At 35.2% G+C, this 72,089-nt stretch overlaps 1 pseudogene; it reads right to left on the reverse strand.

The window, feature by feature from the left end:
• Positions 1–14,072: 14,072 nt before the first annotated feature.
• On the reverse strand, positions 14,073–44,762 carry LOC149143875 (peptide methionine sulfoxide reductase A1 pseudogene; annotated as a pseudogene).
• Positions 44,763–72,089: the final 27,327 nt, after the last annotated feature.

Consider the following 72,089-nt stretch of genomic DNA (forward strand, 5'->3'; position numbering starts at 1 on the left):
ATTTAGGAGACTAATTTGTATGTCATGAATGTTGATCTAAGTTATCTCTATATGAATATCTGTCATATCTATTTTCCCTGATGAGAGTTAACAGGAAATGTTGGAAAAGTTTCAAAATTCTACAATCATACTAAAAAAGATATACGATATCTGTTAGTAGTGTTTCAAGAAACGTTTTGCCTTGAAAGCAATAGTGGTAATATGATTCCCACAAGATGTCAGTCATGCAACTACCTTGATGTTCTATTGAATGTGGAAGAAGCAGCATTTTCAAAAGGGAAATGATCATCATCGTTTCTGGTTTTCGAGCTTGTTTATGTGACGGGCATGTGTGCACACACCCATCAGTGCCTTATTACATGAGATATACGTACAAACCCAAACACATCTAATATGCAAATACCCATTCTTTAAACTGAAAACAGTGTGTTTCAATACAAGAAATGAGGAAATAGGAGGACCTTGTTATGACAATTTATCACATCTTTTCTGATGCAGTTATAGAATCCAAAGATGGGACCATTTCTGCAGCATCGGCATATACAGGTCATCATGAAGGTCAGATTTTGCTAGGTTCAGCTTGATAACAATATTTTATGCTACTTTTCAATGGATTTGTTCTATTTGGGATCATGAAGATCGGTACAGAAATCTGCATATAATTTGCAGAGTGATGTTCTTTTACGGTGAGAGTGCATTGATGCTCCCGTGAACCATGCTAGAAACTAGCCAATTGCTCTTTGTTCCATGGAAAACAAGGTTCAGGTGCCAAAGAAACAGAGCAGGGGAAGCAATGGTTAAATGACAATCCATATCTGACAAAGTTTAAAATAAAAATTCTGGAACATGCAAAGGAAGCAATTTTTAGGCATGGAGGAGGAGAGGTAATTCTGTTATTTGTATCTTGCTTCAACTATTTAATGAAGTTACTAGGGTTCTTGCAATGTGTGGTTCTGTGGTCAAGAAGGATGAGATGCTTTTTTCCCGGATTGGCTTTTTGTCCATTATTTCGCATCTTATGAAAAGCATCTTACAATTACTTAATGTTTTAGTTATAATGTGAACCACTAATGTAAGTGTTTTGTTTTAATATTTGCAAATATATTTCGCCGCTTTTTAATTACCTGTTCAATAGTTTCGTGCCTATCTATAGAGGTTTCCTCCTTTTATAATCCTATCGGCCTCTCATTGTAACTTTTGGGACAATTGCTAGTAATAACATATTTGACATCGAAACATCAAAACCAACAAATTATGGGTAGGATCTGGAAAATACAAAGAAGTCGAGAACATTGAACGATCACGTCTTCTCAATGCTAAAAGCACATTCTTCCGCTAAAGATAGAATTGATGTGCAATCAAGCAAATTGATGTCACACATATATTCTTGGATGTCTGTTATGGAATATAATAATAAGGCATTGGGAACCAACAATAAAGCCGGAGATTCCTAAAGCCAAACTTAATGCAGATGAGCATCTGTTCTGTGACAACTGCAAGACATCAATTGTTGATTACCATCGGAAATGCCCATATGTTCATATGATCTTTGTCTCAGTTGTTGTCGGGGCTTCGAGAAGGTTGTCAACCAGGTGGTGGTAAAGCAGAATTAGCCCAACAGCAGTCTACAGATAGAGGTTATTCTAGAGAGGGATTACCAAAGAAATAAGCAAACAAAGGTGTCGGGCGGAAGATCAGGTTGGAGCTTCACTCCCAGGTTACTAGCAATAGCACTGTGACCCTACAGACAGATTACCAGATTGGAAGGCTAATAGTGATGGTAGCATTCCATGCCGAATATGGTGGCTGTGGTTGTCATTTATTAGAATTAAAACGCATTTATAGAATGAATATGATTGCAAAACTTGACAAAGAGGTAGAGGAAATGGCCAGCAGCTGCAAAGTCGCAGAGGGCTTGAAAATTTCTCACTCCTGTACCTCATGCTTCAAGTCTGGTTCTTATGGGAAAAATGGATATTCTGAAAGGAATTTACGCCAAGCAGCTCATAGGAAGGACAACAGTGACAATTATTTGTACTGTCCAACTGTACAGGATACTAAGAAGAAGGCCTTGAGCATTTCCAGAAACACTGGATTAGAGGTCAACCGGTCATTGTGCAGAATGTTCTTGAAGGCACTTCCAGTCTGAGCTGGGACCCATTGGTCATGTTGCGGCCTGTTCGAGAGACTATGAATGGCAAGTTTAATGAGGAGACGAGATAAAGGCCATTGATTGCTTAAATTGGTGTGAAATTGAAATCAGCGTCAACCTTTTTTCAAAGGTTACGCAGATGGTCAAATGCATAAAAATGGTTGGCCTTTGATGTTGAAGCTGAAGGATTGGCCACCACGAATTTCTTTGAAGAACGTTTACCACGCCATTGAGCTGAATTCATTAATGCATTGCCCTTTCATGAGTACACACATCCTGAATTGGGCCCTTCTTAATCTGGCAGCAAAGCTTCTGATAATTGCTTAAAGCCTGATAATAGGACCAGAACTTACATTGCTTATGGGACAAGTGAAGAACTTGGCCAAGGTGATTCTGTTACTAAGCTGCACTGTGATATGTATGATGTGGTAAATGTATTGACTCATACAGCTGAAGTCAAGTCCCAGGGTGGCAGCAACTTAAGATAGATTAAAATTCAAAGATCATTAAGAGCATTGAATAGGAAGAACTTTATGAAGACTCAGATAGGATTGGAAATTCCTTTGGTGAAGAGAGAGAGAAAAAAAACAACTAAAATTGAGGCATCATCATTTGATGTTTTCTGTGTCTCAAAGCAACAGAAAAGTTTCTTCAAGTCAAAAACTATTGATGAATGCCTTAAGATAATGACATTGAATCTAGTTTGAGGGCAAAGTATCTTGATCTCTGGTTAGATCCATATTACAGTTCCACATTTGATTGCTGCATGGAGAGATCAGTTTTTTCTGGGATTCCAAGGTTGGTAGTTTATACCACATATTACAGAGACAAAAAATATCTGGCAGATTCACTGTCTAAACAGGTCTACAGGATGACTACTGTTTTTGGTTTTTGCAGGTTCTATCTGAGGGAGTTAGCTATCCTATCCAAGAGTTTATTTTTGCTGGACTTCTAGTTTCATTTCTGTTTTCTTCACAGGTTTCCATGGAGGGTCTCTGATCTTTATGTGGCTGTTTTCTATTATCATCTTGTTTATGGATGGTGTAATAAATGATGTTTCTGTACATCCATATGTTTCCTGTTTATCTATGTGATCATGTTTTATTTTGGAGATCTCCCAGAACACTATGTTTCAGTCAAATTTTTCCTTAGCTATTCACTGGAATTCTCCCATGGTGATTTCAATGGTTTTCTCTGCAAATGGAGTGTATATGATGTTAAATTTGAATTTATATCCCTCATATATATAATATCAGCTTTTTCATTCTGAAAAAGGTTAAGCATAGCACATCAAGCCCAATCATGTCACTTTTGGTGATTTTTCTGCCTGTAGCCATTCAGGTTTACTTGATGAGAACTGACATTATTTCAAGCATAAGTCAATATTATGGAATTTTCCCCAGAGCAATGCAATTTGCCCTTGGTTAAACTTTACAGTCTAAGTGGGTGCATGAATGATGCATATGGTGTTATTGAAAATCTATCTTTCACAAGTATTTACAGTTCCTTCTTTTTACGCCTGTAGAATGCATGGAAATATGAGAAATCAGACATGGAGATGATGTAGGTAGAGTCAAAATTTTGGTTTGGCCAGCTATCATTATATTGTTTTATTATTATTAATTCTAAGCCTGATGAAAATTGTAATGTTGCATAATATAATTAACCCTAGTATATCTTTCAGGTATGGAAGATGACATAAAGATAATGTGACAATAGCTGGAATATTTAAGAACAATTGGCTGGCATTAGAAAGGAGAAATATCGAATTCTAATGTTGGCATGAAAGATGATGCAAACAGAAAGCTAATCCATAAAGTTACATTGAAATATATTGAGGAAATCACTCAAATTTTAGGACTGGTAAATGGTGGCACTCTATTTAGAAAATTTTTTTGGGAACAAAGGCCAAATTCTATTACACTAAATGAAAAAAATGTAGTGGAGGTTTTAAATAACATATTGAAGAATAAAATTGAAATCTAGTGGTCGGATATTATGAGATTGAAAGCAAATTTCCAAAAAAGGCCCTACTTCCCTCCATATTAGATATAAAAATTCCTTTGTTTTTTGAGACAGACAAATCCATAACTAAGTCTTTCTCTTTACAACAAATCCATACCGTGTTGAGGGAGAAGTTCTTACAACTGTCTTATGAGGAGGACCTATACGCTGTTAAAAGAGGTTCTAACTTTGAGTTTTCTTCAAGTCTGGGTACTTGTCTATGATTTATGGCACATATGCATGCCTTGAAGTTTGAGAATGCGCAAGAATAAACTCCTGGGATAAATACATTTGATTATAAGGACTTCTCCTACATTGATGTGAAAGTGTCAGCAAGGAAATTTGCAGATATCTTAACACAGAAACAAGCAATCACATTCCATTAAAATGCACTTAACTTTACATATGCCCAAAAGCAGAGAAATAACTAAGCTGGAATCTGATCCAAGAAAATGCCCCATATTATCATCCTATGCTTAGTAATGCTTACAAGGAAATGGGTTGGGTATGTGTTTAAAGTTGTACAATCAAAAAGAAAGAATCTAAAGGTAGCCCAACAATCTGAACAGACAACAAGATATCAGTTTACCAAGTCAATCTAATAATGTAGCACATATGGACTCATCTTGATATTGCTGCCTTGAGTTTACTGGCTATTTCACTTGTCAAAGCGAAGGATAATCCCTTCGATTATGTGCATACAATGGGCCAGTATCTTGAGCACTGAGGAATCAGATGAACGCAGCTGATTTTATCTCTCTAGAGGTAGCACTGGTGTATTCTAGCTGTGTAAGTGTCATTTAATGAGGTTGCAACTTTTACATATTACAAAAATACGTGGATAAATGGCAAGATCATAAACAACCACACAAACGGCAATTGTTTTCCATTGAGAAGAATCTATATAACCCTTTCAATGTCTGCAAGGCAAGGACATGGATTGAAAAATATTATATTACTCTTCTCAAAATATCCTAGTTCTCCAAGTTGCAACCGAGCTCAAGAACTTAACAGTTGTGAAGCATTGAAACCCATATTCTTGTATTCTGGTTTTCGTCATATGATTAAGAAAATAAAAAAACTATACAAACATATGTATCATATTGATAAAATCGGTATACCCCCATCAAGGTTTTGCAATGCAAGATCGGCAAGATTCACCCAGTTTTGGGTTGCGGTGTAGATATCCGTATACTGCCAGCCACAACCAGTATATTTTTTCCTTCATCGTTGTCTTAGCAAGTGCAGAAGTGCCAAGAAACAAAAATTTTTATGATTTTTTGGAAGGTCAATAGTCACGGGTGTTTTAATATAATTTTTACCTTGAGATGACAGATTATGATGAAATCTGCAACGACTGGGAATTTGGTAGGGTATACGACGGGATGTAATGATCTCGCTAGAGTGGGAGGAAGTTGATATGGTCCCTTCGCTTATACTTTCCTCGTTCTGCTATGATATCGCTTGTTGTGCGTCTTTTTACTTTCCTGTTCTGCTATGGTCCCTGTCTCTTCTACTTTCCGTCTCTGCAATTCAAATGTCTGTGTGTGCGATCGCAAATCTTCCCCATCCGCAGACGAAATGGCTAACCTTCACTCTACTCTCACAAAGAGATCTAATTTGTCAAGGTTTTTTAACCAAAGGATCCATCACCCCTAATGATTCATAAAATTGCCCTAGCATAATCATAACTTTACAAAAAACTGGGAGCGGAGGGTTCCCTTCTTAATCTCCACCAAAATCGGCACTAGGCGTAAATGTGCCCCCTCTTGATCAATCATCTCCTCAAACTTCGATTTGATGTGCAAACAAAATAAGCAATTTAGGGGAAGTGGAGATGCCTTTGAATTCATCCGCCATTTTTCAGTTATAATGGCATGTGAGCAATGTCAAAGATGATTGCAGGGCAGGAAACTGATCAGGGAAAACTCTTTGATACCAAAGAAAGTGGGATGGTACGCCTCGACAGAGAAATGCCCTCCAAATACTAAACTAATGAAAACTGTTGTGCCCTCCATACATGGAAAAATGATTCAAAAGAAATTATTTTCGAGTTGAAGAGGTGACCCCAGGGACAAATTTTGTGCCCTCCATACAATCGAAAACCCCAGGAACAATTGTTGCGCCCTCCATACAATCGAAAAATGATTCAAAGAAATTATATTCGAGTTGAGGAGGTGACCCCAGGAACAACTAAGGAGGTGCCTGAGGTGGATTATAGAGGGCTACAGAGGAGGCAGGAATGGCACTGGAGAGGATCCAGAAGCTAAAACATACATGAAAATTTTACATGCAGTTTCTACACCTTATCTTCAAGGAGCTATTTTTTAAGAAAACAAAGAAAGCTAAAACACATACCTGGCAAAAACTATGAAGATCGGCCTCTCACAGAAAAAATAACAGTAAATGCAGAGCTGGTAAACTTGTCTTGGCTATTGCTCCTCAAAGCACACTGATTTGTCTGCTCAAAAGTTTCCAAATCGTTGAATACCGGATAACTTGCCAAATATCATATAATAATATAAGATCGTTGGTTCAGAAAATAAGCTTTCCCACTGGGTGTGAACCATGACAGCGACACCTTAATCAATCGTTGGAAGAGAATGTTCACGCCGTGGGACTTCGAACCAAGGAGATAAGAACAGACAATTCGAGCCGAACCAAGCCCAGCCAAGGAGATAAGAGAAATTTTAAATTTTCCCACAAAATTTTAATTTTCTCAAGAAATGTTTGAAAAGTCTACTTCATAATATTTTTTTAAATGTTCATTTGCCAGCAGTTCTATTAATTGAATTTTCCACAAAATTTTGAATTTTCTCACAAAATTGTTTGAAAAGTCTTCATCATAATAATTTTTTAAATGTTCATTTGCCAGCAGTGCTATTAATTTGCGCATTTATTTTATTAATACAAACCATATAATATTAACTAACCTTTGCATCATATAAATTATATAAACACACATTTGCATTCTATAAACCATTCACCTTAGAGGCATCAGGAATTGGTTTTGTACAATGTGCATAATTTATATTATTGCTAAACCTTAAAAACCATTCATAGGCCCTAGGATGATAACAGTGTTTCTTCTTAGATGATGTCCAAGGCCCAACAAAAGTCATCCTTGTTAGGCAAATCCTCACATTAACACCCATACAACATTTATATAGCTATGGTTTATAATGCTGGCAAATAGTGCTCCTCATCACCTAATTGTGCAAAAAGCCTCAGCTAACCTAGTCTAGGTTAGATGTCCTCGATATTAACATATTATCCTATATTATCCATTAGCTCATGGAGATAGAGGGTTCAAGGACTCTCACTTGATGGTTGGGGACTATAGTCCATTAAGAGGTCAAATGTCGGGCTAACTGTATTAAGGACACCTCAAGGTCAACCAACACTAATGAAATGTATTAGTTGTTTGTACATCGACCTATCAAAATGTCACAATATTGGGTAGTAGACATTAGTAAGTAGGACACTAGTCGCCAACAAGAAACCTTGATAACGATAGAGTAATGATGTGATGAGTGGATGTGGACCCAGGGATACCGCATGTCAATTGTGTGGCAATTGATTTGACATGCTAACGTCTCAGTATGATGTGGCACCAATGTGGGTCTAGATGACATGGCATACCAATGTGGCATGTTCGACATGCAATGGAAGGTTGACTTGGCACTGAGGTGTTGTATAGGTGGTAACCATATAGTGACGATGTGGATGTTGGGATTTTGGATGTTAAGATATCAACTAATTAGTATCAATGACACTCTCTAGCCTCTTCTGAGGGCCCGGTGGCTTGATAGCTCGACCATTGCCTTTCAAGATATTGGGTATTGAGAAATTAGGGCTTCAATCTACAAGCTCGTCTGTATGTTAGGTGTCGAGTATTGAGACAGTAAGTATGTATAGAGCATTAAGGAAAATCATGTGTTTCATGTGAATTTGGGCAAGCTTAGAAGTCAGGTTGCAAACTGCTACAAGTGTCCTTATTTGTTCTACAAGAAACAGTGTAATGTGAAGGTGAATATGCTAAACATGATATTGGATGGCAATGATGCTAAGGAGAAATTGGAAAATTGAAAGTGCACCTATCCAAGATGTAAACTTCATTATTAAAGATTTGTAAAGGAGTAGTTGGTTGATATTTCATCTTACCTGAATCTATCATTAGCTTTCCACATCCATTAATAACTCGTTATGCTTTTTCCTGCCTCTTTTCTTTCCTGGAATTCTGGGAGCAAATCCGATGTGTTTTCATGGTTTTCAGAACCTTTGTTGGCTGCCTTTCACTTTTTCCTTGTTTGTCAGCCAATTAGAATGAGTTTTCCATAGGAACAGTTTTTGTTACCCTATTGGGCAAGCTTAGAAGTCGAGTTGCAAACTACTACAAGTGTCCTTATTTTTCTACAAGAAACAGTGTAATGTGAAGGTGAATATGCTAAACGTGATATTGGATGTTAATGATGCTAAGGAGAAGTTGGAAAATTGAAAAGTGCACCTATCCAATGCATCAAAACAACTTGTGGTAGGTTAATCTAACAAAATGCAAGGTTGTAGTGCTTCTTGTACTTGCAAAATAGAGTAGAGTGTAAGAAACAATGAATAATACATAATGAACAAAAAAATTAAAAATAGTAATGGAAATGAACTAAATTCAAAGTAAAAATTCTATATAACTAATATAACAGTGCTACAACTATCATCAACAAATGTTAAGATAATCTGCAAGATAAAACTGCTCATAAACTATCTAAATAAACGTGCATGAAAGTAATGTTCATAAATATTTTGTAGACATAAACAAATGTGTGAACAGAAATGATACAAGAGGGATATCGACCACGTAGGTTGGGCCTTAACACAAGGAAACTTAAAAACCTTAGAAGAAAGCTAAACTAAGAGCTGAAATCAAATATCACTTCAATTAGCAAAAATGTTGTTTGTACATGACAAAGTTACAAAAAATGCTTAGAATCTAAACCTCTCGTATTATTCACATGCTTTCCTACAATTTCTTATAATCCTATTATGCTACTCAAGCCTATTATTTGTACAAGTGGATAGGAGGAAAACTCCTTGAGTGGAGGACTGCTTTCCCTCCAAAAATCAATAAAAACCTAGATCTTGTTTCCTAGATCACCACGTAGCAATAGTAAGGAGGATTTACTATCCTTAGGAAGTCGTGTTGGTTTTATTTTGTAGAAGGTAGTAGGCCCCACAAATATCTCTAGATGATTCTCCTTGAAATTTGTGTAAAATCCATTCAAATATTACACAATAGTCATGTTAGGCACATAAAGTATGAAAAATATCTTGGACTCTCCTAAGAACTCATTAAGCTAGGAAAGTATTATTAAGTGAACAAAATTAGGTTCAATATGGCCTTTATGTGCCTAGGAGTGGTTAGAAAAACCTTATGGGAGACTCATCACATATATTAATTGAGAAGACAAATTTTGAATTTATCAATTATTATGCAATTTAATAAATTTTATACTTAATATTAATTTAAAATTTAAATATAATCTTAGTGTATTGTGTATGGCATAAGAAAATAATATGAAGTGTTATCAACCAATTTCCTTCCTTATATTTATTTGTAGTCATCATTATGTTTTTTACCCTTTTGCATATATTGGGCCCTTCATTTTGAGCTTGTTGGAGCACGAACATTAGTTCAACACTAGGAATATGCCTCCTCCATTCGTTCTTAGTGTATTGTTTGGCTTTGAGAGCGTCAAATTAGTCTTTTCTAACCAACATCCATACTTAGTGTATTGTTTGGTGTTCAAAGCATCAGATTAGTCATTTCTAACCAACATCCATATATTTTTTCTAGAATATTTCATTCCCTATAATTTTTTGTCAAAAATTATATAGTAGAAAAGTTCTCGCATCACACATCAAACCAAAAGGACACAAAACACCACACACACTTCTATGTACAAGGTACAATCACAACTCAATCAAAACAATCATGTCAATGTGTGCCTATTTTGGACACAAGAAAAGGATTCTCGTACATGAACTCATAGAGGAGTTGAGGTACCATATGGTGTGCCATGATGGGGCCATGCCATACAAATTTTAACTATGAGACTCCTAAAGATTGATGATAACAAGGAAAACCTAGAACCATAGTGTTATTAGGAATAACCAGAGGACATAAAAAGTGAGTGGTCTTGTGAGCTACTGTGGCTCCATGACAAGGACTATGAAGACATAAAGGGGTGACAAGAAACTCATTGACTAGTAGCAATGTCCTGTTTTTGCCCTATCTAGGCCATGCACTCACTCCCCATATTTGAGGATGTCTGCCCGATGGACCGATTGCCTGGTCCATGAAATCCCCAAGACTAATGCACCTTCGCATTGTGATTGCTATTACTGCGATGAGTATTATTGCTACTAGCCCCCTGTTGTGGCTGCCCTCTTCCTCCCATAGGAAAAAACATCACTGGATACCTCGAACAAGATGGGGTCCGGGAACAACGACTTATGACTAAATCTAATAATTTGTTGGTCTTTGCATACCCACTCCAGCTTAACAAGCCTGGTAAAGCTCAGGATTGAAAGAAAATATATTTAGTAAAAACCCTAACGCTAAGGGTTTGACAGTGAAATTGTGGACAAATCCAGCGAAATAAAGACCCTCCGAGAGACATTGGCCCAGCTGAACAAAACGTTCACCTCCACTGTTCGATCCCCTTACTAGTTGACCAAGAAAACCCGCGAGACCATAAGTTGCCAAACCGCCGCAGATAAATATAAACCAGGTGTATTGACCCTTGTTTGCTAGCGTTGTGACCATTCTCTCACGCTGTTATCACTCCTGAGTGTAGGTGAAAACCCATCTTCGCACCAGAAAAAACCCTAGGGTTAGACCGCCATGGAAATTCCTCTTGGATTCTTCCATCTGATCTTCTCTAGACAAATTCCTTATTTCCATTTGATTTCTGTTCTATCTGCAAATTCTTATCTAATATTGGAGCATCTCCATAGATTAGTTAACCTTACTAAACCAAACATTTTATTAGAAATAATCATTAATCTTATAATATTACGACTTCATTGCACTTTTTGACCATACACAACTTGTTTTTATGTCACCATAATTCACCTTTAATGTAACATGATTACATTGAAAAATCAACCAAAATCCCCTCAAATAATTTTTCCTACATAGAAATTTTTACCATAAACAATACCTCCCCATTAAACCAAAAAAAACACTTACACATTTCATTTAATTTCAATTCAACTAAAATCCCCTCAAATAATTTTTCTTGCATAGAATTCTTTACCATAAACAATACCTCCCCATTAAGCCAAAAAAAACACTTACACATTTCATTTAATTGAAACACTTACACATTTCATTTAATTCCAATTGAAAAACACAAAAGCATTTCATTTAAGTTCCATTCAACGTTTCACGGCATTTCTGCTTTTCAAATATCAAAACTTGTTCATTTCCCTCGCGTTCCAGGGTTTTTCAAATATCAAAATTTTTTCATTTCCCTCGCGTTCCAGGGAGGAAGGTCGCCATATCATCCCATTATGTTTCTCAAAGATCAAAATTTATTCATTTCCCTCACGTTGCAGGGTTTTTCCAGGGAAGAAAGAGGAAGGTCGCGGCCATGTTGTCGCAGGTTTGATTTGATACATTTGGTTGAATACAAGAAATTGGATTCTAGGTGCCTCCAATCGTGGTGGTTTCATTCTACGAAGGGATCTGCACAAGGTTCCCCCACACTCTTTGTGCGATGGCCCATCCCCAAGCCTCCATCACTCTTTGCAACTTTAAAATACTTCTAGACAAGTGCAAGAGGCACTCAAGAGGCTGTATGTACAAGATTCCGCAGAGGAAGATGGAGCCGAAGGTATGTGTTATGTGCCAAAGAAGCGATAGGTGTCTTTCCGACCCTGAAATCAGTGAAGAAATTAAGCAGAAAAGAGAGCAAAAATGCGTTGATTAAGACGAGGAAATAAAATGTCCCAAGACTGTAGGAGGTCACCATCTAGATGCTCTGCCACAGGTGGATTGTGATGATCCAGTCGTCCCTATAAATGTCAGAGACAAAAAAGGCCTCAGATTTGCTTGTACCACAGGGTTCCGAGAGTTCCGGAGCAATGAAATCAGATGCCGAGGAAATGGATGTGAGCTAAGACAAGCAGGATCGAGGCTCTGTGCCAGAGGAGAGGTTTCCAGAGGATACTAAACCCACTCAAGAGGTAGGTAACTACATTTTATTTTTATTGTTTAATTATAAGAATTAATGCAAGAAACTTGCCCATGAGTGACTTCCGTTGGTTTAGGTGATAAGTCTGGATGGTAATTTTTCTACCAAAATCGCCCGGTGCTTTTCTGTTATGCCATTTAGGTGGCATGGACAACAGTGATAGTGAAGCCTGGTGGTTGGGTTAAACTCTGCTGACCTCACTAGTGAACCAATGCCTTATTGGTGACTTATGTAGAGTTTTTCACTTTTGAAATAACTAATAGCTTGCATGTCATTCAATAGAACGGTTTAGGTTGGATGTCGATATTCCCAAGTAAATTTTTGTTAAAACTACGATGGGAAATGAATGGAAGATTAGGTCTACCCCTGACCGATGGACTTCTCTACCCTGTGCTACATACCCATTTAATGACATGCAACATTGTTCAGATCAATGTCAGTAGAGGCGTGACTAGTATACCTCTTTTCCATTCAGTTCTTGTTCCTATTATCATTTCCATTCCTCTGTTGGGATTACACTTCGACAACACCACCAGTCTTTAAGTGCATGATATATTCAGGGAGATGGGTGGGTTCAAGTTGCTTATCTGTTAAAATTCTATAGTCACGATTCTAGTTTTGTTTTGTTTCTAGTTATGTTTATGTTTCCTATTTCTAGTAAAGTAGGTTTTGTATCCCCAAAACTCAATTTTATAGTGGTAATGTACGCCGTCACTGAGGTGATTTACGCTTATAATTCGCCAGAAACCTTGAGTCCTATTTCTTGTTCTATTCACCATGCAGTCATGTCTCTTGTTTTGTTTATGTTTTACCCTTTTTGGTAAAATACGCTTGGACTGTGGATTGATATTTTAACAAGATGGGTTGCGAGTAACAAGTCCCTGCCCAAGGGCATGATGCCAAGAGAAAATACTGTCAATTCTTGCATCCAAAAAATGAAAACAGTCCAACTCCATATCCCACAAACAGTCTTCTAATGGCATATTTAATCAAGTTAAAAAACATACAGTAAAACAAGTAAGTCTAACTCCATATCCCACAAACAGTCTTCCAATGTCTAATAGGAATTCCTTCTGTACAAGAGTAGAATATAAGTACATTGTACTCTTTCTTAGAAACCATATTTCCTGAGAGAAGATAATAGTCCTAAAGTTATGAACTATTAACTATCATTGTTCATAAAGTTTCTTTTGAAGAGAATCAAATTATATCAATAAATATGCAGAGAACAGAAACAATTCATCTGTTTCTTTCAACTAAAATTCAAATGACATTTAGAAATCAAATTATATCAATAAATATGCAGAGAACAGAAACAATTCATCCTTTCTGTTTCTTTCAACTAAATTCAAATGACATTTAACAACATAGCTAACTAGATAAGCTAAACTTATTTTGACAGCAGGATTACAAATAAAGATAAGTATAGAGTTATACTTGAGCCCTGAGCTTTACTAGCTTGAAATCAAAATCATCTTTAAGAGCTTGAAATCGGATGACACTATCCAAGATGGATGGCTGAGGCATGACGCAAAATTTTCACCACCATAATACTCCCCTATTCCCCTATACAGCACTCTGTTGTAATATCTAGCTGAACTAAACAAGAAGATACAAATACTTTAATTTTGAAAGAAGTCTAGTTAATTTGATCGAGTCACTATTCAACCATAACATCGAATTGGATCATTGCATCCTTTGGCCCCAGATTGTTTGGCACCAGTTGATCTCTTTTCCAGGTATTGTTGATGATACTCTTCTGCTCTGTAAAACTTCTTCGCTGGCAGGATCTCTATCACGATCTCTTTATGCAGTGGCTTTTGGTGCCTTTCCATTGATTCCCGTGCAGCTCTTTCCTGATCAGCTGAATAGTAATATATGCCAGATCTGTACTGAGTGCCTTTATCATTGCCCTGCAAATATATGCACACAGTGCTGACAATTCATGTATCTGATGCAATTTCTATACATCAACCAGATACAAGTGTCTTTATAGTTTTTGCCTTCTATGGTTATGAAATAGGAAAACCACATCAAGATCCAATCATATTTTCTATAACCCACCCTGCACCCGTATAGCAGGATCCAATTATATTTTATATACCCCGCTCTGCACCCCTATAGCAAGTATGTTAACAAGCCATTGAAATGAAAAGTATATGGTAGATACATTGCCAAATACCTGGATTTGGTTTTCTGGTTAAGGAATCATATGAATGTGTGAAAGGCTTTGAATTTCAGCTTTCAAAGAAGCCAATGCTTCAAGCTGGCAAGTCTATTAGCATAGATATAAGTTAATTCCAAATTTATGATATTAATTTTTAAAATACTAATAATAACATGTTTGATCATGTAGTTTTTAAAAAAATTAGAATTCTTAAGGATTTTATATAGCTTTTAAAAAGATTTGGAGATTTTTAATGTAAAATATTTTTATCCTAGTCAAATCATTTTAGAAAATACAAAATTAATTTCAGACTGAAATTTACACCTTAAAATTTCCTAAATTATGTGTTTACATTCGTTGTTATTAAGTTGAATGGGGATCCTAACAAACATTTGAAAATAATATAATGAACCACGCAGTGATATATGAGACTGAAGACACCCTCAATGCCTGCACTCAGAATTCATTAGGAGTTTAGATTTGAAGTGCAATTATAGAATATTAATGGGACTCCACTCCCAATTGCATCGCTTCAAACCAGAGAAATGAGGCCAGGTATACTGAAAACCGGTCTTTGCTTAAAGCACTAGATACTGATATATATCACAACCTGAAGCCTACAAATCTTTTGAAGCACAGGAAATAGAATTCAAATACATTAAGACGCCCAAATCTGATTTAGTCCGATATTTGAAATACAGAGAATTCTAATGGCTTCCATTTGTTTTTTAACTAACTGATGCTTCTGAGGAAAGTTGATTTGTCATAAAAGTATGTACATGATTTTAACCAGTAATGAAAATTAAATTTCAGATCAATCTACTAATCTACAATATGCAATACGATATAAAATAGATTTGGGAATTCTATTAGCTAAGTTGCTTTTTTAGAACATGAGAAATGAGAAAACGGTTAGCGTGCATCTTCTGTCCATTCCAACTAGAGTAAGAAACCATAACGGTGGAGACTCCTTTGGCAATGGCATCGAAATAGGGGGTCATGTGGATGTTGACTAATTGTTTATAATTGCTGACAGTGTTATTCTCATCGACACCCGGGTTGTTCCACCATCGCCCACAAAGTGCTTAGCACACGCATATTGTGGGTATCTGATGACCTGAGGAACGACAGACAGTAGCTTTAAGAAATATGTTTAATAATAAAGCTAAATTCTTAAAATACCCTAAGGAAAATAAGAATCATTGTTTTATTGTGCAAGACATGGTTATTAATGAGATTAATGAAATTTTAAATCAAAACCCACAAAGTCAAAAGTTGTCTGTGGATATAGTGTATAATACATAGTGCTGCCTCCATTGGTTTATTACCATCCATGGACCTCATACAAACTGTAGAAACAAGATGCCTTAAGAAATTTTATCTCCTTATTAGACCTAATGTTGGAATTTCAAAAGCTCTGTTGATGTTTCAAATATTTCTAGCCAACATTTATTCTACCTTTTAATTAAACATATACATTTACAATGGCACAAGAATTATGATACTGCCACTATTTCCATAATGACGATTAAGGAGCAGTGCATGCAGATGAATATCTGATATGATGCTTGGGCAGAGCAGGGTTCTATCTGAAAACCTCTACCAATCTGAGTAGTAGAAAAGTTTCCATCTTACTGACCTTCTTCTGCCCTTTAGGATATACTTCCTTTGCATAGTCACACTGGTTCTTGTCCTTGGTTTGTGTATTTTTTTATGAACTAACCCAATGTTTTATTGTCATGGATTTGAAAGATGCCTCTGGAATTTACTCTAAACCAATATTAACCCGACGTTTTTCAATTCTAGACTAACACACTTCATAACTTTGTGTTCAGTGTGCTTTCAGCATTCATTCACTGTATAGCTTACAGAGTAGTTATCCCATCATTCCTTGGGTACATTCCATCCAGTCTTACAGTAAGCAACTTGGTGGATGCAAACCAAGCAGTAAATTACTTTTGTTGATTAGGTAACTATGATTAGGTAACTAGTCTCTAAGGTATTTTTTGGTCAATTGTTTTTCGGTGGTATTGAACTTATTCTTACAATGTTCAAAATTGATTGTTTTTCTCATCTCTTCATATTCATGTCATGTTTGTTCCAGTAACAAGTTTCACATGCTGTAATATTTCTGTGCTCTACTGCAGTTGGTTTTCTTCTATCAAATTCCATTTGTTAGTTTATTTTAAGATGATCTCGTATGGCCATTCCACATCTTTATTTTCCTGTGTATGCTTGAACTGCCTTTTATTGTTTACATGGGTTAATGGTATCCCTCTAAATTTGTTGGTCATTTGGCCAACCAGCATGAGCCCACATGTGCTTCCAGTTCTTTAGGGAACCATCCCATTCCACGATGATGATCTCAACAGGTTTACTGTTTTCACTTATGTGTACCCCAAAACTTGCTTCTGTATGCAGTCAGTTCCAATACCCTTTTATACAATTCAACCTGCCACTTCACACCATGTGTACTATCAAAATGATGACTGCAAATATAATTATTATCTCGTTGCAAATTACTATCCCATAGAATGATGCCTGCTGCTTCATGTCATTTTCTTTCCATCTTATGTTACTCTCTCTCTCTCTATATATATATGCCATAGAAACCTCATCTGATTGATCCTCTCTATATGTGAACATCTAATTTGCCTTATTCCTTATCCTTGAGAGAACTACCGTTTTTGGATTATATATAAATTTACCCCACTTTTGATTAAGGTTCTTCCAGATCAACACATAATTCATATTGCTGTTATCAGAATGGCATTCTTCCCTAAATCTGAGAAGTGTGATTTCTTTCTATAAACCACTCTGTCGATTCATTGACACGTAACCCCAACACACATCTTATGGTAGAGGGAAATAAGGCTCCATCTTACATTCTGCTTTCTTCAACCTCAAATACATCTCATGTAACAAAAATACAACAGCTTGCATCTGTTTCCATGCAGGAAAGTTTCTGATCCTGACACAATAAGGATACAGCTAGGAAACTTTTGGGAAACATTTCCCAGACATTCTGCCAAAAAATAATGCAGAAATGTCATTTTCTTCATTTCCATTTCTTCTATTTTTCAACACTTTAGGTGCGTTCCATGACTTCCATGCCAGAGTCTTACAGCAACACATGGAGAAAATGTGTATTGAATGCCAGTAGATCGAACTTCCAGAGCTATGGCAGCTCTAATTCTTTTAACCAGATCGGGATCCCTGTGTCCATAAAACGTTGATACAAATTGTTAGCCAAACTTTCTAGAAGATTTTGATTTTGAGGGCGGTAATCAGAAGCCAGAGTTCCCATGATGTATTAAACATCAACATTTTCACCCTGATTCTGTTATTATCCCAATTCAGTTACTCAAGATTTTGCCCATAATCATTCAGATAACCCTAGTTACTTTTCAAATCATTGTCTCCTAACATTTTGCTCATTGCAATCAGAGTGGCCCTTGGCACTTTCCAAATCATAATACTACTTACGATGAAAAAATAATGCCTACGGATATAGGCCCAGGCTCTCTGCATTGTGTGGTGATCTGACAAATAAAAGAATTTGTCATTTTGTTTCTTAGCTATAGCAATGATCTGATGCAATAAAACTTTGATTTAGAAGTCATTTTTCCAGATTCAAATAGAAGTGTTCATCTTTTATTTATTTAGGAGTGTATATATTAATGGGAAGGACTATCCTGTGTACATGGTTATGGTCATATGTACCATATTTATTTTCCAATTACTCACTTTCCATGAGATGCATCTGATAATAAGTTGGTACCAACTTTAGTGCCATGTCAGCTGAGCTGTAGTCTCACTGTAAAAATGTGGGAGTTTACTATTGCTGGCCCAAGTTGGGCTCCCAGGAAAAATAAGAGAATTCTCAGCCATATACCCAGAAGTGCAGTTCTGATATGAATAGATTTTAGCAGCAGATTGGGGAAATCAGTCCCTGACTTGGCCAAAAAATAAGGGGTGTTATGGTAATGAGAAAAGAAAAATTTAACCCTGCAATCATATCATCTAAATTTAATTTAAAGCACTGGCCTGACAATGGTATCATAACAGAATAGAAATCATGATCAGGTCACATCTTGTTTCTAGCATTATTTTCCTTCAAAATTTAACTCACTTCTTTTGTGGACCCCAAGGTTCATCATTCAAATTCACAAAGCTACTTTGAATCTACTGAGGGTTAAAATGTAACTATTTTGTATTTTTGTGTGTGCCTGTGTAATTTAAGCTGAACATAATTGCAAGGGTCATCTTTATTCTTCCCTGGAATTTACTACAGGTGCTGCGCTTTCTGTTATATGTAATAGGATGTTTCCCTGAAAGGTTTCCCATGCTGAATAGGATTTATGTTGTGCACAAATGCAAATTTAAGGTTCCACACATCAAAATTTAATGCACTCCAAGTGCTATGCTTTTTCTGATTTTGATGCCAGCTGACTTATCTTAGGATTTATGTGTGCAATGCAATTCTAGGGTTCTGTACATTGCAGTTTATGCTCCACGTGCTTTGCAATTTCCGTGCCTCCCAGAATATTACATTCTCGATTCTCTGCACTCCGACCTTGTTGCCACGGACACCCATTAACGACAGCAACAGCAACAACCGAAGAAGAAAAGTATTATGAAGTTGAGGTTGAAAATGCAGAGGACGAATCAGATTCTGATGTTGGGGGAGATAAAGACAACCAGCAAGTGAAGGGCAAGGGATTGAGGTGGGCTGATGTAGACGACAATGGATTGGATAAGGTGCAAAAAAGGCTCATAGAAGCTCTGCCTCCAAAGTTGTCTGGAAGGAGCAATGGCTTGATGAAACATATAATTTGTTTATCAGAAGAGGATGATCCATCTGAATTAATCATGAAGTGGGTGAGAATAATGAAGCCCAAAAGAGTAGATTGGCTTGCAGTCCTCAAACAGATGGAGGAACAGAACCTCAACCATCCCCTCTTCTTCAAGGCCAGTGGCTTTTCAATTATTATAGATGTGCTTCTTAAATATAGATGGACTGAGTAAATTATTAACCAAGTTGATCTGTATGACATTTTCTTTTCAGTCCACTAATGCTTTTACTGCTCTGCAATTTATGCCATATGCCATACGAAGCTTCTTGGCAGTGTTATCAGACTCTTCGCAGTCCAAGTGGAGTCGCGAGTTTGACTATGTTTTAAGAGGAAATAGAGTCTAATCAGCTGAATCTGAATCAATCCCGACTTATTCTTTAAAGTTTAACTCATAAATATCACCCAAACTCACTGTTACCACTCAAATTATCACCTAGGAGGAAAAGTCCTAACCTCAATGGGACAGCCTAGACGCATAATAGGCAAGCCACTCACTGTCACCTTGATGGCCTTGCCCGACCAAGGAGACTGCCTATCCCAGGGGGAATCCGCATGATCAATTTAAACTTAGATTGTTGGGAGAGAAATTGGAAAATACTAGCATGAATTGACTACTCTTATGCTTAACTCAATCAAATCGATTCATTCGTCAAAGATGTGAGAATACACAAAATTCATATACTCGTTAAAATTCTAAGCTTCCAAGAGCAGGCATCCATATGTTCTAAGGCTAACTGTATCAGACAATCAGGCTACCGCAGGCACTCCATGCATTTGTTCATCTGATCGAAAATCACGGCCTCTTCCTCTTCCACGACCTACAATCCCATCTGTGCCATAGACAATGGGGCCCATATTATATAATCAGTTGCTCAGTCCAATCACATTGAACCCAAGGGTACTTTTTGGCAAATGACATTCACTAGCCAATTGGATAAGCGGTTCTCTGCTTGAGATTTCTGAGTACCAAAATTACTTCGTTGCACCCTCCTTTGGTTAGACACAGGTGGAACCCAAAAGGCTCTAAAGATTAGAAGTCTAGATGGAGGGCGTCTAAACATGAGAAGGTCTAGATGGAGGCCAACTATTTGCGAGGAAGAGAGGTGGGCAGCCCCAGGCCTTAAGAACATAGTCGTGGGCCTTTTTTTTATACGGAATCTCCCCATTTTTTGAGTTGAGTGGGGTCGCAGGCCTTAAGGAGAACATGGGCTGGGCTTCTCTTTTTAACATTAGCTCCCATTTTTTTGATTAGAACGAGGTCGTAGATCTTAATAAGAACATAGGGTTGGGCTTGAGCTCTTAATCTTCTTTATTGCTATGTTACCAACCAGCTCTGTTGAAAAAAACAGAGTTTTCAGGGTTCTCCTGGGTGAAACCCAGCTGGGCTCTGCTGCTGACCTTAGTTAACTAGGTCACGAGTCTGACTCTCTGCTGACAACTTAAACTTGCCATTATTAAGTCATCTCTGTGAGCACTTGTGGGTTGGAACCTGATTGGTGAGCGCATTTCACAAAAATTAAGCAAAACACACCTTTTTATCTGATGCCCCTCCAGTGGACTTGCGGTCGAAAATTTGATGAGGGATTATAGTCCCAGCCCAAAACTAATTGCTATTTTTTTAAACAGAGTGTGCTGAGGGTTTTGGGGGTTGCTGAATCGATCCTTTGCCTAAGAAGATTGGAAAATGAAAATTTTACTAATTGTTTGCTGGAAAAGTGAAGTTTGCTGCTTGTTTTGGATAATGCATATCAAGCTTCATCGGTGAGTACCTCATGAGTTATACCCTGCTAGACCAGTCAAAATTGCACGCAGATGGACATATGCCTTTAAATATGTGACAATGGATTAAATAATGTGTCCTCTTTAGTTGGTGGTCTGCACTCATATAAGCTATATTCTTCTCTTCTGGAAACTTTCCAGTTTTGTCACTCAACATTCTCGTAGATGTTTTCTTCCAAATTGTAGGATATAATTCAGATGTAATTTCCAGCATTATTTCTCAGTGTGCCCATAAATCAACACTGCAATGATTGCAGTGATTCCTGGTGTTGTCTTTTGAGTCACTGAGCAGTGGTGAAAGTCCTATTTCTGTTCGTTTGCTTAGGAGATTTTTGATGTTAGGTACCTTTCCTTGGTTTTCCATTTCCCCACTGCTGGTTTTCTGTTCTTGTACTCAATAAATAGAGCCTTCTTACCAGCATCATTAAGGTTCTTTACTTCAAATGGGGTAAATTCCTTTCTGTTGTAGCCATGTAGTTCTCAATTTTTTATCAACGTTTGAGGAATTTCTACTTTGAGATTTAGCAAGCTTGCTGATTTCTTATATTCAGTGGTGTAGTCTTGAACAATTTTTCTTGTGTTTGTGAAAATATCACAATTAAATGGATCTTCTTGATATCCAATATCGTAGAACTGATCCTTCAACAGCATTTTGAATGTCTCCCATGATACTATCGAGGGTCTCCTTTGCTGCTTCAAAGATTGCATATAGCTGTCTCACCTTAAAGCATGGTGGAAGATAACGAGGAAGTCCTCAAATTCAGAAGGTTTCAGGCTGTTTAACCTTAGTATCCTCTTGATGAGAATTTCCTTCTTTCTTGAAATTTACTGAGCATTTCTCTTTCTTTGTCATTCGATGGGTCATCATTTTTGTTAACATACCAATAATTGTTTTTAACCGATTTAGGATGATCTTTTGTTCTTCTCTTTCTTCTTGGTATTGTTTGTCAATATGAAAGACCAAATACACAATGCATGGGAGATGTAAAATATGATATTTATATCAAATGGGGCCATTGCATACAATGAGGCAGATCTCCTTGGTTATTTGTTGTACAACTAATTTCCCTAATCACGTTATTTACAAGTGAATTTGAATTAATCTTACCAAATTTTTTAGTTCCTTGAAGTTTATCTATTATGTTATCAATGCATGGCAATGGATATCAGTTTTTAAGGGTATGGATCAACAATCGTCAACACTTTTAACTGCTTTGAAGTTTTGCTCTGCTCTGTTGGATCAGGTGACACACTTTTAACCATTGATTTGAAGTGTGACTGCTTTTTCCAAATATCAGTTGAGTTGACTGCTTGTCCAATAAAAAAAATTTAAAATAAAATTAAAATAATTTAAAATAAAAATTTCTAGAAAACATTGGCTTAAATCAACCCATATGAAAAAAATCTAAAGAAAATAATAAGCTTTCAGCAATTTATCGATTGCTATATACCTAGCATGCCTAGCAGTGGGCAGGGATAATAACAAGAAAGAGGCTAGGTACTTTTTTCACTCATTTGATAAAAAAAATCTCACCACTCCTTATTTTTGTTCGAGTAGTTAATGTTGTATTAACTAACTGTTTATTAAAAAAATCAACAATAGAAATCAAATAGAAAGCGGTATGGTTCAATGCCTAAACAGTGGATATCAAGCTCTACAACATCTTACTTAGATTTTCGATAAACAAATTGCACAATGAAAAGGATGCCAACTTTGATGGTTATTGCACATCCACCATAGAACGTGTCTTGACTCCTTATGTTCTCGTTTCTTCCGTCAAAGTCCAATATAAGTGTTTAAACATATAACGAAACTTCTCTTGCAAAGTATTTACAGTAGTTGAATTTAATGTGATTGTACATTTTTTTGCATATAGAATATTTTTGAATTTGATTGATAAAAACGATGTCAATTATTTAACATTTTTTTCGTCAAATTTTAAAATAGTTTCGAAATCTAATTAAAATAAAAATAACCAGTATAAAATAACTTAGATTTTTTTTTTTTTTTGTTTACTACAACGAGTCTTTTAATATTTTCCTGTCCCTGAAATTGTACTATTGTGACAATATTTGCACTGGAGCTTATCATGAAAGAGACAAGGTGGTTGCAAATTACATATCAATTCCCAACATTGAGCGAGATGTATGCACTATATGGCAGAGTAATAAAAGCTATGACACACTTGTACATATGTCACTAAATCTGGAGTGGCTTTATTTAGAGTTGGCTCTTGATAGCGAAGAAATTCTTTCAAAGTTGGTGTTGGTCTTTAATGTTCATGTTGATACTCTTCTTTCTCCTTAGTTTTTTTCAAATGTTCAATGGTGTATAATGTAATTAGGTAAATGTTTAATAATATTAATGGTGTACAATGTAATTAGGTCAATGTTTAATAATATTAATGGATTAGGTAAATGTTTAATAATATTAATGGTGTAAAATGTAATTAATTTAATTACATTTTTTTTCATTATTTTTGGGTGAAATGTTTGATATATTATATTATAATTTTGGTTACTTAAAATAAAATAAAAATAACATTATTAAAATAAAAATTATAAGTTATTATTTATTTTATCAATTTTTGTTGGGTAGTTAAGGTAAATTTGAAATAAAAATAAAAATAACCCTATATTAAAATAAAAAGTTATTATTTTTTTAATTAATTTTTATTGGGTAGTTATGGTAAATTTGACTTGGTCAAGTTAGTTTTTGAGCTCTGAGTTTATGAGAACCCATGGTATTGTCCATGGGATTTAAATCTCTTTTTAGTAGATAAAGAGTTAAAATGGATCTAGATTGGTATTAATGATAGATAGTTTAACAAATTGTTTAAATTAAATGCATTTTAACTAAATAAATTATATATAAGAGAGCCTTCTAAGTTATGTAAGTTTGAGCCTTTTAATTGAATTGTGTATAAATGTTAATATCTTTAAAATTTTGAAATTTCAATAGTGATTTTAGTAAATTTTTTTAAAAATAATAAAATTTTAATATTTAATAAAAATAATGAAATTAATATAAGTGAGACAAAATTATCATTAAATCTAGAAAAAATAGATTTAAAATATAATATAAATGATATATTTAATTATCAATTATTTAACAAGTATAATTTATCAATATATTTTAAATTAAAAGAAATATAAAGTTGAATTATAAATGATTTAATAACTTTTTATATTAATACAATGTGAATTTCAGCTATTTAAATCATTTGATATATTAGCCTAAATCATTTATCAATTATTGAGAGAGGTCAAATTTTTTGAAGCGAAAACCTCTTTTTTTAGTGCAAAACCTGAAGAAATGTTTGCATGCCAAAAAATTTGATCCCTCTTAGCATTTAATAAATTCAGAATTAAGATGGATCTACACTGGTTCTAATTAGTGTACCATGTCATTGCTACTCAACAAGTATTTAATCTTATTTATAAATTAACATAACATTTATTATCAGGCTTACCAATCTAGTTCCAAAATGACAATGGTATGTTTACAACATTTCATTGAGTGATTACACTTGTGACTCAATAACAAGGTAATATTCAACTATGAAAGACATAATTCCACTAGGAGGGTATGCTACCATTTGGTTCACTTTCCATATACTTCATGATAATTGTTCTTTTTTTGCAAGGTGTTGGTTCTCATTATTACTTTGATTATAAACAACATAGATAATAAATCATAACACTGGTTCAACATATACCATTCATGAATTTTAAGGTTAGCATTGAATATAGTAGTAATACATAAGCATACTCTTGTATGCTCCTCATAGTACAATGGTATTTCCCTTAAATTAATCTTGTGATTATGTTGGAGTCCTCAACAATAACTACATCCATTTGCACAATGCCCTTGAGGAACTTGACTCCTTGATACATTGTTAGTGCTTTTGCTTGTTATTAGTTGCTTGTCCCTATCTCCAGGAAAATTTTAATTTATAGGGACCTCTTCCACTTAGCAAAGCACAAAGCAAGGTCTTGATCTCCATTGAATCCATTCCCTCTAGTTCCATAGTGTTGGCATAAAGAATTTTAGCTACTGGCTGCTCTTTGGGTATCCCTAAAATTCGTATACCTTGGCTCATTACAGTGATGAATCAGACAAGTGTATAATGTGATTTCAATGACACCTTATCTCATTTGCAGTGAACATTTCTACCAGCTCCATGCAGAGGACCCTCTTTTCAATATGTTTTCAATTCTATGTTTTGAAATTTTTTTAATTAGAAATGTAAAATCATAAATTTAATTAATTATATGTTTTAAATTTTATTTTTAAATTAAAAATATAAAATCATAAATTTAAATGGTTCAAATTACATTATAATGCACTTAATATTTATAATATGGGTAGCCCTTTCCAAATTTATACTTTCCATTATATATTAAATATTATCCATTAAAATGAAAATAAATATCTACAAATTTTAATAATAATAAAGAATTTGGCATGTTAATATTTTTTTATTAGTAATTTTAAAATTATAAATTACAATTTTTGAAATTATATTACATTTTTCATGTATTATTGTATATAATATTTATAAAATTAAATAAAATAACCATATATTTAATAAAATTTTTATTATTATCAATTTTATGGTTTGAAATTTTCCAAAATAAAAATATAAAATTATAATTTTAAATGGTTCAAATTTCATTGTAATTCACTTGATATTTATAATATTTATGGGCTTTTCCAAGTTTATGTTTTCTACTTTATATTAAATATTATTGATTAAGATAAAAATAAATATCTATAGATTTAAATAATTGCATGGAGAGACTTTAGTCCAACATGAATGATTACATGGGAGACTTTAGCCCAAAGTGAATGAGATGTTCTAAGGTTATGTAATGTTATTTAAACTTGTTAATTTAGTTAAATTATATAAATATAAAAGAAAATAAAATAAAATAAGAATTATAATTATTAATCATTAAACCATTTTAGATTCATCTTAACTCTAGATTTAGATAGCCTACAAAGGGATCAAATTTCTCAATGTACAAGCTTTTCCTTTATATCCATCTTAAGAGTTTGTTCTATTTGCATAGTTTGGGAAATATTACAAAGACCCAGGATTCCACATGAGTGAGAGAGACAATTTACTTGATGTGGTTTATAAACATGTATATGCGTCTCCTAGATGGGGAGGAGCATGTGGAGGGATATGGAGGTGAGTATGAGATTGTTTTGTGTGAGAAATCCATCATAACTTGTTAGATTTTTCACTCTACAATGTTTCTATGTGCTTGAGTTTGTGCTAAAAGGAAATCTAACACATGTTAGATTTTCTTTTACATTGCAATGTTCTTAATCTAGAACACATTAGACTTATTTAGTCCTAAAATGTTGTTATGTTCTTGTGTTTGTGCTAGAAGGAAATATAGCATGTGTTAGATTTATTTCAAATTTGAATATGCTTGTGTTTGTGTTGAATTTTTTTTTAACACAAGCTAGATTTCTTATACTCTACAATGTTGTTGTTGGCAATGTCTATGTATTTGTGGTACACATAAATCTAGTACTTGTTAGATTTCTCACTCTATAATGTTTCTATGTGCTGGAGTTTGTGCTAAAAGGAAATCTAACACATGTTATATTTTATTTTATATTGTAATGTTGTTAATCTAACACACATTAGACCTATTTGGTACTACAATGTTGTTATGTTCTTGTGTTTGTGATCGAAGAAAATAAAACATGTGTTAGATTTATTTCAAATTTAAATGTGCTTGTGTTTGGGTTGGAAGTAAATTTAACACAAGCTAGATTTCTTATACTCTACAATGTTGTTGTTGGCAGCGTGCTTGTATTTGTGGTAGACATAAATCTAGCACTTACTAGATTTCTCACTCTACAATGTTTCTATGTGCTCGAGTTTGTGCTAAAAGGAAATCTAACACATGTTAGATTTTCTTTTACATTACAATGTTGTTAATATAGCACACGTTAGACTTATTTAGTCCTAAAATGTTGTTATGTTCTTGTGTTTGTGCTAGAAGGAAATATAACATGTGTTAAATTTCTTTCAAATTTAAATTTGCTTGGGTTTGTGTTGGAAGAAAATTTAACACAAGCGAGATTTCTTATACTCTACAATGTTGTTGTTGGCAACGTGCTTGTATTTGTGGTAGACAAAAATCTAGCACTTCCTAGATTTCTCAACCTACAATGTTTCTATGTGCTTGAATTTGCGCTAAAAGGAAATCTAACACATGTTAGATTTTCTTTTACATTGCAATGTTGTTAAACTAGCACAAATTAGACTTATTTAGTCCTAAAATGTTGTTATGTTCTTGTGTTTGTGCTAGAAGGAAATATAGCATGTGTTAGATTTCTTTCAAATTTAAATGTGCTTGTTTTTGTGTTGGAAGAAAATTTAACACGATATGATTTCTTATACTCTATAATGTTGTTGTTGGCAATATGTTGTATTTGTGGTAGACATAAATCTAGCACTTGCTAGAATTCTCAATCTACAATGTTTCTATGTGCTTGACTTTTAGCTAAAAGGAAATCTAACACATGTTAGATTTTCTTTTGCATTGTAGTGTTGTTATATTTGTGGTAGACATAAATCTAGCACTTGCTAGAATTCTCAATCTACAATGTTTCTATGTGCTTGACTTTGAGCTAAAAGGAAATCTAACACATGTTAGATTTTCTTTTACATTGTAGTGTTGTTAATCTAGCACACATTAGACTTATTTAGTACTACAATGTTGTTATATTCTTGTGTTTGTGCTAGAAGGAAATATAGCATGTGTTAGATTTCTTTCAAATTTAAATGTGCTTGTGTTTGTGTTGGAAGAAAATTAACACAATCTAGAATTCTTATACTGTACAATGTTGTTTTTGGCAACGTGCTTGTATTGGTGGTAGACATAAATCTAGCAGTTGCTAGATTTCTCACTCTTGAATGTTTCTATGTGCTTGAGTTTGCGCTAAAAGGAAATTTAACACATGTTAGATTTTCTTTTACATTGCAATGTTGTTAATCTAGCACACATTAGACTTATTTAGTCCTAAAATGTTGTTATGTTCTTGTGTTTGTGCTAAAAGGAAATATACCATGTGTTATATTTCTTTCAAATTTAATTTTGCTTGTTTGTGTGGGAAGAAAATTTAACACAAGCCAGATTTCTTATACTCTACAATGTTGTTATTGGCAACGTGCTTGTATTTGTGGTAGACATAAATCTAGCACTTCCTAGATTTCTCACTCTACAATGTTTCTATGTGCTTGAGTTTGCACTAAAAGTAAATCTAACACATGTTAGATTTTCTTTTACATTCCAATGTTGTTAATCTAGTACACATTAGACTTATTTAGTCCTAAAATGTTGTTATGTTGTGATTGTGTTAGAAGGAAATATAGCATGTGTTAGATTTCTTTCAAATTTAAATGTGCTTGTGTTTCTGTTGAAAGAAAATTTAACACAAGCTAGATTTCTTATACTCTACAATGTTGTTGTTGGCAACGTGCTTGTATTTGTGGTAGACATAAATCTAACACTTCCTAGATTTCTCACTCTACAATGTTTCTATGTGCTCGAGTTTGCGCTAAAAGGAAACCTAACACATGTTAGATTTTATTTTAAATTGCAATGTTGTTAATCTAGCACACATTAAACTTATTTAGTCCTACAATGTTGTTATGTTCTTGTGTTTGTGCTCAAAGGAAATATAACACACGTGTTAAATTTCTTTCAAATTAAAATGTGCTTGCGTTTGTGTTGGAAGAAAATTTAACACAATCTAGAATTCTTATACTCTACAATGTTGTTGTTAGCAACATGCTTGTATTTGTGGTAGACATAAATCTAGCACTTGATAGACTTCTCACTCTACAATGTTTCTATGTGCTCAAGTTTGCGCTAAAAGGAAATCTAACACATGTTAGATTTTATTTTACGTTGGAATGTTGTGAATGCTTACATGTTTCTGTTTAGGCTAAAAGGAAATCTAGCTTGTGCTAGATTTTTTTTGTCGTGTAATGTTGCCATTGGAAATTTTTATATGTTTGTGTTATAAGTAAATGTAACACAGACTAAATTTTTCTCACCCTACAATGTTGTTATGTGATTATGTTTCCATTAGAAGGAAATATAGTATGCATTATATTTCTTTCACCTTGTAATGTTGTTATTTGCAACGTTCTTGTGTTTTTTATAGGAGGAAATCTTTGTACACTATCCCATTCTTAGACTACATATTCCATATGAAGGGCCTTCTAATCATTTTGGGGTTTAACATTTTTTATATTATAACAACAGTCTATGTAGGCATGGACTAAAACCTCATAGTCTCTAAAAGGCAAGGTCAAATGTCCCAAGAAATATTATTATTACAGTGTTTTTATTGACATTGTGTTTATGTTTTTGCTAGAAGGAAATTTAGCATCCACTAGATTTGCTTTACAATACAATGTTGTTGTTGGCAATCTTCTTGTATGCAATAGAATATAGTCTAGCATGGGTTACATTTCCTTTGCCTTGCAATATTTTTAATGACAATGTGTTTGTGTTTGTGGTAGAAGGAAATCTAGCTTGTGCTATATTTATTTTGTTTTGCAATGTTTTTCTTGGAAATATGAATGTGTTCGTACTAAAAATAATTCTAGCACGTGCTATATTTATTTCACCTTACAATGTTTTTTTTGACAATATCCATGCGTTTGTAATATAAATAAATCTAGGATGCGAATATTTCTTTTGCTTTTTAAGATTCTTGTTGGCAATATGCTTTTGTTCGTGTTAGAAGTAATTATATCACATTTTATATTTCTTTCACCTTGCAAAGTTGCTATGTGTTTTTCTTTGTGCTAGACGAAGATCTAGAAGAAAATCTAACGATCGCCATAGTTAATGTTCTTTCATTGTGTTTTGCTTTTATTTTTTCTAAAGCAAACTAAGAATGTACATGACTAGAAGAGATAAATTTTGTGTACATATGATGTAGTTTCTACAATTGTTTTTATTTATTCCCAATGTAATGTCTTTTGGAAATGTTCTTATGCTCGTGCTAGAAGGAAACCTAGTAGATGTTTGCTTTCCTATATTCACGATTAAAAGAACATAATAAATTATTTGGGGGTGCCCTTTTTCTAACCTTGATTAGCTATTATTGTGAGTTCTACACTTGTTATTGTTCTTTTTCAGTTTGTTACACATATAATGATGTGAGTAGTTATAGTATTTATAAATTCATATTTTCATCAATAATTTGAAACTATGATAACAATTTTTTACTTTATTTTCAGATACCATGGACTATGAAGCTAGTGAGAATTCAAAGGAAGCATCCAAGGAAAAAGGAAGTTCAAGAAACACAACACCAAATTCTTTAAATGGTATGACAATTTTAGTTTATACTTTGTTACAATCGTTAGACATTGTGTTAATAACTCGTTGTTGATTAATAAAACCTATGGAAATAGCCTTAGGAGTGGGGTTTTAATGAGGACAACCCATACTAACATGGGTATTTTTTTTCCAAGAAATTTTAACTATGTGATAACTTTTAGTGTCATATACTAAACTTGCATAACATATGTACTCATTTATTATTGTGTGTGTAAATGGAAATCGTGTATTATAAGGTTGTTTAATACTATTTGTTATTTCATGTCTTCCATAATATTTTTCTTTCTAGAAACCATGGAAACTGCTAGGCGTGAAATTTGAAGTAAAGTAGCAAAGAGAAAAAGAAAAACAAATGATATACAAATGATGCCCCCTTCAACTGATATGGTGGTTTTATATTTTATGTACTCTTTTAGAAATGGTTGGATTAGGTGGTTTCTTTTCTTAGCAATTTTACCTACGTGATAACTTTTGGTGTCATATAGTAAAACTTGCATAGCATATGTACTCATTTATTATTGTCCATGTAAATGGAAATCATGTATGATAAGGTTGTTTAATAATATTTGGTATTTCATGTATTCCATAATTTTTTTCTAGAAACTGCGGAATCTGGTGTGCTTGAAATTCAAAGTAAAGTAGTCAAGAAGAAACAAAAAAAAGTGATATACAAACATTGCTTCCTTCAACTCGTATGGTGGTTTTTTTATTTTATGTACACTCTTAGAAATGGTTAGATTAGGTGGTTTTTTAGTATTTATAAGAACATTATCTGACAATATTTGAAATTATATTTTCATTTTGATTAATGCAAATATTTTTTTTATTGTTATTTGCAGAATTGGTTGGCCCAAAAGCAAATGAAATGTTACAACCATCACTTAAGAAAAAGAAAAGTTATTCAACTGAAAAGGTAGTATTAATAACACCTTCTACTTCTACTTTTGAAATGATTAAAAAATACAATACATATAATGAGTTTGTGCAAGATTGGTACATCCATATAGAAGCTCCGATGAATATGTTTCATGATATGTATCTATTTGGATCAATAGATGGAAACGCACCAGAGATATTAGGAATAATAATTAATTGCTATGCTTACAATGAAAATGACATTGACTTTCAAGTGGAAATGATTAAATAAAATGAGGTAAAATTAATTTCATGTCAATTGGAGTATACAAATTTTAAACCAGATTTGATTGAAGCTTCAAGTATTGATTCAACAAATACGATAAAGATTTCAATGTTCAAGTTGGATAACTTTGAGAGCTTCTCTAAATCTGGACTAAATAGTTGTGCAGATCTTTTAAAATGCATCGCCACTGTTCTGAGATATCGCTATGTAAGAAGTAAAAAAACATCATCTGTACTTCTTCATTTACAACAAAAAAGTAAATTTCTTGATAAAATTGATTCTCAATTACTTGCTTTGAGAAGAGTATATTTATTTGATTTGGAGGAGAATATAACAAAAAGTGATTTCAAGCTCACTATAGAATTTCAAAAAACTAGTGAAGTTAAATTTGAAACAACTATAACCTTGCAAACCAATGTGATGAGATTTATGAAGCCTTCAAGCATTGCTATCTATTTTCAAACTCCTTTAATACAAAAGTGGTTGTCAAAAGATGTAAAAAAGCCCCCAAAGTGTTCAAATTAAGATCACGAGATAATTTAAATGTTCAAGTATTAGTGAAATCATTCCTAGAAAAAATTCAAACCTCATTACCTGATGCTCTTTTGATTCCATTTGACATCAATGAGCCTGATCCATTGGTAAACTCTATCAAAATTATAAATGAGACAGATCTAAATTCTAAGAATATCAATTTTTGGATAGTTGATGGTCAACATACCATTTAAGCAGTGAAAGAAATTTTAACAAATCCCAAGTATAATGTATCGAGAGAAGCGAAAAAAAAATATAAAAAATGTAATGCTTGATTGTTGCATCTATTAGTTGAACCCACTGGGGTGATCTGCATTTGTTGTCAATTAATTATGCAAATAAGGTATTCTTCAAAACTCCATTTATTGATTGTGTGCGCTTGGCAAGACATTTCTTAATTGCCAATGACAAATTAAAGAAAAGGAGGATTGGATGTTCTGAGACAGCTGAAGAGAAGGTATGTAATTTTAATTATTTTTACATTTAACATTTTATTATTGTATCTATTTTGTTGTAGATAAATGACTAACGCTGATAATATAAGTCATATTTTTTTATATTTATAATGATTTCTCATTAGATTATAACACATTATTTAGTTTCGAGGAGGAGAATGAGGAAGGAGAGGCAGCAATGAGGGCACAGTATCCGCCCTCGGCTGAGCCTGAAAATTTGTCAGTCCAACCAATTTCCTAGAAAAGAATTCATGAATCCTCTACCTCGGACTCAGATAAGGAAATCTTTCAGTCTGCCCAGCTCAGTTTGCAAATCATGCCAGCTCAGCAGTCCCCTCATGAATGGGTCAAAGTTGGCAAAAAGAAAGGGAAAAAATGCCGCATAGTTGACTCTTCCCATGTTGGGTAGAATCCTATGCTTAGCTTCTGCTACTCTGTTCTTCCAGTTACCTCTTGCTATGTTCTTCTCTCTTCTCTCTTCTTCTAGGAGCCGAGGTGGATAGCACATCCTTTCCGGCTGCCTAGGTTCTTGCTTCTCTTGGATGTAACTTCTGGTTGTACTATATATTTTCTTAATAGACTTAGTTTTTTACCGAGAAAAAAAAAAAAAAACACATTATTTAGTTTCATTTTTACATTGAATTTTTATTAGTTTATACTTATTATTTTATCATGTTGATGATGAAATGTTGTGCTCATTCTTTGTCTCTCCAGTTACAAATTTTTCTGATAGAAAAATTCTCTTATATTTTGATGAACCTATTTGGGATAAATGGGACATTGTTTTTAACTATTACCAACTAGTCACATTAAAGTGTTCTCCAAGCCAACTTGATTTTGAGAACTACAAGAGAAATAGTTTATACAGTTTGACACCAGCGACTCTTCGGCCCATTCAGGGATTAACCATGGAAGAAATTGCTTTAGTAGCATATAAGCTATTGGATGGAACCATTTGGTTTTCTATTCCAATTAATCATCCATCAAATGCCATAAAATTAAAATATTATTGTTCTAAATTGAAAACCAACAAAAAATATTGGATGCAATCGTTACATATTGTCAAAGTCATGATCAAAATTTGAATGAGATGACTCTTACTACATTCAACATTCTTGAGCGTTGTGAAATTAATGATATCATATTTACCAATTTTTGCAACACGGTGGAGGGGTCTACTTATGTCAAAGGAACACGTAATACAAAGATAGAGTCCCTTTCTCAGCAAGCATGTGGAGTCCTTGATAGAATGATAAATAGATCAACAAGTGTTCAACAAGCTGATAACAATTTTGAATTTGGTTGTCATTTTGGGGGCCCTCATCTTTTGTCATCACTTTTGCACTCTTTTCCATGTCAGTTGCAACCAATTTTACATATGACCTTGTTGTTTTGGATACACTTGCTTTGAAAAAAAACAATTCCACAAGCGATATTACATTGAAATTTTTCGATTTCTTATCGAAAAAAATGAGTTGAATGACTTTACTATAGTTCTCTTAGTAGAACTTTGGTTTTGTAATGATGTATGCCAGTCTTTGGAAATTTCCATAAAGAAATCCAAGTTCAACTATAAAATGACTAGTGGCATTTATGAATATAAGTCCCAAAACAATTATAGTTATGATATAGTTCTTATTATACATTTCTATACTCCAGAATTAAAATTTTTGAAGGCTATAAAACACTCTCACACATTTGAAGACACATTTGATGAAAATGAGAGAGATTATGATTTCTGGATGGATTTAGTGGAGAAACACCAACAATGTAGTGATGCAAAAGTGGTCATTTTTCTTTATGCGGGGAAAAATTTAATCAAGGCTTGTTGTACATATGGAAGAAGAATTTCATTGTTGTGCAAACAGAATCACAAAGGACAATCATGTTAAATAATTACAAATCTTTTCAACTATCAATTATGGTATCCATTAACTTCTTGGAAAATTCGGGTACTACAATTCATTTTTTTCTTCTTATAATACTTTGGATACTATTTTTTTCATATTTTTTAATTGTCAAAGAGTTCACTAAAATGACTAATGATAGAGATTCTAAAATAGAGAATGATGAAAGTGGGAAGAAAAAAATTAATCAACATAGTGCTCATGCTGTTGAAAAAAGTATGGAGATAGAAATAGGAGGAGAAGGAGGAGAGGAAGAAGTTATCATACCAGGTACATAATTTGTTTGGTTTTTTCTCTTGATAATTTTTCAAGTTATTTAATTTCCATATTAATAACATTTTTGGATGACTATTATAGGGAATTATGAGATGAATGAAATTAATCAAGACAATGACCATGGAACGATGGAGATAGAAATGGGTATTAATCGTTGTGACTCTATCTTTTTTTATTTTATTTTATTATTCTTTTAAATTATAGTGATTCATATAATTTCATATGTTGATTATAGTTGGAAATAAAGAGAATGCATATAATGACCAGGGTACTGTACCACAAAACTACAATCAAGACCAAAATATTACTATGGATGATTATAGATGATTCTTTTTTTGTATAGTTGTTTAATGAATTTTGTTCATTGTCACAATTTATAACATTTTTTTTTATGTTTATTATAGTGACAAACAAAGAGAACCAAGACATTGATCAAATGAAAGTTAAACAAAACTTTAATCCAGAACAAAATATAACATCAGGTACTTATAATTTGTCCACTTGTTTTCCTTGTTATTTAATGATTTTATTCATTTTCACAATTCAAAATATTTTATATGTTTAATTTGGAAACAAATAAAGGTAACTAAGATGATGATGAGGTGCAACTACACAAAGATGAAGATAATGTCATATCAGATACTTATAACTTGTCTTCTTGTTTATCATATTATTCTTCAAACTCAAATGCTTGTAACTACAATAACTTTGTATATTTTTATTATAGGAACAAATAAAAAGGATAAAATTAACAATCAAAGTAATGTTAAAGGTGTGTGTGTGTGTGTGTGTTTCTTTTTAAAGGTTGCATTACTAATGTTTTTCTTGGTATTGGTATTTGATTGAAGGTTTAATATGTTTACTCTAGGTCCTATCAAGATGATAAAAGAAATTATTGTTTCATTTATAAATAGTGCAAAAACCACTCAAGGTAAATGTATCGTTTCAACAATTATTTTAGTAATTTTTGTAACATGAATAAAATGGTTTGACTATATTATTTTCCATTGTGTTGCAGCCAAAATAACTAAAAAGAAACTAGTTATTTTTGAACTAAAGGACATTTTTTATCATAGCATCGATGATGAAGCAACAAACAACGAGCATATTGAGAAATGGGAGCTGATGCTGATTACACAATAGAGAAAAAATTATTTTGGATTCGTCCACATGCAAAATCATTTTTTGAAATGTGTTTCAAAAATGAATCTCTTGACATTGCAATTTGGACGACAGCTTTGAAACAAAGCACAACAAGATTTCTAAAAAAATTGGTTTCAGAGACATTACAAGAAACTTGTGTTTAAGTGGATTGCTTCAGACTGTAAGCCACAAAAGGGACATAAGGTCATTGATAATCCAATGAAAGTTATACACATTATATCATTGAAAAAAGTGTGGGAAATGCATACCCAATATGATGCAACCAATACTATTATAGTTGTTTGTTTAATTGAGAGAGTGAAAGAGAATCCAAAAGAAAATGTGATTCTTGCCCCTCCATTCATTGGAGCAAATCAAGGGGATAATTGGTTGATCAATGAGCTATGGAGAATATTGCATAAACTCAAAAGGCTATGGATGTGCGAGTTATTTTGAAGGATGTTCAATTACATTTAGAAGTACCTTAAGATTACAGATGTTTATATCATGCTATTATATGTATGACATCATGAATTATTACTTTTATTTAACAACACTAATAAAAGAATTGTTGATTTGGTTTGTCATTACTGAAAATAAAATATTTTGATTTTCTTTATTTTTGGTGAGATGAATGGTCATTTAATGTTTTCATATCAAAATTTCCCATGCTATATATATATATTTTACAATAGATTACATTATATGTAAAATTAATAGATAACTGGTCTATTTGTTTTAATTAGATCATTACAATTATTTGCTTTAAATGTGGTTTAAGTTATCGTTATACCTCTTAGAAATTAGTAATGTGAAGGATGACCCATTGCATTCTTATAACCCTTTTTATTCCATATAAGTTGAAAAATTATATTAAGTTGTATGTAGCACCAACAATAAACATACAATTTGTACTAAAAGAAGCAACAAAAAAAACTAAGGTAGAAACTCTATAAGTTAACATATAATTAATTAGGTTTGAAATTTAAAATTGTATTATATTGTATGTGAAAATTAATATATAATTAGTTTGTTTACTTGCACTAGACCATTGTAATTATATTTTTCAGTTGCAATTAAATAAATCGTTACAGGTCTTAAAATCAATGATTTAAATGGTGGGTCAATGCATCTTATAAGACTTTTATTCCATACAAAATAAATAAAGGTATTAGGCTCTATGTATAAAGTAAACATATTATTTGTTTGTTCATTTTAATGTGGCAATTGTATTTGTATTTTGTGATACTTTGAACTCATTGTAAAATTACGTTTGCATACAAATGGAAATAGTTCATAATAAATATTAACATCATTTTAAAATGATAGGTTTTTATGTCCTTAAACAATGAAGTGTTGAAGTGGAAATATATTAATATCATACATGTGGTTGCAGTTGGGAATTACTACAAGTCAAAAGATGTTGTTGATATTTGAAGTGGAAGAGTATTCTTCCAATCATACACAAAAGATGAACAAAATTTTCATATTCAAAGAGAACCAGATTGGTAGATTGGTGATAGGTCCTATTTTTTAAGGCCTTTTCAGTAAGAAGTATTAAAATATTGCTTAAGAAATTATGATGTTGCAATATGGACATTAAATGTCATTGACAAGTACATTTGAAAAGTACTTGAAAAATCAAATATTGATATAGAGGACTTTAAATTTGCATGGGACGGGTCTCATTGTCATTTGCAAACAAAATTGGAAGTAGGGAAAGCAAGATAATTTTACGAGAACATGTTGATTGATGTGTGGTCCCAATATGGAGATAATTATGAAGAATCAAATGTATTGCTAATAGATACAATAAACATACTTCTCATTTCATTAGACATCGATCAAACCACATCTTGATAAAATCATATACAGGAAAAGAGCAAGATACGTGGCTTATGCAAGTTTTATTCCCCTTTCTTAAGACACTTCATCGTATCAAACAAAAACATGAGTACATTTGAATGTTCAATAGAACATGTACTTCATTGTAGTTCATGGAGATAAGTTCTTTTATAAATTTGTTGAAAAGTACATTCTATTTTTTCAATACATTTTGGACATAGTTTTTGTTGAATCAATTTGTATGATTTTATATTTTTTGAAATATATGAGAATTGCCAATTATATTAATATGTATATTTATTATTATTTATAAATGTTTTTGCAATGATTTTGTTGTATCGATTTTTTTTCTAAGATATGTGTGCGCGCGCACGTGTTCTAAAATGAATTGTTTGCCATTCAAATTATCTTACATGAACCATCGAGGCGTGTTATTTTTAATGAATTATATTTATTTATATGTATCAATAATCATATATAAATGTGAAATATTAGTTTTGAAATAGAACTCTTGCAAACAAAGGTGCTATTCTTACTAAAGAAATTATAATAATTTACTTGATAAATGTTATGTGCATTATTCACCATTCACAATGCATTATTCACTATTAAGGCTAATGATAAATGTGTCATAGGTAAATGATTTGATCTTTTTGAAGCATAAGATATGTGATTTCTCAATTTATAGTTTTCATAAATTTATATGCTAAAATCAATTAATGGTTGTAACTGCAATCATATCATATTGAAAATCAACAAGGCACAAAGTTAGTTATTCATTGTTTACATATAAAATGCACTAATATGAATGCATAAATGAAATATGTAATTTTTTAGATAAAAATATATTGTAAATAATTTTGCATTTCTTAAAAAAACATATATATGATGATAATGATTGATAAGTGGATTATCAAGGTTTGGTTACATACTATCATGGATGAATTATGTCATTGAACTTTTTGAATCGTAAGGCATCTAATTTCATTATTTAAAGTTGTTTTTTTGTAAATTTATATTTTAAATAAACTGAAATCATATCACTTGAGCTATAATTATATTATTGACTTGTACTTAGTTATGTCCATTAATATGAGTGTATAAAAGTGATTTATAAGAGCCATATACTATGATGCATTTTTTCAAAAAATAAGTCTTTTAATTTCTTGATAATAAGTATTAAGTGGACTATTTAGGCTAACAGGTGATGGCTCATAAGTGAATACTACTCGTTAAATTGTAGGGCATTCAATTTTTAACCCATATTTTTTTTCCATATATTCTTGAATCAACTATTTGTATATGTAATCATCTCATCTCATTTAATTTAATAAGGAATCCATTTATTGACTTTTATTTATCTATTACATAATCTATTAAGAGTGTATTAATCTCATATTGTATTGTTTTGAAACAAAACTACATGAAAAACAAAATTCTTTTCTTAATAAAACATGGAATAATTAATTAACAATGTGTTAAGTGGACCATCTAGACTCATTAAAGAGATGCGTAAAAAATGGTTGTATTTAAACTTTTTGCACCACAAGACATTGATTTTCCAATCCATATTAGCATTTTGTCATTTTCAATTCCTAAATAGTTTATTTGTGGTTTAAATAATTTCATAGAATTCAATATGACTTGAAGAATTCTATTTGGTTATATGCATTGATAGAAGTTCATAAATGTGATGCAATTTTTAAATGTAACCCTTAATGTAAGTAAATATATATATTTTACAAAACACATTATAATTAATTGATAATGAGTTTTAAGTGGTCTATATAAATCCATTTATCGACTTTTATTTTCATATCATGAAGTTTAATCTAAGTGTGTAAATGTGGCACTTTAAAAAAAAAAAAAAAACTCCATGTAATATGAAATGTTTTTCCTAACAACACATGGAATAATTAATTGGTAATGAATGTTAAGTAGATTGCTAAAGTTATTTCAAGGTATGGGTCATAAATAAGTGTACTTAAACTTTATGTAACATATGACATTTGATTTTCCCACCTTTATTAACATTTGGTAAATTTCAATTCTTAAATAAATTATTTGTAATTGAAATAATCTCATAGAAACCAACAAGAAAAGTATGTCTTAAATTATGTTTAGAATGTACGTATGTATAAATGGAATTTGTTTTTGAAATAAAGATCTCAAAGTAAGTAAAAAAATATTTTTTAGAAAATTAATAATTTAAAATCAATTATTTATGAGTTCTAACTAGTTTATTCTATTTTGAATTGACAACTTTTTCTAACTATGCATTATTAAATCAATTGTTCATATATGTAATCATGTCATATAATTCAATAAGTCAAGAAAGCATTAATTGATTTTTATTTAACTATCATGTGGTTTAATATGAATGTATAAATGTGAAATTGTTATTTCTAGAATAAAAAACCATGTAAAGAAAATGAATTTTCTAATAAAACATAGATTAATAAATTCACCACGAGCATTAAGTAGACTTTTTAAGCTCATTCAAGAGATGGGCCATAAATGGATGCCTTTAAACTTTTTACACCATATGACATGCTTTTCCCATCAATATTAACATTTTGTAAATTTGAATTCTTAAATAAATTATTTGTACTTAAAATAATCTCATAGAATCCAACAAGACTCAAAAGTTATTTATTGAATTTCATTTAGTTATATGTATTCATATAAGTTTATAAATGTAATTTATTTTTGAAATAAAGCTATTAAAAGTAAAGATTTATCTTATATAAAACTATTTAAGATTAATTGATAATCAGCTTTAAGTGGTTTATTCAGGCTACATGAAAAATCAAGTGTCATAGATGAATGCCTTTTAATACATATTTAATCTTCAAAATCAATATCTTAATGATAATTTATTTGTATTTACATTAAGTATTTAATAATTAAAGAACACAGGGACTTATATAAATTTCAACTAAAATACATGAGTTATGTTTCACATTTATTTCTTCCCCATTAAAAATGCTTATCATTTTCTCTTCTTAGTGAAAGTAATGGTCAATCATGATTTTCCGTACAATTGGTTGACACTAAATTTACATCGAGACTGTTATTGGTTTTGACAATGTTTACAAGGAGAGATAAATATCCACACTACCATCAACTGTGCTAATATTTGAAAACCCTTGCCTCCACTACTTACAAGAATTCACCACTAAAGTTTCTTGTTTACTTCAATTTGTGACTCTGTCCATCATAATGGAATGACTTGAATACCCATTTAAGAAATATCATTAAATGTACTTGGATTTGAGTGGAGATAGATCAATGGTACCTAACCTTCTTGAAATACCTAGATCAACAATGTATAACTTTTATAGTGGATGCCTGCATGCTATGAAGATGAATGATGACCCCCTCATTAGTGCTTCATAAAGGCACAAAGGGACCGTAGGAAATTGAGCACAAGAACATTTTACTAAGGTTTTAGTAGACTAGTCTAAATGCAAGGGACACCTATCCTTGTCATTTACAATAACATCCTCACATCACCGTCATTCCATCAACAAATCCCTCGTAGGTTGGGGGAAAGGGGGTTAGAGTTGCCAAACATAAAATTTAAACATCGAGGAATCTAGCATGTTATCCATAACTATAATATCTTTATTTTATGTTTGACATACTAATATGATTTATCTTAAATCAATTTCTTCTAAGAGTTTGATTTCACACTCTATTGTGTATTGATACTATTGTACATAACAACCCCATGTTTGACCTATTCATGATCTCTAATTGGTTTGAAATTACTTGCAAATTATTTTAATGTTGAATCAAGTTAATATGGCGATTTACAAAAGAATGAATGTTGTTGAAGTCCTTGTAATAAAATACTTGCAAACAAAGGTGCTATTCTTACTAAAGAAATTATAATAATTTACTTGATAAATGTTATGTGCAATATTCACTATTCACAATGCATAATTCACTAGTAAGGCTAATGAGAAATGTGTCATAGGTAAATGATTTGATATTTTTGAAGCATAAGATATGTGATTTCTCAATCGATAGTTTTCGTAAATTTATATGCTTGAATCAATTAATGGTTGTAACTGCAATCATATCATATTGAAAATCAACAAGGTACAAAGTGAGTTATTCATTGTTTACATATAAAATGTACTAATATGAGCGCATAAATGTGATATGAAATTTTTGAGATAAAAATGTATTCTAAATAATTTTGCATTTCTTAAAAAAACATATATATGATGATAATAATTGATAAGTGGATTATCAAGGTTTGATTAGACACAATCATGGATGAATTATGTCATTGAACTTTTTGAATTGTAAGGCATCTAATTTCATTATTTAAAGTCATTTTTTTGTAAATTCGTATTTTAAATAAACTGAAATCATCACTTGAGCTAGAATTATATTATTGACTTGTACTTAGTTATGTCCATTAATATGAGTATATAAATGTGATTTATAATATCCATATATTATGATGCATTTTTTTTTTCGAAAAATAAGTCTTTTAATTTCTTGATAATAAGTATTAAGTTGACTATTTAGGCTAGTGGGTGATGGCTCATAAGTGAATACTACTCGTTAAGTTGTAGGGTATTCAATTTTTAACGCATAGTTTTTTTTTTCATATATTCTTAAATCAACTATTTGTATATGCAATCATCTCATCTCATTTAATTTAATAAGGAATCCATTTATTGACTTTTATTTGTCTATCACGTAATTTATTAAGACTGTATTAATCTCATATTGTATTGTTTTGAAACAAAACTCTATGCAAAACAAAATTCTCTTCTTAATAAAACATGGAATAATTAATTAACAAATTATGTGTTAAGTGGACCATCTAGACTCATTAAAGAGATGGGTAAAAAATGGTTGTATTTAAACTTTTTGCACCATAGGACATTGATTTTCCAATCCATATTAGCGTTTTGTCATTTTCAATTCTTAAATAGTTTATTTGTGGTTTAAATAATTTCATTATTAGAATCCAATATAACTTGAAGACAAAATCACTGCTGATACTGGACATGAATGGGAAGTTATTTATTGAATTTCATTTAGTTATTTGTATTCATATAAGTTTATAAATGTAATTTATTTTTGATTTCACACTCCTATTGTGTATTGATATTATTGCACATAACAACCCCATGTTTGACCCATTCACGATTTCTAATTGGTTTGAGATTACTAAAATTATTTTAATGTTGAATCAAGTTAATATGGCAATTTACAAAAGAATGAATGTTGTTGAAGGCCTTGTAATAAAAAACTTCCAAATTTAATGAAATATGTGTTCATACCTCTTGCTGATAATTTTTTGGGTGTGGTGACAGACAATGAATCGAGTTTCATACCTATCTTGTAATGATTTCAGAATCACTGATCAGCTTCAAACATTCGGCCTTCAGGGCAATGGCTTTCTTGAGCCCGAGGATCAGCGCCTCATACTCCGCAGTGTTATTAGTGCATTGGAATTCTAACCTACAAGAAATTAAAAATTTGTTTTTTTGGGGTCCACGAGGAGGCAGCCTGCGCCGACTCCATCGTGAGTCTTGGACCTGTCATAATATACAGTCCAGATTTCAATGCTAGTCATATCTGCCTTTAGAGTATTTACATCTATAGTACAAGTTTCATTAGCATCAACTGGAGGGTAAGACAAAAGTTCCAACTGCGTATCAGGTGGGATGGGTGATGGCAAGGCTTGATAACACCCAAATTATGCTTCCAGAAAACACATTCCCAATTCTTCCTAAGCAAAACTAATGGGTTCATTTGAGCCCTTAAGATCCTTGACCGTGTGCTTCATGTAGGGTTCACTGTTAACTCTAATCTGATTGTTCTTGCCTTTGTAAGGCAACCACAAGTGGGACCAATCTGTGGCAAAATACCCCTGGAGTTTACTCGACCAGTCCCTACTGAGCAGCAAACCATATGCTTCTGGGATGTCGACTACAAATATGTCGATGCATTGGTGTACCCTAGAGTCGAAGGATAGCCTGATTATCATGTTGTTTAGCTCACCTATGGCGGGGACTTGAGATCTATCCAAATGGATGATCTTGGCATTTGTCTTCTCCAGTTGAATGTTTTTCTTCTTGCACACCGATAAGGGCATGACATTGGTTGACGCACCGAAGTCGACAAGGCAATTGTGCACATTATAGTTGAAGATTTTGAAAGTTAAAAGGAATGGGGGAGTCGAACCTCTCGAATTTGCATTTGCAGCGTTAACAATAGCTTGGAGGTCCACTGAGGCTCAGGACTGACTATGAGAGCTAGTCTTTGTCAAAGAAGCGGCCTTGCTGGTTGAAGATGAGGTAGCGAAATCTTTAACAATTAGTTCGCGTTGGCTGGCTAGCTTCGCAAGCTCATAAAGTGAAATGTTGGCTCGCATCTTCTTCATATCTTTGAAAATGTTATACCCCAAGTCCGAAGGTACAGTGCCCTCCGAGGATGTCTCTGAGAGTGAAGGGGATACGACGAACTTGGTCAAGGTTCCGGGTGTGGATGAGTTCCCCTTACCACTTGCTGAAGCATCCTTCGGGCTTTGGCTAGACGAACCCTTAGGAGCGGGGGTGGATGGCTGACTTGAATTGCTAGGAGGAAGGATCCTCCTCAATAATGCCTTCTTCTTCTCTTCCAGGGTAGAGTCTGATATTGGCCCCTTGCTCCTGAGGTTGTAGGTCTTTGGAGGCCTTGGGGGGGAGTGTCCCCTACATTAGCTTCTTGAAGGGATTGAACATCTCCCCCGCAGATGACTTCGAATGTTAGAACAGCGGAAGACATGTTTTCATCTAGAGGTGTGGTTTCTTCTTCCGGATTATTAGCCTCTTCCTCATCCTTTCCCATGGCTTGATCTTCCAAGAGCTAGATCACCACACCAGTCATGTTGTGGATCCATTGCAGGCAGGTCTTCTCGGAATGAGAGGCTTGGTGGAAAGTGCAGAAATTATCCTTTCCCAGCTCTTCCACATTGAAATTTGTATTAGAGCCCTAAGATGACTTCGTGGGAGGATTACTGGTCTTTCGGAAGAAAGGTTTAGCCTGTTTACTGCATGAAGAGGTCTTGTTGGTCTTCCTTTTCAATTCAAAGACCTCATTCGTTAATTGCTTCAAGGACTTGGCTAACCCCTCCAAATCGAAGGAATCGTTGTCTTTATCACTAGAATTGCTAGTCGAGGCTTGGGATTTCTTGCTTGATGACTTAGACTCCTCTCGAGTGTCGTGCTCAAGGGCCCCTATAGACAACAAATCTTTCTCCACCGCAAGAGCTTCCGCAAAATTTTCCACTAAGGTGGCTTTGGCTTCACGCTTGACAAACACAGTGATATCTTGTGGGAGGGCTCTAATATAATAGTCAACTGTAATAGAATCATTGAGAGTCACATCCGTTGGAAACTTATTCAAGATGGTAGTAAATCGTTGGTTAAAATCTTTTACCTTTTCCTTCTTATGACACTTCAATGTGCTCAACTCGGTCAAGAGCATGGAAGGTGTCTTGTCTTCCGAAAGCTTCTCAAGGAATGTTTTCTAGAACTCCTCCCAAGTTTGGATTGATGCCACAGGCAAGGAGAGATATCAGGTTGCAACTTTATTTTCGAAGGTGTGAGGTAAAAGCCTGCAAGCTACATCATCATATTGCACCTTCAACATTCGCAAGGCTAGGTAAATATTGCTAATATGGTCCTCAGTCGTGGTTCCCTTTTCAGGTCAAACTTCGTAAGGTGTTTCTCGGGGTTACGAGGCATATCATGGAGGGGGCCTTGGATACCTAAAGGGGACTAAGCTATCCAAGCTAAAGGTTATTGTCAATTGCCTCTCGGTGGTGGAGGAAATAGGACATGATTGGCATTTTCCTCATAATCACTTTCAGTGCCCGAGCCCCCACTGGTGTGGGGTGGTTGTTTGACATTACCCCGAGGAACTCTCAAGTGTCCTAAGTCTCGGAAGTTCCTGATATTTTTGAAATTCACAGGTTCCTGAGGAACCTGAAAAGCCGCTTGTTACAGGGAGGATCAACATTGTAACAATTAATGCAATTTCTAATATTCTCCTCGTTTCCCTACCCCAGGGGCACCTCAATGTTTCCCCTCAGTGGTTGGTTGTTGACTTGAGTATCCTCTAGCGTCAGTTGATTATTTTCCCGTGTCTCTTCCTGTCACAGTTGATTGTTACCCCCTGTGACTGTGTTTCTTGGGCCTTCTCTTTCAGATGCTTGGGGGCTTTCCAACCCTTCAATCGAGAGCCTTTCTACAGCATCCACATAATCATCCCAATCAGATATAGTACCGAATTAACCAAGATGCCTTGACGAGTATGGTGAGGCTTGTATGTGCGCAGATTAGGCAAGGAGCTAGTGGCGAGGATGCACTTCAGACCTCTGGCAAACTGATGGGTAATAGGGCCCAAGGCCCTCAACTGATCATACGTGACTTCATAGAGAGAAGCTTCCTCCCCTACCGAGGTGACCTCAAGTGGGGGAGGTTGGGAGTCCCCGAGCTAGAGATTCCCAAAAGGCGGGCCAAAGGTGGGGTGAAGAGATGTTTCAGGGGAAGCAGGACGGGGTTGATTACTAGCTTCTTGTTATATTTTTGTGCGAGGGCGTGTGTTGGTGTCGTCCATCTGGCCCTCCTTCTAGCGCCAAATTTGTTAACGGGTTGGAATTCATTGCCAAAGGCAAGGGGATCTCCCCAGTGCAAAATCCCAATTAGACCCTACACCATTTGATTTAGGGATCCCGTCCGGTATGTAGGCCCGACTGTCGTACAGGTGGTTGAGGTTTGGTTTGGATGAAAAGTGGAATACCGACTAGGCAGAATGCATAAACTTCAACAAACACAAGAGAGTAACCGATGAATGTTCCATAACACGAATACCATAAATAGCAATATTAGAAATTCAAAACATGAATCTTAAGTAAAGCGTTGTTAGCAAAACTTCAAATAAGATCACGCATATCTAAAGAATACGCTTAACGACTATGAATGAGTTCAAGATGGCTAAGCAATAACAAACACAAGTGAGTGCACAACCTACAATAAAATCATGCCAATATCAATAAAGCAATTCATCAATATAAGCATAGAGTTAGCATATCATATACCATCCATGTGTTGCAAACGAGATTCATAGCACAAGAAGATACATGAGGAGACTGCACATCAAAAGCTCATAGGAACCTCTGATTCATCGAGCTAATAATATTCATGGCATCGCAATATAAAGTATTCATCCAATCCAATAGTGGAAAACAACTATTACTCCTTGCAATTATTAGAAGAGCACAAGTTCTCAAAACAATATGTACCAAAATAAGTCCCAACCTCAAAATCCTTTACAATATGCCATGAGGTCGTATTTATAGAAAAGAGGGTGACTTTTGGTCTACCCTTGACCCTTGGCCTTCCTCATGACCTGTCGACATCCTAATGACTTTTAGACTTCCTTATGACTCTTCAGGTCCCTAATTTATCCTACTCTAATCTATCTTGCTATTTTTAACAAAATGAGCAAATTCTATCCTACCAACTGTTAATCTAGGTTGTCATTGATGTCAATATGGCACTAGCCGAAATGGCAAATATTCTTTCGATGCTTGATTCCAAATGATGAATGACCACACTTGGTGAAGACAATATGATCGCCTTGATGACTATAATTGATGAAGGGCATGTCCTTACCTCACCTTGATGACCACACTTGATGATCCTAATGATGAAAGATTCCCTTGATGACATGAAGCCCATCCATGAAGAATTTCCACTGTCCTCTATTTTTTTTGCATCATCTATTGACCAGCCACATAACAACATATTTCTCACTCTTTAGAGGTAGCATCTGAACATGATACCTATGCCATCTTTTAGAGCATATTTTTAGCTTTCTAATGAGCTATCACATGCCATGAAACTCCAAATATTCTAAGAGATATGAATTTTTAAAGATAAGGAAATTAATCTAGTCATTAAGCTGAATATATATATATATATGTGTGTGTGTGTGTGTGTGTGTGTGGACAACCTCCTCTTTCGGATCAACTTCATCCACACATGAGTTCGGTGATAGAACAGTGATCATAGCTCATGAGCAAAGATAAATTGATTACACTTTAACATCTCCTAAGGTGAATCTTGGTATAGTTGTGGTGAATTTCGGTGAACCTGTGGTGAATCTCGATGCACTGTGGTAGAACTCGTGAAGGACAAACCTATTTGTGGCATATATATATATATATATATATATATATATATATATCCATGGATCAGTAAAATTGAAGCTAGGACTATGGATAATATACAACAGTGGGGGCTCAGAAGTGCGTGAAGGGTCAGATTTGTACAGACCTGTGGTTGAACTACAAGTTGCAGACCTTGTTGGTAACTTGGAGCTCAGATCTATTGAAAGCTCGGGACTACACCTTGCCTTAGTACCACGGTGCTATAATCTCAAGAACAATGATAAACTTCAAAAAGTACAGTGTGATCTTCTTTGAACAGTTGGTGCAGACTTGGTGCAGTGTGGTGCTAACTCTTCTTGGGAAGTGTGAAGACAGATCAGTGGTATAGTTTGGTGTTTGGAGCAGTGCAGAATTGAAGTTGGTGCAGTATGGTGCGTTGGACAGTGTAGTGTGGTGCAAGGATTGTCATTGCTGAAGTCTTGGTGCAGCATGGTGCGTTGGACAATGGTGTAGTGTGGTGCAAGGATTGTCATTGTTGAAGTCTTGATGCAGCATGGTGCGTTGGACAGTGGTGTAGTGTGGTGCAAGGATTATCATTGCTAAAGTCTTGGTGCAGCATGGTGCATTGGGCAGTGTGATATTTTGAACACTGGTCTGATGCAGTGAAGGATTATTGCTCATAGGAAGATTGAAGCTTGGGTCTGAAGTTCATTGACCTGTGAAAAGAACAATCACCTGGAACTTGTGATGTGTGGATGAGTAAGGCTTGAAGAAGCCTTGTAAACATCCTTAGAGACATGATGTTGAGCTGAAGTCATCATGAAGTAAACTTGGAGGATTTGATTGGGTACGATGAAGTGCGGTGGTGATACCTTCTAATTGACAAGGTTGTCATTGATGATGTAAAGTGGAAGACTACAGTGAAGCTGATGATTGACAAGGCTCGATGAAGAAGATTTTGGGAACCGTGAATTACTACCAAACATATCTTGATGAAGTATTGTAGTGAGTTGGAGCCCAAGAGGTTGGAGCCTCGAAAAGACAAGGTTGGTGCCTTGGATGATAGGGTTGGAGCCCTAGAGGATCGGTGTCCTCAAGAAACCAGGTCGGAGCCTGTACCAGAGAAGGGTTGGTGCCTTAGGGGTTGGAGCCTCTAAACGCAAGGTTGGTGCCTTGACAAGATAGGGTTGGTGCCCTAGAGGTCGGAGCCTCACAAAAGTCCAAGTTGGTGCTTGTCAACAAGTTGGAGCCTGGGTGATTGAAGGTCGGTGTCTTCATCTAGGGTTGGAGCCCTATATACATTGTACTTGATTTATTAAAGAAATTAATAAAAGAATTTATTCTTATTGTTCATTTTGTGTTCTAAATATAAGTGATCTAACTAGTAAAAGTCACAATTGAAAAGAAATATTGATTCACCCCCCTCTCAGTATTTCCAACAATTGGTATCAGAGCCAATACCTTCACTCAAAGCCTAACAGCTTGAAGGTTGATCATTAGAACAAAAATGGCGAAGCCAAGGAAGAAAGTCTCCAATTCTCCTAAAGATGTGTCTCCCTCAACCACCGAAATTGAAGTCAATCAATTTGTGAAGGCTCCATTGTTCAATGGAAACTTTGATATATGGGAGGCAAGAATGAGGAATTTCTTAAAGACTCAAGGCATTGAAGTCTAGAAATCGGTGATTGTTGATAGCATGATGGATCAAGAATCCAAGGAACATAATACAAGAGCAATGAAAGAAATCTTGAACGGGCTACCTGATTCTATGAAGACCAATTTTGAAAAATGTTCGTCAGCAAAAGGCATATGGGATAAACTTCATGATCTTCACTCAAAAGGAGCGTTGACAATGATCTCTAGTCAAGAAAATGATGGAAAACAAGAAGGAAATCCAGAGCCCATCAAGGAAGCTGAAGGTAAGAGTGATAACATCAAGGCTAAAGAAGACGTAGAAGATGAAGAGAATGAAGAAGATCTCCTCACTAAACTTATGGCTGCCATAGAAGAGATTTACAATTTGAAAAACAAAAATGAGGAACTTAAGAAGAAAGCGCAAGTTGGTGACCAGGACAAGGCAAGGAAGGAAGTTGACCTTGTCAAGCTTCAAGTACAAGAAAGAGATAAGGAGCTCACCAAGATTAAGGTAGAGTTTCATCAAAACAAGAGAAAGCATCATGAAGAAGTCATATCCATGACAAATCAATTGGATAAGGCAAAGAAATGGGAATATACCTTGTCAAGCTACCTTGAACAAAGGCACGAGAGCTTGAACAAACTTGAACCAGAGATTGGTCAATACAAGGAAGAGGTCTCCTCCCTTAGATCTCAAATAGAAGAAGCAAGGAAACAAGCACAAGGAGCTGAGAAGCAAATGGAAGCTTTGGCATTCATAGAAAGAAAAGTTGATGAAGCAGAAAAAGAAAGAAATACTATGACATGTCAACTAAAAGAAAAGGATGAAGAGATTTTCCTACTAAAATCAAATGTCATTTCTCTAAAAATCGAAAGACATGAAGTAACAAAGATGATGGAAGAAATGAAGAAGCAACTAGTTATGAAAGATGAAGATTGTGAAAAGTTGAAAGAAGAAATTGTCTTTCTTAAAAAGGAAGTTGACTTGCTGAATAAGAACTTGAAAAGTTCTCAAACCCTAGATGACATTCTAAGTCATCAAAGGTCTCCCCTTGATAAATCAGATCTTGGCTATGCAGGTGAATCCTCAAGCAAGAATGATGCAAACCCTAATGCTTCAAACAACAAGGATGTGAGGAAGCCAAAAAGAAATATTGATGCTCCCAATTCCAGCAAAGGCAAGAGTCAAATTGACATTAGAAGAAATCCTACTCCAAGAAGAAATGCAGATGGTGCCAAGGATGCAAGAAGCAATGGTTATCATCAAAGTATCTCAAGGCAGAAAGACTTCAGAAGTACATCAAGGAAATCTCCATCTCCCAAGTACCAAAGTATATTTCTTGGTTATTGTTATGCTTGTACAAACTTTGGACACATGGCAAAAGATTGTAGGGCATATAATGGTCCCCGTCAATCTCTAAGAAGCAATTTTGCAAGAAGAAGTCATGAATTCTTATTCATGAACAACATAGAGTGCTTCAAGTGTCATAACATTGGACATATGTCACGTGATTGTAACTTGACTTGGGCCCCTACACAAGGAAGAACCATGCTAGAGAAGAAAGTTATACAAGTATGGAGAAGGAAGCAAATTGAATCTGGAAGTCCCTTGAACACTCTAGCCAACAACACATGTTGTTGACTTGATGAAGTCATCCTTGATATTCCAAGTATTTGATGGGGAGACTCTGCCAAAAGGAAAACCATGCATACAGTTAGGGGGAGCTTATGATGATTAAGAATTCTTGCAGAAGCCATCCGTGAATGAGCCTTATGAAATCCTTGATGAGCTATATTGTCAATCATTCTTTAATAGATCATTTATCAAGAACACTCCATTGAAGAATATGATCTCTTATCTATCCAATGGACTATTTTTGAAGATGTCTTCCACTTGATCACTAAGCAAGTAATCTTTCCTAAGTTGGAGGAGGTTGTGTAGACAGGGGGAGTTGGTTCTTCACATAAAGGAATGTAAGCACATCTATCATGAACCACATTGCCAGAAAGAAGAGCATCATGACAGGGGGAGTAATATACCTATGAAGAACTACTATTCGTAAAGAAAAAAAGTAGCTTGACAGGGGGAGTACTTGGGCACCCCGTTTTCCATTGATGTCAAAGGGAGAGAGAATGTTGAAAGGGCAAAAATATTGCCATCAATGACAAAGGGGGGATTGTTAATCTAGGTTGTCATTGATGTCAATATGCCACTAGCCGAGATGGCAAATATTCTTGAGATGCCTGGTTCCAAATGATGAATGACCACACTTGGTGAAGACGAGATGATCACCTTGATGACTATACTTGATGAAGGACATGTCCTTACCTCACCTTGATGACCACACTTTATGATCCTAATGATGAAAGATTCCCTTGATGACATGAAGCCCATCCATGAAGAATTTCCACTATCCTCTATTTTTTCTCCACCATCTATTGACCAGACACATAAAAACATATTTCTCACTCTTTAGAGGCAACATCTGAACATGATATCTATGCCATATTTTAGAGCATATTTTTAGCTTTCTAATGAGCTATCACATGCCCTGAAACTCCAAATATTCTAAGAGATATGAATTTTTAAAGATAAGGAAATTAATTTGGTCATTAAGCCGACCTAAGCTCTTTTTCATGTCGGCCTACACTTAAGGGACATGGTTATTCGTTGAAAGGTAAATTTTATGTATGCGGACAACCTCCTCTTTCGAATCAGCTTCATCCACACAGGAGTTTTGTGATAGAACAGTGTTCATAGCTCATGAACAGAGATAATTGATTACACTTTAACATGTCCTTAGGTGAATCTTGGTATACTCTCCTTAGGAGTACTCTCAGTGCCTCTGGATACTTGGTGGTCCACTCATGAATGTTATCCAAAGTTGTGATGACCTCCTTTAGCATGGCATATCTTTGTTAGGAGTACTCTCAGTGCCTCTGGATACTTGGTGGTCCACTCATGAATGTTATCCAAAGTTGTGACGACCTCCTTTAGCATGGCATACCTTTCTTTTGTGTTAGTTTGTATGGCTAGAATTGGGGCCACAGTATGATGAAGTTTTGACATCTCCTCATAAACCATCGCCATGGCTCCCCCAAAGGTTTTAGCTTCATCTTTGATCGCGGCCTGTAACTCCTTCGTGCTGGAATGAATCAAGCGAAGTGTAGCGTTTTCTTCTTCCATTCTCCTTTTATCTTCTTCTGCTTTCACGACCCTCTGCTCGGATGCCTAAAGCTTGTTTTGGAGTTCCACGATTTGCTTGCTCATCCTGCCGACATTCAGCTTAGTTGCAGTCACAAAAGCGGTCCCGACGGAGGTGATCATCTCAGGATTAATTGTGTTATCTAGGACAATTTCCTTTTCCGTGGTCACAGATAGAGGCTCTGCAAGGTTCCTAGCATAAAACTTTCTCCTTTCCTGCATGATCTTGAAATTGACTTGATCAAAAGTGAGTTTGGTCAGGTCTAACACTTCATCTTCAACCTCGTCAGGAATGCCTAGTTCCTTGAGAGGAAGGTGTCCTCCGGTGATGGGAGTAGACGGGGTAACATCCAGTGAAGGTAGCTCAACTTTCTCACTGGATTGTTGTTGTTATTCGGATTCCTGTTGAGCTTTCTTGTAGGCCTCTTCTTGTTGCTTCTTTAATTTCTCTTCTTCTTCTCTACTCTTTTCCTCCTCTGCCCTCCTCCTTTGTTCCTCTTCTTGTTTCTTCTTTTCTTGTTCCTCCTGCTCCTACTTCTTCATGAACTCCTCGGCCTATCTACGCCTCTCCTCTTGCTCTTTTCATTCTTGCTCCAACTTCTTTCTCTCTTCTTCTTCTTTGGCTTTATGTTCTTCTTGCCTTTTAAATCGTTCCTCTTCTAGTTGCTTCTTCTTGTCTTCTTCCTCAAGTCACTTCCTTTTCTCGAGTTGGTCCTCCGGTTGTTGGTCACCTAAATCCTACGATTGTTTGAGTTCTTCTTTTCTTTTCCTTTTGATCTCTTTTTTTTCTTGCCAAGGTTGCATTCCTCTGTTCCAATGTCTCATCATCTTCCCCTTCATCTTGGTCGCTTGGGAGATCTTCCATCTCTTTATCCTTGTGTTTCTTGAGCTTCCCTGTCACCTTTTGTTGCTCTTTCTTCCTCTTTAGAGAAGTTGATCTCTCTTGAAGGCTCACGTTTGCCTGGGAATGTTCAGGTTGCTCGTCATCTCTTTCTTGTTGCTCACTAGGGCTGAGTTCCCTAGCAACATGGTACCAATCCCTGATCTTATCTTCGTGAGCATGCTTGGAATGTGGATACAACCAATTGAAGTTGGCCCTTTTGCAATGAGCCGCTACTACCCTTTCGAGGTCATAGGTGCAATGGTTCAGAGTCACAAAATGATACCCCTTTACCTCTTTGGCTTCTGCCTCCACTTCCTTGAAGTTTTCAACTGTGTAAGCCCTGATAATGAGAGGGAATGTGGGCCAAGGCTTCTTCTTTCCTTTTCTTAGTGTCTTTGAAAAGCCTTGGATCATCTGGTAGCACACTTCCTGCATGAGTACTCTATCTGTGGCGAATCAAGGAAGTGCATGAGGGGTCTTATAAGAACCAAAAACTCTAATGAATGTCCCCTCCCGGATTGGGAACCAATGCACCACCTTAGTGATAGTCTCCATGGCTCTTTTCGACATGCAAGGGGGTTCTTCCCCGAAAAGCACTTGATATAACAAGGCGATAAACGATTTAGAGATGGTATCGAGCATACCCTTATAGCCAGGGTTCCAAAAAATTTGTAATGTTGATGTATAGGTTCTACTACAGTTGTGGTCCAGTTGTAGCTCTAGTGGTCAAAATGACACCTTGCGCAAACTACGTTTAGGAGGTATGAGGCCATATAAAACTCTGATGGTTGGTCTGTCTCGGGCTGCTTAGCTACTACTATATTGGTCCTTAATGCAGAAGCTAAGATGCTGGCCCAGTTGAAAACTGTACCCTTGGTGGCAACGACGTACATGATGGGGACCCATGTCCCATGGAAGACGTCTATATAGGCCCTACTATACAAACGGTTCATCATGGTGACAATAAGCTGATAAATGTTTAAACTTTTAAAATAATTAAATATAATTTTTTATCAAAAAAGAAAACTAAATTTAACATGTCTCTTAAATATACACTAAAGTTTCATACTATATGTAAATTTCTTACGTATACACAAAAGTTTCACACTATATCTAAATTTGTGAGTGGTCTAAAGGATTATATTACTCATTTACATTAATAATTAAGTATGCACATGGTAATATCCCACCTTAATCATTTAACCCCATCCCATTAATACTAATAAATAATTAGAGTAGAAAAATAAAATAATAATAACAAAATGATCAATCAAATTTAATCTTATGTAAAATAAAATAAATCTTTGGTTATATGTGGGTGGGGCTAGGGTAATGTGTGTACCTACCGTGAGACGCCTTGAAGGGGTAGAAAAACCACGACGAGAGTTCCAAACTTGGGGTTTCCTTCCTAATTGCATGATCGGTCCTACTGCCATGCACAAAGATGGTTGAATTGCACAATGAGAAAATAAAATTAGATTATATTAATTTAATCTTAAATATCGAATTTGCAATAAAGTCACACTTAATTCAATTATTGTAGAACAACAGAGTCAACATTTGCAGGGGCTACTTTTAATACACCAAACTAAATTAGGGGGAAAAAGGCCATACAAGACACTAAAATGATGTTGAGAATAACAATTCAATCAATATCTAAAGAAACCATTAATTAGAAAGGCATTACAAAGGCTATTCTGCCCTGGCTTATAAAAGAATGAGTCGAGTCACATGACTTTGTTTATGCATTTATGCATCAAATGGTTGAAGAATAATTATTATAAAACAAATCAATATCTTATTATTGGAGCTATAATTTACACTTAATAGTACAAGTACATTAATTTGAAAAGCATTCAAAATAATAGTTATCGCAAATGCAATAGATAATTAATAATTAAAAACAAACCACTTGCTTTTCACCGCTTATAAAATGATATTTACTATGCAAATGCAATAAATCATTTAAAAACAAAAAACAAACCAAAAAAACCACCCCTTGCTTGCCATGCAATTTTTTTAACTTTTCTTTCCACCTCAAACAAATCCATAAAAATAAAAAGATTATTGGAAAACAAATCTATAATTTATAATTAGTCATAGACTAGAGAAATTTGATCTAAGTACTCATCATTATGAGTAGCGGGATGGAAAAGCAGGGGTGAACTTCATTGGTTGGCTAGTTAAGGAAGAAGATTCCCATCACCTTGAAACGTAGGAAAAAAAGAGTAAAAAACAATCCTCATGGCATGGCATGGCACCGACAATAATGATGATATGCAGGTCTGAAATAATGGAAAGCTTTCCTCCCCTGGTTATGTGTTGTAAAGATCAAGATGGAAAGGCAATTTGAAAAGCTTTCCTCGCCTGGTTATGTGTTGTAAAGATCAAGATGGAAAGGCAATTTGAAAGGGAAAATGCAGCAATGACCCAGAGACTATAGGAGTGAGGAATAAAACACAGCAATATATCTGGAACCGAGATTGAAATTCTGTCAAACTAGCCTGAAAATGTGGCAAAAAAATGAATCTTAATCCAACCAACTAAAATTGTTAACCCAATCAACTACAAATTTGAAACTCTAAACCGGACTGTACTACTGAACTCTAAAAGAAAATTCTAAACAAAACTCAAGTACATAAATTCTAAACAGAATTCTTCTAGGTCGAGAGACATACCCAGAACCAACGGTGAGAAATCCAAATCCATATCCAATAGCATTAGAGGCTCGACCAGCGTTCCAGTTTAGAAAGAAAAAAGACCTTCTACTATGCAAACGCTGATGAGGGAAGCAGCCTGAAACCTTCAGGTCCTTCGTGTGTAGATCTGAAATAATGGAAAGCTTTCTCCTGGTTATGTGTTGTAGAGACTATACTAGCCTGAAATTTTGACTTACGAGACGTCTAAAATAAAATTTAAATACCAAAACACTAGCACAATTTGTTCCACAATTTTGAGCGCACCAGTGATGCTGTAAAACTTCGGTGACCTCTCCTGGTGGTGACGCTTTTATATATGTATTTATTTTATTTGGTATGACCTTATTTCACTCATTTACTGAAGAGGGCTGCAAGAGAATGGCGTCCTCTCAATAGATTTTTAGAAGAAAACTAGTCACTTAGCAGCATGATTATCTTGGCGAGCTCGTTTGTATTCGTGAGGTCCTTTCCTTTCCATGGAATCTGTTACACAAACACGAGGAGAAGATCTACATCACATTTATGTCACTGCTATGTGCAAAATAACAAGAGATAATCAGCATTGCATTACATTTACTGATAAACTGTATCACTGCTCTGAACAAAATAACAAAACCAGAGCACTGCGCTCTGTAGTAAATGCAGTTGCAGTAAGGAAAGCAGAGCATACCGCAAAGGTTTGGGGTTTAGCAATTTTCATGAAAAAACTGGGCGGTTTTGTGGCTTTGGGTGCTTAAGCGACTCTTCCAACCAATCCAACCAACTCCAAGGCAACCACTGCATCCTGCGTACTCCGACAGCATGCTCCTGCACAAAGCCGTGCTTCGACCCTTTGACAGCAAGCTCTGCTCATGCATCAGTTGAAAAGCCAGAAAAACAGATGTCATCTCTTCGTAAATTGCACTCTCCAGAAAGGTTTATTTTGAAACCCACGACACCAGCCCGCGCCCGACCGACTCTCTTAAACCACACTATGGAATGCTTAGATTACAATTTTATTTAGTAGATTAAAAATGTGGGGCAACCGTCTACATGTCAGTTCATTAACGTCTTTGTCAGGAATATTCTCAATGACCTTTCCATAATTAAAAATGTGTGGCAACTAAAGTAGGGAGTTGTCTATAATGCGACTTTTTGAGATTCCGGTGACGGAATCCGGCGGAAGAAATTGAGATGAAATCATGATTTGTTGCAGTTAAAATGGTTTTTTAACTGCATATTCGGATTCAGCACCTGAAAAACCCCTGGGACGGTTTCATTGTGCAGAAATTAGCTATCAAACTTGGATTCCAATAAATTACTGCCGGATTTTCACCGGAAAAAATCGCCGGAAAGGCTTTCAAAAAGTCGCGTTAAAGACTACTGCCTAAAGTAGAGACTTCAAGTCATGAGCGTCGCCCACAAAAATGGATAAGGCAGGGTCTTTTAAAAAACTTAATTTTATTAATTATTTATATAATTGATTAAGAATTTTGTTTAACATAGTTTTCTAAATTGATGGAAGATTTTGAAACTCAAAGTTGTAGAAATTCAAAACTATTTTGTCAAACTAGACATTTGTTAAATGATATAAATTTATAGGTTATTTGTAGAATATTAATTTTAAAAGTCTGTATGGAAAATAAATTGTAAAATACTATTTTGTCAAACTAGACATTTGTTAAATGATATAAATTTATAGGGTATTTGTAGAATATTAATTTTAAAAGTTTGTATGGAAAATAAATTGTAAAATAATAGAGTGGGAAATTAAATTATTAAATATTTTATTTTAAAAATAATAAAATAAAATAAAATTATTTTAAAATGAATTAATTATTTATTAAGGTAATTTTTAAAGAAGAATTAAATAGAAGTTAATTAATATCAATAAGACTTTAAATTAATGGTGAATAAGAATATTGTTAAGGCTTTCCTTGTGATAGTTCATTGGTAAGGATGTGTTATGTAACACTCTTATTCACTTTTTTAGACTTTTTTTGGGTACTTGAATGTGTTACTTTCATTCAACTTGAACTTTATAGTCTTTTCATAGACATGGGGTTTAAAAATTCCTTAAGTCTCTATAAAATATGATACCACCATCGTGTCAAGCTCGTCAAGAGCTTTCTGTCGATATAAGTTTTGTTACGAACCAAAAGTTATGGTCATTTGAACTTGGTCCTTTTTAGGCCCTTGTCACATCATTGCACGTTGTCATTCATATTCCACTCTGGCACAAGCCACATTATACTTCGCCTAACCCACTAGATGATTGTTTTATTGTTACATGCCCCTCTATTATTATAACCCAAATCTCGGTCTCAGTGTGTTTCCCCCTAGTCCACCATTGTGCACATCATAGATGGCCCGAGGTGAGACAACAATTCCTTCCACGTCAATCAACAAGAGGAATTTTTCTTATCGACCCCCATCCCTTAACATATTTCCTTGGCCCAATGCGCACATTGCACTTTACAAATGGCTTAGGGTGAGACAGACTCCTTCCATGTCAAATGACAAGAAGACTTCCCATCTCGGCACCCTATCAATATCACTCATCCATTGCACAAAGTTCAATGCAAAAATGGATCAAGGCAAGACAGAAAACCCTCCATGTCAAAAGACGAGAGGATTTCTTGTCTTGACCCCCATCAACCTCCCCGTTTATTGCCATGGCCATTGCTACAGCAAGATCTCGAGGCCCAAGCCCCTGAGGCATGAAATATATAAGTCAAGTGTCTACAATCACTTCTAGTCTCGCCCTTTGTATACCTCATCCTCTCCTTGTTGTTACCACAACAATATACGTCAAGGTCGTGGGTCAAGAAGACATCACTATGTCATCATGTTAACATCATCGCAAGATGGCATCATGCTGATGACACACCCTCCACATGGCGTGTCTCTAGGCCTGCCATGTTTCACTCATTTTTTTATTATTTGGCCATTTGGTATGGTTGTATGTGGCTGCCACATCAGCCCTCATCCACGTCACTCTCCCACGTGCCTTGCGACAGGTGCTTCATGTTGTTGCCACATCAACGTCATTGTGTCACCTCATCCTGAATCCTGGGTCCTAACCCTTATGCGAACATGGATTTTGGTTATAAATATTTATACCATTTGGTGGAGCTTAGCCTTTAGCCTCCACCTCATCTCCCCTCGCCCTGTCCTCATTGATGATACCATGGAACGACCCCCCTTTAAGGGCGAGACTGAGACATGAAATTGTATGCCTTGTGATGGGAAAGTTGTTGTCTATCGTCCAACCATGCTCCCTTTCTTCTTTTTCTTTTTTCGGGCTTGCATTATCAAGGCATGGCTCTCTCTAGGGTGAGAACGAGAACCCACCTATTATATAATGGGAAGTGGCCCTCTATCAAGCCTCTCAACACTTAGAAGGATTTTAGGTCGCTCCCCTACCTAAACTATATGTGTATACATACATACTATATGTCACATAGGGACACCCATGACACAACCAAACTCATTGTAACAACCCTGGTTAAAAAATCATGTAAAAATATATAAGGCCACAGTGATGGGACACATATTCCAAGCTAAATGGTGGGAAAAACATCCTAGTGGGTGTTCATTTCAGTTATTATAGATAATGGGAATTGGCAAAGGCAATGGAAAAGGCTTTGGAAATGCAAAATGGCATTTTGGCACATTTAATTATGAAAATAATGGAAATTAGGAGAAAAGGAAGGTAATATGTCATAGGTTGCATGTGAGGAGGAAAATGAAGGAAAATAATGGAAAATGAAGAAAATAGAGGCCTCATTAATAAAAGGGCTTCTGAGGATCAGTTGGCAAGTTTGATTAGTTCAGTTTTGGAGCTCTCTCATTATTCTCTCTCTTTCTCACTCACTCTTAGACGCTTAGAGTTTTCTTGGAGCATTGTGGCATTAGATCAAGAAAGGCAAAGAAGGCAAGAGGAAGGAAGGGGCAAGCAAGGAAGAGCGGGATCAAGCAGCTACAACAAGATTCTATGTAGGTATCAATTTGCATGTGTATTTTCCTTGCTATATTTGACATGCATGGTATTTCATGTGGTTCTTTTCGGTCATGGCATGGGTTTTGTCAGGTGTGATAGTGTTTTTAGCCTAGCCTTGCCATTTCCTGATAGCCTTGATGAGATGGGTTCTCATACTTCGGTTGAGCTAGATTGTCGGACGGATTCGAAGCTAAGTGGGGTGGATCTCCAAAATGACAAACACATGGCCTAGTGGTCCCTGAACCAAAATGTGGGTTGCAGTAAATTCAGGATTATGTGCCTCGGTGGGCCTAGGAATCCTTGCTGGTGAATGACGGGATATACAGTAAAGCCAAGAGGTTGATTGCTCTTCGTTGGGCCTAGTAGTCCCAGGATGGGATGTACGGTAAAGCCTGGAGAGTGGGTCTCGGTGTAGGGCCTAGTGATCCCTGGATCGGACTGTGGATTACAGTAAAGCTTGAGAGACTAGGAGGCACTCAAATTCCTCACGGTGTAGGTGGAGAAATCTGGTAGCATCCATGCTTATTTGGTTCTTTTCATTTGGTTATGAGTCCCACATTCATGCTTGGAATATGGCAAGGGGGTGAATGGTTGAAGAGAGAATTGGCTCAACCGTTCTATGGTCGGGTGGAACGTGGTAGTCCCATCCCGGGTTTGGATTTTGCATCATTAATGAAAGGTTATTTCTCCTTGTATTTCTATGAGTATCATACTAGTTTATATGTGGATCATATGGTTGTGATTTCATTGATGTTTATGCTACTATTATGTTGGTTATGTGTGTGTTTTATGATAGTGGCTATGTATGGCTGTCATCATGTTTTTACTTGTAAATGAATGGACAATGTATCTATGACCTAATAGATGATGATGCGGCTAATGATATAAGGGAACAATGTCTCTTAGCGATTCTCAGATAAGTATGATACCCCTATGCTTAGATCTGTTATTTAAACCTGTAGATTTCATTCATGGCAAATGTTTGACAGAATGTCAGTCCCGGTTGGAGATGGTAAGGCCTAATCCTGGAGTTAGTTTTTGGTTTATTGGTCTTGTCATCATGTGTTTAATGGATTCTGAAAGTTACAACAAGTTATGGGCAATGGTCGGAATTCTAGGCTTGAAAAGTGCCTTAAATTCCCTGGACTCTGGCACAGGTCTGTTGGAAATAGTCCCTGGACGTTGGCATGTAGGCTTGTGGGAGCGTCCAGAGCTCTCTAGACATTGGCATGCCTATAGCATGGGAGCATCCAGAGGTTTAATAACTTAAAAATTCAGTGGGGCCCAAGGGCATGATACCTGAGTGGTTGGGATGGCTCCTGGGAGTGGTGTTGTTGATGTGGAGGGTATGTTTGATGTGTTTCCATCGATTCCACTTCCTTAAGGTCACCTAGGAGGTTGAATCATATCATAGTAGCCTCTCATCACATGTTTACTCCGGTTGGTCGATTACTTGGGTAGATGTGGGAGGAGGGTGTTACACTCGCCTATCTCTCGTGAGCTTTAATATATATATATATATATATATATATATATATATATATATATATATATATATATATATATATATATATATATATATATATATATATATATATATATATATAACCTAGCCCAGCACACAAGAACTGAGATTTATGACTCCACAACTTCCTGATTCAAGGCCTCAACACACTGACTTAACTGATCCTATATAATGTGTCGGGAAACAACCTCATCCATTGTTATTACAAGTGTATATATATAGGGAGCAAGACTCCTTTTATTTAAATTCAATAGCCCAAGGCCATAGAACACAAATCATTTCATTACGATTGTTTAACCAGTAAAATAGAGAGTCCATATGTCTCTCACACCATGGCATTTAACAGGTATCCACTTATTAGTAAACATGAGAGCATACTTCCCTCGTTTATTATACATATTTAGAAATTCCCCATTAAAATACCATAACCTTATTGTGAATATAACAACAATACCAGGAGTCTCAAGCTCCCATCTCAGGTATATTGCTCATTCACACATTCATTTGAAACATTTAAGAAATAATCAACCCTTATTGGTTGTACATACCATAACACAACAACATAAAACAATTACATTGAAATAATAGTCATTACAAGCTTTAACTAGTCTTTCCAGGTAATATATGCCATTCCATGAATAAGGGAGGCATTAACCATCAATGAAAAGCAAACCACAAAAACCAGGATAACAAATAATCAATATTTAGAACAACCAACCTCCAACCCATAGAGGCTCTTAGCCACTTACAACATACAAACCATGGGATTCCACACCCCAAACAACACACACACACACACACACACTCTTAACATTCAATTAGATCATGCAATGCTATGTCGATACAAGCAACATGGGGATTCCCCAAATCCCTTATACCAATTGGACACCCCTAAGCTCATCTCATCCCAAGTATATAAAAACACACCACTTAACCAACAATGTTGGTTTACCACAAGTAAACATGCACACTCGGTCATATAGGAAATCTTGTGATAATTAAATAAAGGAAGGGCACAACAATAGGCTACCCAGGCCTACAAAATACAAGATGGTAACACATATAATGTTAAAGCATCCAAGCATTCATATATTTACACATTGAACATGGACACTTCCATTCACCATGCATACTACATAACAACAATACAATCATTATAATGAAATATCATTCACAACAACATAATCAAACCACTTATCTTGCATTGTAGATGAAACTGGCAAATAAGATCAAGACTGTAACTCTCCACCCAACCTTAGATTGACTACACTTTGATATTGCTTGTAATCAATCACCCCGAGTTAGGTTTCGTGCCTGAAGAGGAGTGCTCAAGGGAAATATAAACTAGATAGTCAATTGTTCCAGGAAATCAAACCTCCACTGTAACCATATGATCAGTAACCTTTCTCCATGTCTTGCTACGTGCACCCATGACCTAGCCCTGACCTGTGTAGCCTTTCAACTTCTCTTCCACACATTTTCCAATGCATTGTAGCCTCCTTGATGTTTGCGCTAAACCTCCATGTGAATGTCTTCTCCCTCTCCATTCTCCACACTATCACTTGTTTGGATGGTTATGTGTGTTTATTTCTTGTTCGAGAGGCCTCCTTCCAGCGTTCTCTATGTGGCATGTGTTATTCTCCTTTGCGCATGTGAGTGCCCTTTTTCTCTAATGTGTTCCAATATGCCTTTGAATGCCCTCCTTTAGGTTCCTTCCAATGCTTTCATGCTTTTGTCCTTTCCTCGTGTCCTTGCCATTACTCTTGCTTTCTGACAATACCCAACATGCTCTATGAGACAAGCATAGGAGTATGGGCTTGTCCTCCATCGAGGAACCCCATACTCTTCCTCAAAACCAACCATTAATTTCTATTAGCTCCACTAAAAGCAAACCAACCAGGCATGGCTATCATTAAATGAGCAGTTTCCCCAATTTCCCAAGCAAACTCCTCTTTAAGGTAGTTGAACATGTATCCCTTCCTCACTGAGTCAATTGTATTTACATTTGCAAAATTTAATTACAAGACTAGAATTTAAATATTTACAAGAGGGAGTTTGACCAAAAGTATTGTCACGTGTAAGCCTAAAAAGGAAAAAAAAAAAAACATAAATTAAAATGATTAAAAAAATATTATGTTTATTTTTCTATTTTATATATTTATTTTTATTATGGTTTCTTTTTAATGTTTATTTTCCTAAATCCCAGGGGCATCAAATAGATGATGAAAGGGTGTTCTGTTAAGCCACTTCATGGTGTGGTGAAATTGTCACTGATTCAAAACCCAGTGGGAAAAAATCCAACCATGGTAAGGGCTGGTGTGGCCCAGGTTAGGTGTTATCCCTTGGTGATTTTGATGGCCTAGCCCCTAGGTCATGGCTACTCAAGTCATAGGTTAGGCGTACCAATCATCTCAAGACTCATATTACCTAACAACAAAAAAAGGGTTTTATTTTCGTAAATTATATTATAAAGTTTAATTTTTATTTTATTTTAATTTATTACTATTGTATTATATGACATATCATTTCTCTAAATGCAAATCATATTATACAATATAAAGTTTTTCATGAAAATTATTGTTTGTGGGTCTTGTATAAAGTAATGGATTTATTTGTCAATCTTTATCACTCATCAAGTCTTACTTTACACGCTTATTACCAACATGGCTTCCTCTTAGATTCATTTCATAATGTCACCAAGAGTAAAGTCAACTTTTGTAAAGAGAATGGGCCTTGTTTATTATCGTGTATTCGAACCAGTATAATATTGTTGTTGACATATACGATCATTTTCATCTATATGCATTGCTAAGAATCACATGTAAAATCCATTGTGCAATGGATCTTCTAGTCTAGCTAGCTTTCCTATTGCTCTTTAATTTCTTTTCCCGTGGTAATAAAATTTGTGTAGTCTTTGGGTTGTAATGTGCATTTTGGGCCTATCACGTGGCAACTTTTAATTGAATGTTGAGCTCACTCCTTTAGGGTAAGTCTAAATCATCATCACAACAAGCTCCTTCTAAAGAGTGGATCACAAATATGATCAATGAATTAAATTTGTGGGTCATAAGATCCCCTCCATACTAATGAGCAACTTTATAACCTACCCCAATAAAGAGATTCCATGTGTCCCCTTTAACATGACAAAAAATGGTCAAGTCAAGATCTCATGCTCTACTCCCTTATGTTGATCTTAGCCAACTCAAGGCTCTAGATTTTCCCTCCTTTAAACCCTTATAGGTCTTAACTCTCTCATGCATACATCCCCAATTTCATTCCCTCACTAGTGATCTTAGGATTAAGAGGGTGTCAACATCTATGCAGGTTCAAAGTGCCCCCCTTTCCATGATGTGTATATTTGGAACTCATAAAAATGGGAGAGTGTCATGTTCCTTACTTTTGTGGCCTCTACTCCATCTTAATATAATGTGTTTCTCGTGATATTCAACCCTAATTTTCAATGTGAGAATTATTTGACAACCCAAATCATTGTGAGTTGTAAAGGTCCCCTCAAGGATGCACCTTTGTAAACCACACCAATAGGACATAACTATGCACCAATAGGACATAACTATGCATCCTTTGTGTGAATTATTAACTTTAAAAATACAAAAGTAACGTCTTAGTCACGCTTTCATTAACTTCTCTAATAAGTTCCTAACTTTTATAAAGTTTCAAAACTTCAATGGGGTTAGGCTTTCTAACCTGCACATATAGTTATGGACACATGAATCTTTAGCTTATGATGGAAATTCTTTAAGCATCTTTTATTATAGTTGCCTTAAAACTCATGAAAAATGTATCACAATTTGTGTTAGACTATGTATTATGTATTAAAGTGGACTTCATAAATGGTTTGCTTGAAAAAACAACTTATAATAAAGTGGTTGATAATGTTTAAAAGAAAAAATTAAATCATAAACATGTTTTATTTAGATACAGATTTTGTTTTTATTATGATATCCAATAATGTTAATCTTATTTTTTCTTTTAAAATTATCAATAATCTCATGAAATTTGTAAAATGAAGTGTAGAAAAAATAATGCATAAATCTATTTAATGTTAATATGTCAAGAAACATCACCATTCGGTGAAACTCAAGAAATGTGAAAATTGTAAATGATAAAGAAAATTTAGTGAAAAATATCATCCAAAAGTAAGATCGGTTACCTCTCATTCACTGCCAGAGCCAAACATGCAATTCATATTACCTAAGGTTGATGCATTCCTAAATTCTTAGGGTGGTGGGATGAGTATCATCTAGAAATTTATTCTCCAATTGACACATGTTCGGACCAATTGGTCTTATATTGACACCTCATTACTAGCAGAGCACTATAAAGACTTTTCCTCATTGTTTGCTCAGGTCATGGGGTGTGAATCAACTTCTTAGGTGTACCAATCAATTTTGTACATATTACTTTTCTTTTAAAAAGGATTTTATCTTTGAATGGGTGGAGGTTATCTCTCAAACAAGATTTCCTTCCAATTGGTTAATTTTCAAAAGACCTAGAGATTATTTATGATGACCTACCTAGTAATGGCCATTGTTTTCCGCAATTTATTCAATGGCCTACTATAATACCCCCATCCACCTGATAGCCCCTACTAAGGGTAGAAGAAGGTATTATTATCATTGACCCGATCTCCAAAGTCTTGTCATGGAAATGGGGTCATCAAATTTTTTCATTTTTCAAACTCCTCAAAACTTAAAATAAACATCTCCATTGTGTCTGGCTCGTCAAGAGCTTTTCAGTGATATAATTTTTTTCAAAAACTGACATCTAGATCACAAGATATGGTTGTTTGAAGTCGGGCCATTAAATCTTGCCATGTCCACATTGTGCTACCACATGGTGCCCACATGGCTACCCTCTACCCTTTAGATAAAGTCCACATCACCACACAAGTCCATGTGGCATTGCCACATCGCAAACTCTTATTCATCGGTCCAACCCCTTGGCTTAATATATATATGTGTGTGTGTGTGTGTGTGTGTGTATTAAACATGGTCCTATACACACACACATGCCCCCTTGGTCAATTAATGGTCTTCATCTCGCAGACATAATGTTGGATGAGATTAAAATGAGGAACTCCCCCTCACTGACATCATAGGGTGGGGGGGTGTCCCTCTATCATGGTTTCACATCCCTAGATAAATTTTGACATTCTGCCAAGACAAATCAATGGGAAGAGAGGGGGGTTATCCCAATGACGTACGGAGGGAGGGGGGTCCTCATTCAGTGCTCTGCCCCTCTCAGAACCATGCCTCCTACCATTTCTCCAGGAGAGATGGACACATTACAGGCCCTGCAGTCGCCACATCATCCTCCCATCCACATAATCATGTCCTAGTTCCCACTTGACCATATAGGCCCCATGACCACCAATCATTCTCCTTTCCACATAATCCTATGTTGGTTCCCACCTGATCCCTTGGTAGACTTTTAAAATTATACATTGTGGTTTACTGAGGGTGTTCAACCATAAACCATGCAAATGCTTGCCCTCCCCAAGTCGAGCCTCGAACATCCACAAGCCTCAAACAACTAAGGCCTATACCCCTAGTTCGGGCCTGAAAACTAGCTACGACTAGGTCTTTCCACCTGATCCCCGAACTAGTAGGTCCTACCCCCATCTCGGGCTAGTTCACGCGAAATTTCGACACTTAGAGATTCTTCACAATTCCTTCAGGATGAACAAACCAAAATTTTCATTATTAGTTTGCTTTACCGACAGTTGATCCTACTTCCTATAAAATCATGGATCGAAATCCAAGATCATCCAAACCCCCTTCCGACATGTCTTGGCCACGATGGCAATTAATCAATGCGTCCATGCTATTAGCTAAATATGTTGGAGCGCACAATACGAGCCTATCCCCGGATTTCACTAGGTCAACAATAAAATTTAGGCCATTAAAATACACAGATATCATACATGTTTATATAAAATAACATAATCATAGGGAAGCTCAACCTACCCCCAAACACATGAACATATATATTTTTCACTCTTTGATAACAACTCAATAACAAAGAGCATAGGGATAATATTTAACAACAATACATGCAAAAGACCATGTCCATTAAATTCAATGAAATAACATCACAGAGAACTGGGTGCATAAGTTTTAACCACTTATCTCGTATTGAATAATGAACTACCAATTGAGATTGAAACCATATCTCTCCACCCAACCTTAGGATGATTGCATTGTGGTCTTTCTTGCAATCATCCACCCCCGAGCCAAATTCAAAGCTTGAGGAGGAGTGCTTTAGGGAAATAACTAGGACTCCTTAACACACCAAGGAATCTAGATATATCACCATCTCCACCCTTGCAACTAGGGAATCTAGAGACATCACCATCTCCACCCTTTCTACCCAAGCAACAATTTTATAGTGACTCCACCAAAAATCTGGAATTCATAGTTCAGAAAGTGTATTGTTTATCCAAGGGATAAAAAGTATGTTAAAAAATGAAAGTGCTCAAAATATCCTGAAACTAGTGCCAAATCGTAGACCTCGTCATTCTAATTCCAATGACACTTGAATCGCCTCAATCTGACACCCTATGAGGAAGTTATCGTGATCTAAAGTTTTGGGCAAACAACAAAAAAGTCAAAGTTGTAGGGTTGACTATGTTGTTCATACATTAACATGGCAATATGTATGTTGATGTGGTACTGACATCATCATCTGACTAGGAAGTACGAATGTCAGAAGGGGGCCAATCAGGAGCTGACATTTGGGCCAGTAGTATGAGGACACATGGCACGTTGTTATTGGTTTGAAGGTTTGTGAGATGGGCCAATCATAGAGTGACACGTGGCCCAATCCTAGGGTGCCATGTTGCACTATGGATGGTGCCAAAATTTGGTTGACCTACTGACAAGCCTCCGACAGATTCAACCTCCTAACCTTCGGTTCACGAAATAGTCGCCCAACCAACTAGGCTACGACACCTCTTGTTAAAGCATGGGCGCAATATTATATTTAAAATCATATATGTTGGCGGTTGGGGTTACTGGACAGGCTAGCGGGCGTGCCCAACTGGCTTGGACCATGGCTTTTGGCATATGTCACGACCGTTGGCAGAGTGGTGGGAGGCTAAGGGTTGGGCGCGTGGCATCACCGCCCCAGCCCAAAGCCCATGGTTATGTATTCTGGGAGAAGTGGAGAAAAACAAAGGGGCCAAGCGCATGGCACCTCCACCAACGCCCGTGGTCACATCATGATGCGCAGAACCAAGAGCAGGGCCTATGACGAGGGCTACGACCCATGTGTATATGTATATTTTTAATACTTATAACAAAAACAATGCAAACAATGGCGGGAGGTGCGGGTCAAACCCATGACCTTCGCCTTACCACTCTAGCACCCTAACAATTGGGTTGGGATCATTTTGTTAAAAAAATTGCAGAGCATTTGGTTTTGTTGCAAAGTTTACAAGTAGCTTTGAAGAAAAAGGCATAACTTGCTCATTTTTCAGCCTTTTTGAGCTCAAGAAGAGCCTAGTTAGGGGATTTTGAGCACGTTGGACACAATGGAAATGTTATTTTTGTAGATTGAAGCTTGTATTCTGATGTATTGAGAATTTAATCATATAATAAAGCGGTCACCACTAGAATCTGGACTCGAAGACGTAGCCCAAGATGAGTGAACTCCATTATCAATTTGCTTGTGTTTGATGTTGCATGTTTGTCCACTTTCAACTGTTAAAATTCTGCAAATTTACTTAAGTTTGTGTACTTTTGCAACCACGGTCCATTGCATAAAATACATGAACTAGCTTGCAAATTATTTAATGAAACATTCACTTTTCATTTTTGGATTAGTTTGGTATCAAAGCATGGTTTTTGTGAAGGTTTGATAGAATTTGCAAGGTTTTTGAATGCTTACAAGGTCTAGATTGAGAAGAGGAGAAGGAGCACTTGAAGAACCAAATTCTCAAGTTGGCTCAAGAAGACCACATACTCCACAAGTCATGGCACATGAAGAAGGACAAGGACAAGAACTGATGTCTGAGGATGAGAGAGCTTTTAGAAAATATTTCTTTGATATGACTAAGATGGTGAAAGTGTTGTATAATGAAAGAACAACATGGTTGCAAGGAGAAAGTTCTAATCAACCAAAAGGTGATGGTGGTAATGGGAGCAAGCCTCCACCTCCTCCTCCTCCTTCACCTCCATCCTCACCTCCTTCTTCACATAGACCTACTCCTCCTACATCTCGAAGAGGACATGTTAAGTCTCCTTTACTTAAGCTTGATGTCAAGTTTGAATTTCCAATGTATAATGGAGAAGTAAATGCTGAAAAGTTGGATAATTGGGTTCATCAAATTGAAGTTTATTGTAGGATTCAAAATATTGATGATGATGTTACAAAGATCCAACTTGCTTCTCTTCATTTGGAAGGTGCAACTCTTATCTGGTGGGAGGCCAGGACTCAAGAAGATTTGAAGAAAAGTGGTAAAATTATCTCTTCTTGGAATGATTTTATAGTTGCATTAAGGAGGCAATTTTATCCATTAGCTTATATGCAAAAATAAATAATGGATTGGAAAAATTTTAGACAAGCTAAAGGTCAGAGTGTCCAAAGTTACACACAATAATTTAGAAAAAAAGCATTAATCTTGGGTGTTGATTTGACCTCACAATATACTCTCCTTAAATATATAGGTGGATTGCATAGTTATTTGAGACATACTATACTTATGTTTAATCCCACCAATCTAGATGAAGTATGTGTTCAAGCTACTCATTTAGAATCAAGAGGCAAGAATGTTCCTCAAGAGTCCAACAAGAAACCTTTTAAATATGGAGACAAAGGAAAGGGGAAATTTAAAGGCAAAGATAAGAAGAATGGTACCGTCAAGAAAGATGGAGAGAAACTTACTTGTAAACATTGTTCAAAAGATGGCCATGATGAATACCATTGTTGGAAATTACATCCAGAATTGAGACCAAATAAGATTAATAACAAGGGGAAACAAAACATTGTTGCCACAATTCAATAAGATCTAGGATCTAATTCAGGTGATGAAACCCAAATCATAGCCATGGGAATTAAAGGTATAGGTTCTAATGCAAGTACTAGTTCTTCTAGCAAACCTGTTGAATCTCAAAATGATAAAGAAAGAAGTGAGCTTTTTCATATCAGGGTCATTACAAAACATATAAAGGTTGATACTCTATTTGATAGTGGATCTCAACTCAATCTTATCTCTGAAGTAATTTTCAAGAAACTTAATTTAGAGACTAATCCTCATACAAAACCTTACTCTTTGGGTTGGGTATGTAATGATGCCAAATTTCAAGTGACAATAAAATGTAAACTCAAATTTGCCATCATTGTTAATTTCATAGATGAGGTAGAGCTTAATGTTGTGCCACTTGATATTTGTGGGATTGCCTTAGGGAGTCCATATTTATATGACTGAAAAGCCATATTCTATCGTCATGAGAAAAAATATAATATTTTCAAAGATGGAGTTGAGTATATTGTTAGAGCACATTGCAAGAAGATGAACTTATCTCTTGTTAGTGCAGGTCAAATGAAAAGGCTTGTGAATGCTAGTAAGAATTTTGTGTTGTTGATGATTAAAGATAAAGATACTATTGAATCTAAAGCTTTCTCTAGATGTGATTCTAAACTCAAGCATGAATTGGTTGAAGTTGTTAATACTTATGACAAGATGTTTCAAGAACTTGAAGGGTTACCTCCAAAAAGAGGAATCCAACATGAGATACAATTGTAGCAAGATGCACCACTTCCGAATATTGGCATGTATAGAATGTCAGTTTTGGAGAATGTAGAGATTAAGAAGCAAATTCAAGAGTTGCTTGACAAAGGGGTCATCATACCTAGTACATCTCCTTGTGGGTCTCCTATTGTTTTAGTTCTGAAGAAAGATGGTACATGGCGCATGTGTGTGGATTTCTGAGCTTTGAACAAGATCATGGTAAAGAATCGCTATCCTCTTCCTCGCATTAATGATTTGCTATATCAATTAAAGGATGTTGTTTATTTTACTAAGTTAGACTTGAGAAGCGGTTATCACC

The sequence above is a fragment of the Pinus tabuliformis genome, chromosome X, assembly GCF_031772625.1.
Source record: "Pinus tabuliformis cultivar Carrire ecotype Pingquan chromosome X, CPIR1, whole genome shotgun sequence".
Classification (NCBI taxonomy): domain Eukaryota; kingdom Viridiplantae; phylum Streptophyta; class Pinopsida; order Pinales; family Pinaceae; genus Pinus; species Pinus tabuliformis.